General features: G+C 42.0%; 2 protein-coding genes across 3 annotated transcripts; one reads left to right on the top strand and one right to left on the bottom strand.

Moving 5' to 3' along the window:
* Nucleotides 1–402: 402 nt before the first annotated feature.
* Nucleotides 403–36562, bottom strand: LOC148141908 (uncharacterized). 2 transcript variants are annotated; one of them, XM_087977465.1, is made up of 4 exons: nucleotides 36196–36562; nucleotides 24409–24573; nucleotides 24179–24306; nucleotides 403–710 (listed from the first exon to the last, which is right to left on the bottom strand). In XM_087977465.1, the coding sequence occupies exons 1-4, from the start codon at nucleotides 36237–36239 to the stop codon at nucleotides 682–684; spliced, it is 366 nt and encodes a 121-aa protein (XP_087833591.1). In that variant the 5' UTR covers nucleotides 36240–36562; the 3' UTR covers nucleotides 403–681. The 2 variants fall into 2 exon arrangements, 1 of the variants encoding a protein (XP_087833591.1); XR_015752380.1 differs by lacking the exon at nucleotides 24179–24306.
* A 759-nt stretch (nucleotides 36563–37321) lies between these two features.
* Nucleotides 37322–41471, top strand: LOC122564104 (claudin-4-like). The gene has a single exon (XM_043718668.2). The coding sequence runs from the start codon at nucleotides 37472–37474 to the stop codon at nucleotides 38120–38122; it is 651 nt and encodes a 216-aa protein (XP_043574603.2). The 5' UTR covers nucleotides 37322–37471; the 3' UTR covers nucleotides 38123–41471.
* Nucleotides 41472–50845: the final 9374 nt, after the last annotated feature.

Here is a 50845-nt window from a genome sequence, read left to right as displayed (position 1 = left end):
TGGGAGATGATGGTTTGGTGATGGGGGGTGGGGTCATGGTCAAGGGGGCGGTAGGAAGAGGTGTCCTCGAGTTGGCGTTTGGCTTCAGCGATGTAGAGGTCAGTGCGCCAGACTACCACTGCTTGGTGTTTGTGCCTGATATTCCAGTGAAGTGGATATTCGTGTAAGTTGTGACAAAAGGTCAGTCAGCAGCTGGTGCCTAAGCCACTGTATTTTGTGGCTCTTCTTATGTTTGGGCAGATGTGTGAGACAGAGGCACTGTCATAAAGCAGTGCAACATTGGGAGCTGTAATGAAATGATTGACCCTGTTTGCATATGAGGAAGCTGATAGAAATGCTTGATTCCCACTTTTGTGTGCACGTCCCGTGCAATGACAAACCACTCAACGCATCATGCTCCTATGAGTGTGATTTATTTATACATCGCACTGATAGTGGTGCATGCCCTGCCAGTGTAGAGCAGATCATTCATCCCCTTGAAGTATTAGATCCAGTCTTTCTTGAAGTTTCCATTGGCATTGACCGTCTTCACTGCCCACCCATAAAACTTGCCAATATAATTAGGATCCTGCTGCAACACCAACTGGAAGAATGCCGGAAGTTGTGTTTCTCATGCTAGGTGAATCCCATTGGGATTGATTCCAGAAACAGTAGACTGCAGGGACCAAGACCTTCAGGCACTCAGACTGTTGTGTCTTCATGCTGGTAAGCTGTTAAAGACAAAGTGATTTTGACACATTCCACATTAGTAATTTGATCTCTTCTGCTTACTTATCTTTAATAAGTAATGACAGTTAATGATGGGTGTGGTTCTTGTTGCATTGTATTTGATAGGGGGGATAAGAAAAAAGAGTAACAGCAGCAATAACAACAGAAGCAGATGCACCAACAGGTAGAGCACAGATGGGTCAGTAAGGAGATGCAGGTGAGACTTGCTGAAGGTCTTACAAGATCTACAGGCCAGGGTGAACTCTTTTGATAATGTCTGGCTGAGGAGTTTACATTTGCTCAGGTAGGTTGTCTCTAACATACCAATGTACGTACTCATAGAGTTATAGAGATATACAGCACGGAAACAGACCCTTCAGTACAATTCATCCATGCCGACCAGATATCCCAACCCAATCTAGTCCCACCTGCCAGCACCTGACCCATATCCCTCCAAAACCCTCCTATTCGTATACCCATCCAGATGCCTTTTAAATGTTGCAATTGTACCAGCCTCCACCATTTCCTCTGGCAGTTTATTCCACCCTCTGCGTGAAAGATTCGCCCCTTAGGTCTCTTTTGTATCTTTCCCCTCTCACTCGAAATCTATGCCCTCTAGTTCTGGGCACACCCACCCCAGGGAAAAGACATTGTCTATTTATCTTATCCATGCCCCTCATGATTTTATAAACCTCTATAAGGTCACCCCTCAGCCTCCGAAGCTCCAGGGAAAATAGCACTAGCCTATTCAACCTCTCCCTAAAACTCAAATCCTCCAACCCTGGCAACATCCTTGTAAATCCTTACTGAACCCTTTCAAGTTTCACAACATCTTTCCAATAGGAAGGAAACCAGAATTGCATGCAATATTCCAACAGTGGCCTAACCAATGTCCTGTACAGCCGCAACATGACCTCCCAACTCTTGTACTCAATACCCTGACCAATAAAGGAAAGCATACCAAACACCCTCTTCACTATTCTATCTACCTATGACTTCACTTTCAAGGAGCTATGAACCTGCACTCCAAGTTCTCTTTGTTCAGCAACACTCCCTAGGATCTTTATGTGTATAAGTTCTGCTAAGATTTACTTTCCTAAAATGCAGCACCTCACATTTATCTAAATTAAACTCCATCTGCCACTTCTCAGCCCATTGGCCAATCTGATCAAGATCCCGTTGTAATCTGAGATAACCTTCTTCGCTGTCCACTGCACCTCCAATTTTGGTGTCATCTGCAAACTTACTAACTGTCACATCCAAATCATTTATATAAATGATGAAAAGTAGGGAACCCAACACCGATCCTTGTGGCACTCCACTGGTCACAGGCCTCGAGTCTGAAAAAAACCCTCTACCACCACCCTCTGACTTCTACCTTTGACCCAGTTCTGTATTCAAATGGCAAGTTCTCCCTGTATTCGGTGAGATCTAACCTTGCTAACCAATCTCCTTTGGGGAACCTTCTCAAATACCTTACTGAAGTCCATATGGATCACATCCACTGTTCTGCCCTCATCAATCCTCTTTGCTACTTCTTCAAAAACCTCAATCAAGTTTGTGAGACATGATCCCCCATGCATAAAGCCATGTTGACTATCCTGAATCAGTCCTTGCCTTTCCAAATACATATATATTCTGTCCCTCAGGATTCCATCCAACAACTTGCCCACCACCGAGGTTAGCCTCACTGGTCTATAGTTCCCTGGCTTGTTCTTAAACCCTTCTTAAACAGTGGCACCACATTAGCCAACCTTCCGGCACCTCACCTGTAAATATCAATGATACAAATATCTCAGTAAGAGGCCCAGCGATCACTTCCCTAGCTTCCCACAGATTTCTAGGGTACACCTGATCAGGTCCTGGTGATTTATCCACGTTTATGCATTTTAAGACATCTAGCACTTCCTCCTCTGTAATATGGTCATTTTTCAAGATGTCACCCTCTATTTCCTGACAATTTATATCTCCCAAATCCTTTTCCACAGTAAAAACTGGTGCAAAATACTCATTTAGTATCTCCCCCATCTTCTGCGGCACCACACAAAGGCTGCCTTGCTGACCTTTGAGGGGCTCTATTCTCTCCCTAGTTACCCTTTTGTCCTTAATGTATTTATAAAAACCTTTGGATTCTCCTTAATTTTATTTGGCAAAGCTATCTCATGTCCCCTTTTTGCCCTCCTGATGTCTCTCTTAAGTATACTTCTGCTGCCTTTATGCTCTTCTAAAGATTCACTCGATCTATCCTGTCTATTCCTGACATATGCTTCCTTTTTCTTAACCAAAACCTCCATTTACTTAGTCATCCAGCATTCCCTTTATTTACCAGCCTTCCCTTTCACCCTAACAGGAATATACTCTCTCTGGATTCTCATTATCTCATTTCTGGAGGCTTCCCATTTTCCAGCTGTCCCTTTACCTGCGAACATCTGCCCCCAATCGGCTTTTGAAAGTTCTTGCCTAATACCATCAAAACTGGCCTTCCTCCAGTTTAGAACTTCAACTTTTAGATCTGGTCTATCCTTTTCCATCACTATTTTAAATCGAATAGAATTATGGTCGCTGCCCCCAAAGTGCTTCCACACTGACACCTCTGTCACCTGTTTGCCTTATTTCCCAAGAGTAAGTCAAGTTTTGCACCTTCTCTAGTAGGTACATCCACATACTGAATCAGAAAATTTTCTTGTACATATTTAACAAATCTCTCTCCATCTAGACCCTTAACACTATGGCAGTCCCAGTCTATGTTTGGAAAGTTAAAATCCCCTACCAAAACCACCCTATTATTCTTACAGATAGCTGAGATCTCCTTACAAATTTGTTTCTCAATTTCCCTCTATTAGGTGGTCTATAATATAAGTTGATTATCCCTTTCTTATTTCTCAGTTCCAACTAAATAACTTCCCTGAATGTATTTCCAGGAATATCCTCCCTAAGTACAGCTGTAATGCTATCCCTTATCAAAAATGCCACTCCCCCTCCTCTCTTACCTCCCTTTCTATCCTTCCTGTAGCATTTGTATCCTGGAACATTAAGCTGCCAGTGCTGCCCAACCCTGAGCCATGTTTCCGTAATTGCTATGATATCCCAGTCCCATGTTCCTAACCATGCCCTGAGTTCATCTGCCATCCCTGTTAGACCTCTTGCATTGAAATAAATGCAGTTTAATGTATCAGTCCTACCTTGTTCTCTGCTTTGCCCCTGCCTGCCCTGACTGTTTGGCTCGCCTTTGTTCTCAACTGTACCAGTGTCAGATTGAAATCTTTCCTCACTATCTCCCTGGGTCCCACCCCTCCCCAGCTTACTCATTTAAATCCTCCTGAGCAGCTCTAGCAAATCTCCCTGCAAGTACATTAGTCCCTTCCAATTTCGGTGCAATCCGTCCTTGTACAAGCCACCTCTGCCCCAATACAGTTTCCAATGATCCAAAAATGTGAATTCTTCTCCTATAGACCAGCTCCTCAGCCATGCATTCATCTGTTCTATCCTCTTATTCCTGCCCTCACTAGCTCGTAGCACTGGGAGTAATCCAGATATTACTACTCTCAAGGACCTACTTTTTAAATTACTGCCTAACTGTCTGTAATCTCCCTTCAGCATCTCAACTTTTTCCTTCCTATGTCATTGGTTCTGCTGTGTACAATGACCTCCTGCTGACCCCTCTCCCCCTTGAGAACATTCTCCACCCTCTCTAAGACATCCTTGATCCTGGCACCAGAAAAGCAACACACCATTCTGATTTTTCGCTGCTGGCCACAGAAATGTCTGTCTGTAACTCAGACTAGAGCGTCCCCTAAGACAATCAATCGCTTGGAACCCGACATACCCCTCATTGCATTAGAGCCAGTCTCGGTAGCAGAAACTTGGCTGTTCATGCTACGTTCCCCTGAGAATCCATCACCCCCTACATTTTCCAAAACAGCGTACTTGTTTGAAATGGGGATAGCCACAGAACACTCCTGCACTACCTGCCTACTCTCTTACCTTTCCTGGAGTTAACCCATCTATGTGACAATCTGAGATTTCCCCCTTTCCTCTAACTGCCATCCATCACACCCCTTTGCTCTTGTAAATTCCTCATTGTCTCTGTCTGCCTGTCCAACCGATGCATTCGATCTGATAAGATTCGCACCCAACGGCATTTATTGCGGATATAATCCTCAGTAAACTCTCCCTAAACTCCTACATCCAAGAAGAAGAACATATCACTCAACTAAAGGCCATTTTTGCTTCTTTCAATCTACAGACCCAGAAAATAGCACTATCTTATTCCTCTACAAAACACTGTTCCAAGTTAAGTTAATACTTATGGCTTATATTTTAAGTTTAATCAAGAAACATAGCTCAATATAATCAAAAAGAACCCACTCTACTCACTACTGCAGACTTATTTTAAGACCACACTTAAAACATCCACTTATCTGTTTCTGTATTGTGACCTCTCCCAACAGGTTCCTCCAAGTTCAGTTGTGAATTTAACTGTTTTTTAATACTCCTGGAAGAGACTTGGTGTGTGCTGGCCAGGAGCCCATTCCAAGGCAACTTTGAGGATGTATGAGGCAGTGGTCCACAAGTGTGTAAAGGAGATACTAGAGAAGGTGCAAAACTTGACCTGCTCTTGGGAAATAAGGCAGGACAGGTGAATGAGGTGTCAGTGGGGGAGTACTTTGGGGCCAACGACTATAATTTCATTAGATTTATAATAGTGATGGAAAAGGATAGACCAGATCTAAAAGTTGAAGTTCTAAATTGGAGAAAGGCCAATTTTGACGGTATTAGGCAAGAGCTTGCAAAAGCTGATTGGGGGCAGATGTTCGAAGGTAAAGGGACAGCTGGAAAATGGGAAGCCTTCAGAAATGAGATTAGGAGAATCCAGAGAAAGTATATTCCTGTTAGGGTGAAAGGAAAGGCTGGTAGGTGTAGGGAATGTTGGATGACTAAAGAAATTGAAGGTTTGGTTAAGAAAAAGAAGGAAGCATATGTAAGATATAGACAGGATAGATCGAGTGAATCCTTAAAAGAGTATAAAGGAAGTAGGAGTATACTTAAGAGGGAAATCAGGAGAGCAAAAAGGGGATATAAGATAGATTTGGCAAATAGAATTAACGAGAATGCAAAGAGTTTTTATAAATACATTAAGGACAAAAGGGCAACTAGGGAGAGAATAGAGCCCCTCAAAGATCAGCAAGGCGGCCTTTGTGTGGAGCCGCAGAAAATGGGGGAGATACTAAATGAATATTTTGCATCAGTATTTACTGTGGAAAAAGATCTGGAAGATATAGAATGTAGGGAAATAGAGGGTGACACCTTGCAAAATGTCCATATAACAGAGGAGAAAGTGCTGGATGTCTTGAAACGCATAAAGGTGGATAAATCCCCTGGACCTGATCAGGTGTACCCATAGTTGAAACTTTATTGCTGGAACAGCACAGCAGGTCAGGCAGCATCCAGGGAACAGGAGATTCGACGTTTCGGGCACAGGCCCTTCTTCAGGAATGAGCAGAGAGTGTTCAGCAGGAGAAGATAAAAGGTAGGGAGGAGGGACTTGGAGGAGGGGCGTTGGAAATGTGATAGGTGGAAAAAGGTCAAGGTGAGGGTGATAGGTCGGAGTAGGATGGAGGCGGAGAGGTCAAGAAGAAGACTGCAGGTCAGGAAGGCGGTGCCGGGCTGGAGGGATTCGGCTGAGACAAGGTGGGGGGAGGGGGGGATGAAGAAACTGGTGAAGTCCAAGTTCATCCCCTGTGGTTGGAGGGTTCCCAGTCGGAAGATAAGACGCTCCTCCTCCGACCGTCGCGTTGTTGTGGTTTGGCGGTGGATGAGTCCAATGACCTGCATATCCTCGGTGGAGTGGGAGGGGGAGTTGAAATGCTGTGCTACAGGTTGGTTGGGTTGGTTCATCCGGGTGGCCCAGAGGTGCTCTCTGAATCGCTCCGCAAGTAGGCGGCCTGTTTCCCCAATATAGAGGAGGCCACACCGGCTGCAGCGGATGCAGTAGATGATGTGGGTGGAGGTGCAGGTGAATCTGTGGCGGATATGGAAGTTTCCTTTGGGGCCTTGGAGAGAAGTGAGGGGGGAGGTGTGGGCGCAAGTGTTGCACGTCCTGCGGTTGCAAGGGAAGGTGCCGGGAGTGGAGGTTGGGTCGGTGGGGGGTGTGGATCTGACAAGGGAGTCGCGGAGGGAGTGGTCTCTACGGAAAGCTGATAGGGGAGGGGAGGGAAATATATCCTTGGTGCTGGGGTCTGTTTGGAGGTTCTCTACGGAAAGCTGATAGGGGAGGGGAGGGAAATCTCTACGGAAAGCTGATAGGGGAGGGGAGGGAAATCTCTACGGAAAGCTGATAGGGGAGGGGAGGGAAACAGACCCCAGCACCAAGGATATATTTCCCTCCCCTCCCCTATCAGCTTTCCGTAGAGACCACTCCCTCCGCGACTCCCTTGTCAGATCCACACCCCCCACCGACCCAACCTCCACTCCCGGCACCTTCCCTTGCAACCGCAGGACGTGCAACACTTGCGCCCACACCTCCCCCCTCACTTCTCTCCAAGGCCCCAAAGGAAACTTCCATATCCGCCACAGATTCACCTGCACCTCCACCCACATCATCTACTGCATCCGCTGCAGCCGGTGTGGCCTCCTCTATATTGGGGAGACAGGCCGCCTACTTGCGGAGCGATTCAGAGAGCACCTCTGGGCCACCCGGACGAACCAACCCAACCACCCTGTAGCACAGCATTTCAACTCCCCCTCCCACTCCACCGAGGATATGCAGGTCATTGGACTCATCCACCGCCAAACCACAACAACGCGACGGTCGGAGGAGGAGCGTCTTATCTTCCGACTGGGAACCCTCCAACCACAGGGGATGAACTTGGACTTCACCAGTTTCTTCATCCCCCCTCCCCCCACCTTGTCTCAGCCGAATCCCTCCAGCCCGGCACCGCCTTCCTGACCTGCAGTCTTCTTCTTGACCTCTCCGCCTCCATCCTACTCCGACCTATCACCCTCACCTTGACCTTTTTCCACCTATCACATTTCCAACGCCCCTCCTCCAAGTCCCTCCTCCCTACCTTTTATCTTCTCCTGCTGAACACTCTCTGCTCATTCCTGAAGAAGGGCCTGTGCCCGAAACATCGAATCTCCTGTTCCCTGGATGCTGCCTGACCTGCTGTGCTGTTCCAGCAATAAAGTTTCAACTTTGATCTCCAGCATCTGCAGACCTCACTTTCTCCAGGTGTACCCATAGCTCTGTTGGAAGCTAGAGAAGTGATTGCTGGGACTCTTGCTGAGATATTTGTATCATAAATAGTCACAGGTGAAGTACCGGAAGACTGGAGGTTGGCTAATGTGGTGCCACTGTTTAAGAAGGGTGGTGAGGACAAGCTAGGGAACTGTAGACCAGTGAGTCTGACCTCGGTGGTGGGCAAGTTGTTGGATGGAATCCTGAGGGACAGGATGTACATGTATTTGGAAAAGCAAGGACTGATTAGGGATCGTCAAATGGCTTTGTGCATGGGAAATCATGTCTCACAAACTTGATTGAGTTTTTTGAAGAAGTAACAAAGAGGATTGATGAGGGCAGAGCGGCAGATGTGATCTATATGGACTTCAGTAAGGCATTTGACAAAGTTCCCCATGGGAGAACGGTTAGCAAGTTTAGATCTCATGGAATACAGGGAGAACTAGCCATTTGGATACAGAACTGGCTCAAAAGTAGAAGGCAGAGGGTGGTGGTGGAGGGTTGTTTTTCAGACTGGAGGCCTGTGACCAGAGTAGTGCCACAAGGATTGATGCTGGGTCCTCTACTTTTTGTCATTTACATAAATGATTTGGATGTGAGCATAAGAGGTACAGTTAGTAAGTTTGCGGATGACACCAAAATTGGAGACGTAATGGACAGCGAAGAAGGTTACCTAGATCACAACAGGATCTTTACCAGATGGGCCAATGGGCTGAGCTAGATGGAGTTTAATTCAGATAAATACAAGGTGCTGCATTTTGGGAAAGCAAATCTTAACAGGACTTATACACTTAATGGTAAGGTCCTAGGGAGTATTGCTGAACAAAGAGACCATGGATGGGATGGACCGAAGGGTCTGTTTCCATGCTGTACATCTCTATGACTCTATGGCTGTATGACCTTGGAATGCAGGTTCATAGCTCCTTGAAAGTGGAGTCACAGGTAGAGAGGATAGTGAAGAAGGCATTTGGTATGCTTTCCTTTATTGGTCAGATTATTGAGTACAGGAGTTGGGAGGTCATGTTGCGGCTGTACAGGACATTGGTTAGGCCACTGTTGGAATATTGCATGCAATTCTGGTCTCCTTCCTATCGGAAAGATGTTGTGAAACTTGAAAGGGTTCAGAAAAGATTTACAAAGATGTTGCCAGGGTTGGAGGATTTGAGCTATAGGGAGAGGCTGAACAGGCTTGGGCTGTTTTGCCTGGAGCGTCGGAGGCTGAGGGTTGACCTTATAGAGGTTTACAAAATTATGAGGGGCATGGATAGGTTAAATAGACAAAGTCTTTTCCCCGGGGTCAGGGAGTCCAGAACTATGCCATAGAGGGCATATGTTTAGGGTGAGAAGGGAAAGATATAAAAGAGACCTAAGTGGCAACTTTTTCACACAGAGGGTGGTACGTGTATGGAATGAGCTGCCAGAGGAAGTGGTGGAGGCTGGTACAATTGCAACATTTAAAAGGCATCTGGATAGGAATATGAATAGGAATTGTTTCGAGGGATATGGGCCGGGTGCTGGCAGGTGGGACTAGATTGGGTTGGGATATCTGGTCAGCATGGACGGGTTGGACCGAAGGATCTGTTTACATGCTGTTCATCTCTATGACTCTATGACTCTACTGCCCTTATACTCTTCACAGGATTCACCTAATTCCTTCTGTCAATACATGACATTTGCCTCCTTTTTTTGATTGACCAGAAGAACCTCAATTTCTCTAATCACCCTAACAGGAACATACGTTCTGGACTTTTTGAAGGCTTCTCTCTTTCCAGCCATCCCTTTCCCTGTGAATATCCACCCCCAATCAACTTTCAGAAATTCTTGCCTAATAGTATTAAAATTGGAAACAAAAACAGAAATTGCCCAAGAAGTTCAGCAGGTCTGGCAGCATCTGTGGAGAGAAATCAGTGTTAATGTTTCAGGTTAAACGACCCTTTCTCAGAACCATTAAAATTGGCCTTCCTCCAATTTAGAATTTTTTTTAGATCATAAAAAGTTGCGAATTGCATTTGAACCAGGTAGGAATCAAACCCATTATATTCGGATCCATAATATGATGCGTAATCCAGTGTGCCCCTGGCCCCATGCATTTATTTACTCATAGGATGTGGACTTCATTGATTAGGCAAGCATTTCATTCCTAACCCTAGTTGCCCTTGAGAAGGTGGTGTTGAGCTACTTTCTTGAACCATTGCAGTCCATTCACTGTAGGTAGACTCTTATTACCTAGTGACAGTGAAAGAAAAACAACATAGTCACAGGTCAGGATGATGAGTGGCTGGGGAGGAACTTGCAGATGGTGGTTTATCCATGGTAAACATAATCTTGCCTGAGCAACTCAAGTCTAACAAATGTCATGGTAACAGAAGACAAATCATTGATCTCACAATTAGTGTCCTAAAGCAAAGGTTCAACTAACTTGAGAGATCCTGTGGCTCTCTACAACATGTTTTGGAGAGAGCCTCCGCATAATTGTGGTCTGCTGCATCCTGAACAACATCACTATCTAAAAAGGATTGCAGATGGAGGCGGTAAATGAGAAAGGAGCGTCTGTCTGAGGAGAATCAGGAGGGTGAAAGTGTGGGGAGAGCAAAGGGAGGAGAAGTGTGTCGCTTAGCAGGCAGATATGCAAGGAATGCATTAATTGCCCAATGACTCAGGTGATATGCTCTGTCTCCTACATAGTTATCTAAACCAATCCCTATTGCAATAACATTCCTGGTAACCTCAACTACCACCTCCTGATCTCACAACGTTTATCATTTAAATAACTCAGGCAACATTCACATCAATAGCTTTCTGACAACACAGACACATGAACTGCACTGTGAACACACATTAGACAGAAGAAGTGCCATAAGTAATGAAGGTTGTACTGTGCACCAAACAAAACCATTTATTTCAGGTCATTTATCATTCACTGATAACCCAGAAGTCAATCGTTTTTTCCTTATTCAACCACTTCTACCTGATGATTTGAGAGTTCAGTTGAGCTAGTGGTAGGATGCTATGGATAATACTGGAGCCCTTGAGAAACTCATGGGTTTTGCCAAATCCAATGCTAGCATGGCGGCAGACTGTTGTATGGTATGTTTTTCCTAGGTATTATGGCAAGTATTATCTGAGGGGTTGCTGTGGGAACCAATCTGATCGCATCATGAGAAGAGACACCATTTACCTGTTTCAGAATGTCACCATCACTGCTGTGAGACCTCTTAGTGGAAGGGAATAATGTCTGGTAGAAATTTTAATGAAAGCACTTCTAATGTAATTTACTAATTTACTACAATTTAATGGAAGTCATATTGCCTTACAAAAATACTTAGTTGATAAAGATAACAAGCACAAGATGAAACATTCAGAGTGATAACCAGCATGAAGTCAAGTGGTTTTTTTTTACCCTATAAAAATGCCTGTGATCACTAATATCTATGGACCATTGGTTTTTACAGCCAGGATCGTCGGCATATGTTGAATAAACTAGTTAACCCTGCTCTCTCGGGACTCTGTGAGGTGACTGAAATATCCTACAACTCTGGAATGAAAACCTCGTCTCATGACAGCCAACCATTACTGTCAATTGTTGTAAATAAAAACACCTGATTCAGTTGTATCCTTTAGAGAATGAAATGCCATCCTTACCTGGTCTGGCCTGCAAGTGATTCCAGGCCAACAGTCATGTGGAGAATAAATACTGGTCTAACCAGGGTTATGAATTTGAAGGTGTGTACTGTATCTTTAAGAGAGAGTGAATGCTTTTTTGCACTGAGAGCTTACAAACACCTGTCATATGACTAGCTAGTAGTCTCAGAGTTTACTGGAAAATTGAAAATATGTAATATTTGGCCATGAAATAGATAACTGAGTTGTTGTTGTTTTGACAACAATTTGAATTTAACCAATCAGTTTAAATTATGCCCCAGGAGCCTAAAAGAGGAAAATCGATGCTTCAGGCAGAGCCCTTCATCAGGAATGAGGCTGGAAGCTTTGGGGGTGGAGAGATAAATGGGAGGGGGGGTGGGGCTGGGGAGAAGGTAGTTGAGAGAGCAATAGGTAGATGGAGGTGGGGATGAAGGTGATAGGTCAGAGATGAGGGTGGAGCGGATAAGCAGGAAGGAAGATTGACAGGTGGGACAGGTCATGAGGATGTTGCTGAGCTGGGAAGCTTGGAACTGGAGTAAGGTGGGGGAGGAGAAGTGAGGAAACTGGTGAAGTCCACATTGATGCCCTGCAGTTGAAGGGTTCTGAAGCAGAAGATGAGGCATTCTTCCTCCAGGCGTCGCGTGGTGAGGGAATAGAGGTGGAGGAGGCCCAGTCTGTCCTCGGCAGAGTGGGAGGGGGAATTGAAATGTTCAGCCACAGGGCAATGGGGTTGATTGGTGCGGAGGTCCCGGAGATGTTCCCTAAAGCGCTCTGCGAGGAGGATTCCAGTCCCTCCAATGTAAAGGAGACCGCATCAGGAGCAACGGATACAATAAATGATATTAGTGGAAGTGCAGGTGAAACTTTGATGGGTGTGGAAGGCTCCTTTGGGGCCCTGGATGAAGGTGAGGGAGTAGGTGTGTGCGAAGGTTTTACAATTCCTGCAGTGGCAGGGGAAGGTGCCAGGAGGGGAGGTTGGGTTGTTGGGGGACATGGACCTGAGCAGGTAATCACAGAGAGAACAGTCTTTGCAGAAGGCGGATAGGGGTGGGGAGGGAAATATATCCCTGGTGGTGGGGTCCATTTAGAGGTAGCGGAACTGTCGGTGGATGATACAGTTTATGTGGAAGTTGGTGGGGTGGAAGGTGAGGACCAGGGGGGTTCTGTCCTTGTTGATGTTGGAGGGGTGGGGTTTGAGGGCGGAGATGCAGGATTTGAATGAGATGTGTTGGAGGGCATCTTCAAACATGTGGGAGGGGAAATTGTGGTCTTTAAAGAAAGAGACCATCTGGTGTGTTCTGTGGTGGAACTGGTCCGCCTGGGAGTACATACGGCAGAGGAAGAGGAATTGGGAATACGGGATAGCATTTTTGCAGGAGGTAGGGTGGGAGGAGGTGTAATCCAGGTAGCTGTGGGAGTTGGTGGGTTTGTAAAAAATGTTGGTGTTGAGTCGGTCGACATTGATGGAGATGGAGAGGTCCAGGAAGGGGAGGGAGTTGTCAGAGATGATTTAGGTGAATTTAAAGTCATGGTGGAAAGTGTTGGTGAAACTGATGAACTACTCACCTCCTTGCGGGAGCATGAGGTGGCGCCGATGCGGTCATCAATGTAGCGGAGGAAAAGGTGGGGAGTGGTGCCGGTGTAAGTACGGAAGATAGACTGTTCTACGTAGCTAACAAAGAGACAGGCAATAGCTGGGGCCCATGTGGATACCCATGGCTACCCCTTTCACCTGGAGGAAGTGGGAGGATTCGAAGGAGAAATTGTTGAGGGCGAGGGTGTCCCACCTGTCAATCTTCCTTCCCACCTATCCGCTCCACTCACTTCTCCGACCTATCACCTTTACCCCCACCTCCATCCAGCTATTGCACTCTCAACTATCTTCTCCCAGCCCCATCCCCTCCCATTTATCTCTCCACCGCGAGGCTTCCAGCCTCATTCCTGATGAAGGGCTCCGGCCTGAAACATCGATTTTCCTGCTCCTCGGATGCTGCCTGACCTGCTGTGCTTTTATAGCACCACTCTAATCTTCAGCATCTGCAGTCCTGACTTTCACCCAGGAGACTAAAACCCAATCCAGTTTGAATTTATTGTTTTTGCCAACATCGAACCAATGGCACGGTCTGATGTTGGGGGTATAAAAAAAGCAGGCATTTCGAAAGTCAGACAGAGTAACTGCCATTGAGAATAACCCAAAAGATTGAAACATTCTCTATCAAAGTAACCTTTTCATATGTAACATCTTCGCAGTAAAAAGAAAGAAGACAACACAGGAGGGCTTCAGCCGAAGAAGACAGACACTGAGGACAACAGCCACTGTATGGCTTTGAAATTAAGTTGATGTAATTTTAATAAGTGTTTATTAGAAACAGCATTTATTATAGAGTTGGAGGCAGGTAATAAGCAGTTAAGAGAGATGGGGCCTTAGAGTTGTGAATAGTTGTTGTTTCATGAGTTAAAGAAGAATTTACAGTTAAAGAATAAATTGTTATTATTTTCTTTAAATAGTGAAATTTGGGAGTTTTCTGTCATTCATATTTTAACAGATTATGAGGCAAAGTGAGTTTTTCTGGGTGTTTGGTTTAATTAACAGAGGGGTTCACAGTCATGTCGTAACACCAGCAACATCCTCATCCCATGGACAATTAAATAAAATGATCCAAGGCTTGACACTCTGAGTGGAGGGAGCAAAGGCAGACTGCAGAGCTAAGAGATATCTTTACAACTCTTGTCGATGTGATCCCTAATTTGGGGTTGGTTAACTGGATGGTGATGCAGAGTGATGCCAACGGTATGGGTTCAGTTCCTGCACTGCCTGAGGTTACACACAGGCGTCTCCTTCTCAACCTCTCCCCTCACTTGAGGTGTGGTAACCCTCGGGTTAAATCACCACCAGTCATCTGTCTTTAATGAAATAGCAGCCCTATGGTCCAGTGCGACTATGGCAACTTTACTTTTTTAACAATCTATCCATCTGATGGACCAATCTCACAAAGGTGGATCATATGTTTGTGGCCAATGTCACAAACTAAAAGAGGAATCAGTGCAGGAATGTGTGTAAGGTATGAGAATAAGAAGTGATTGGTGACTGTGAGTGGTGCCAAGAGAAATTCTGTTGAAGTAGTTACTGGTCTGAAAGCTGAAGGAAGAAGGAGAGGGCTGAGACCAAATACAATGCAAGAGTTTAAAAGGAATCTGGATAGGTATATGAATAGGAAGGGTATGGAGGGATATGGGCCAAGTGCTGGCAAATGGGACTATATTGGGCTGGGATATCTGGTCGGCATGGACAAGTTGGACCAAAGGGTCTGTTTCCATGCTGCACATCTCTATGACTCTAAGTTAGAGAAAGGAGGAGTTGCATCTATCCTTGTCACCTTGACCAGATTTACGTTGATAGGTCATTTGGGATCTTCTACCCATCTGTGGGAAAACATGTCCCTTTTGACCCTGCTTGCTGCCAGGAACACCAGCAGAGAGATGAATATAAACAATTGGAAACCATTCCTCCAGTAGCACAGTGAGATTTTGAGAAATGCAATGTCGAGCACATTTGCTCATGCTGATGCAAGGTTTTTGATCATGATTATGATTCAGCATTTGTTTCAAACATCATTGGTCATTTATGAGCCACAAGTGTTACAGGTACATTCAATCTGGTTAGACCCAATAAACAAGTTCAATCTGTTTCCTTTTAATGGCCAGACCGGCATTTTCCTTGAGGAATTACTAAATATAGTGATCAAGGGCAGAAAGTCTATGTGATTTTCCTCTTGTTAGCCCAGAGGTACTGAGACTGATTCTTTTGTCCTTACATCCATATGACTGAGATCAATTAATTCATTACAAATAGAGAATCAAACCTGGTCTGGTGCTGAACTACCTGTTAAAATTATTGTTCCTTTTCCAAATGGTGGTTTCAAATGAAAGCATCATTTTACCATTGGAATGTAGGAGTGGGCCTTCTGTTCAGCTGGCTGGATAAGAGAGCCAGATTCAGTGTTGTGATTTCCAGGGCTAACCTCAAATACACAAAGCAAAAACAATACCATGGATCCTTAAAAATGTAGAATTTGCAACAAAAAACTATTTAATGTCGATACGACACTCCAAATGCATTAAACCAACAGAGTGGCTTGGCATGTTAATTTGTAAACAAAGACTCATCACTGTTTAGAATCTCAGGCATTTATTGCCAACATGGTAACATAGTTCCTTTATGATACCGGAATAAACAAGATTTTTGCTATTCAATTTGTCCAACAGAGGTTTAACTAAGACAGATATTTGTCTTGTGCTCCCTTATCAAAGGAGGCCAGTTCAAGAAGGAGATAGTAATGACTGATTCATGACAATTCAATAGATCAAAGGCTATACCATGCTGACTTGAGTCAGATGACAGACATGTTTTGCTCTTGCTCTTCCAAACATTGGATTAGCCTTGAGATTAGCAGTATCATCAGAAAATTGCTTGCATTTTTAAAGAATGCATCAGTTATCCTTGAAATCGTTTAATTTGAGAAAGTGGACTTATCTTTAGCATGTCTCAAAATGAGAAAAGGAAATTGATCTCACTATAAAAATATATTTTCATGTTTCATTAAATGTTTTTAAAATTGAAATTGTGCCTCTTATTACACACAATTAACAGAAGAGTATTAAGAAGAGTGGAGGACATGAGAGACCGTGGAGTACATGTCCTACTGGCCCTGAAGAAGCAGGACAGGTAGATCAGATGGTTAAAAAAAGGTGGATGAGATGCTTTCCTTCAGATGAGGTACTGAATACAAGATCAGGGATATAACGTTAGAACAGTATAAAACAGTGATTAGGTCACAGCTGGAGTTTTGTGCACAGTTCTGGTCACTGCACTACAGGAAGGACGTAATTGCTCTGGAGAGATTTAATTAGTGTGTACACAATAATGAAGGCTTTGAATCAAGTCATTTAAGAAACCTGATTCCCAGGGAAGATGTAAATTAACACAGGGAGCAGATTTAAGATGATCGATAGAAGAATTAGAGGGGACATGAAGAAAATTTTATTCACCTACAAGGTGAATTCTGTGAGCATGAGCTTAACCTCCACAACCACCTGATGAAGGAGTGGCGCTTGAAAGCTAGTGCTTTCAAATAAACCTGTTAGACTATAATCTCGTGTTGTGTAATTTTTACACCAAGTTTGGTGGTTGATGCAGAAATCTTTAACTTACTTAAAAGAATCTGGATCTGCAGCTGAAATGTATTGGACAGGTACTGGAAAGTGGGATTAGAATTAGTGGCTAATCGATAGTACAATGGGCTGAATGGCCTGTTTCTGTGTTGTAACTTTCATAAGGTGGCATCGATAACATTTTTTCTCTTTTCACAAAAGCAGAGAACAGCATGGCAATAGTAGCAGAACTGAGAAACAACTAGCTACACTAATTTAGAACAAAGGACAACAAAAAACAAAGAAAATTACAGTACAGGAACAGGCCCCTCGGCCCTCCAAGCCTGCGCCGATCCAGATCCTCTATCTAAACCTGTCACCTATTTTCTAAGGATCTGTATCCCTCTGTTCCCTGCCAATTCATGTATCTGTCTAGATACATCTTAAATGATGCTATTGTGCCCACCCCTACCACCTCTGCTGGCAATGTGTTCCAGGCACCGACCACCCTCTGTGTAAAGAACTTTCCACACATATCTCCCCTAAATTTTTCCCCTCTCACTTTGAACTTGTGACCCCTAGTAATTGAATCCCCCACTCTGGTAACCACCCTGACCAAACCTCTCATAATTTTGTAGACCTCAGTCAGGTCCCCCCTCAACCTCCATCTTTCTAATGAAAATAATCCTAATCTACTCAACCTCTCTTCATAGCTAGTGCCCTCAATACCAAGCAACATCATGGTGAACCTCTGCACAGTCTCCAAAGCATCACAATCCTTTTGGTAATGTGACGACCAGAACTGTACGCAGTATTCCAAATGTGGCCAAACCAAAAACTTATACAACTGTAACTTGATCTACCAACTCTTGTACTCAATACCCAGTCCGATGAAGGAAGGCATGCCATATGCCTTCTTGACCACTCTATTGACCTGTGTTTCTACCTTCAGGATACAATGCACTTGAACACCCAGGTCTCCTTGTGCATAAATTTTACCCAGGACTTTTCCATTTACTGTATAGTTTGTTCTTGAATTGGATCTTCCAAAATGTATCACCTTGCATTTGCCCAGATTGAACTCCATCTGCCATTTCTCTGCCCAACTCTCCAATCTATCTATATTCTGCTGTATTCTCTGACTGTCCCCTTCATTATCTGCTACTCCACCAATCTTGGTGTCATCTGCAAACTTGCTAATCAGACCACCTATATCTCCTTCCAATCATTTATGTATATCACAAACAACAGTGGTCCTAGCGTGGATCACTGTGGAACACCACTGGTCACAGTTCTCCATTTTGAGAAACTCCCTTCCACTACCATTCTCTGTCTCCTGTTGCCCAGCCAGTTCTTTATCCATCTAGCTAGTACACCCTGGACCCCATGCAACTTCACTTTCTCCATCAGCCTACCATGGTGAACCTTACTGAAGTCCATGTATGACACCTACAGCTCTTCTCTCATCAATCAACTTTGTCACTTCCTCAAAAGGTCTATTAAGTTCGTAAAACATGACCTTCCCTGCATAAAACCATGTTGCCTAGCAATGATAAGCCCATTTTCTTCCAAATGGGAATAGATCCTATCCCTCAGTATCTTCCCCAGCAGTTTCCCTACCACTGACATCAGGCTCACCAGTCTATAATTACCTGAATTATCCCTGCTACCCTTTTTAAACGAGGGGACAACATTAGCATTTCTCCAGTCCTCTGGGACCTCCCCCATGTTCAAGGATGCTGTAAAGATATCTGTTAGGGCCCCAGCTATTTCCTCTCTCACTTCCCTCAGTAACCTGGGATAGAGCCCATTCGGACCTGGGAACTTGACCATCTCAATGCCTTTTAGAATACCCAACACTTACTCCCTCCTTATTCCAACTTGACCTAGAGCAATCAAACATCTATCCCTAACCTCAACATCTGTCATGACCCTCTCCTCGGTGAATACCAACGCAAAGTACTCATTAAGAATCTCACTCATTTTCTCTGATTCCAGGCATAACTTTCCTCCTTTGTCCTTGAGTGGGCCAACCCTTTCTCTAGTTACCCTCTTGCTTCCTATATATGAATAAAAGGCTTTGGGATTTTCCCTAACCCTGTTTGCTAAAGATACTTCATGACCTCTTTTAGCCCTCTTAATGCCTTGTTTCGGATTGGTCCTACATTCTTGATATTCTTCCAAAGCTTCATCTGTTTTCAGTCGCCTTGACCTAGTCTCCCAATTTCACCTGTCATCTATGGGTTCCTAATCTTGCCATTTGTATCCCTCATTTTCACAGGAACATGTCTCTCCTGTACTCTAATCAACTTGTCTTTAAAAACTTCCCTCATACCAAATGTGGATTTACCTTCAAACAGCTGCTCCCAATCCACATTTCCCAGCTCCTGCCATATTTTGGTATAGTTGGCCTTCTCCCAATTTAGCACTCTTCCTTTAGGACCACTCTTGTCTTTGTCTATGAGTATCGTAAAACTTACGGAATTGTGATCACTATTCCCAAAGTAATCCCCTACTGAAACTTCAACCACCAGGCCAGGCTCATTCCCCAACACCTTCCCCTACCTTACAAATATTTACCATAATATTAGATAATACCAGAGGCACCTTAAATCACAGAACGCATGAAGTCTCTTTGCAGGAGTGAACTGTGACATTAAACCATGAGAGAACATTTTGCGACAAACACAGAAACTAAAAATAGCAGTGATAGGGGTTATAACTGGCACATTCAGACACAATAGTATTGTACAGTGGAATTTCAGGACCTTGGTTTACAGTTATTTCTATAGCTGTCTCTTCCGCTGTCTGTTTTCATTCAGGAAGCTCTGAATATTTCCAGAAACCTTTCAGAAAGTTCCACAAGAACCAACATGCTCTTTTTCACCAGCTGTATTTTGGTTAAATTTGTTTTGAAAATAAACGTATCTCAGTTATCTAATGTTATCTAACAAGGAAAATATTGCCTGGGATTTGTACCTTCGAAGTGGGATGGGTTGCAATAACAGGGAAAAACCACATTGTGACAGCTCCCTGACATGGTCCCACCTCCAGGTGAACTTACAAGGGATGGGCTCTCAGAACCTGCTTACAGGAGACAGGCAGACAATTACAAAATGTTTGTGCTCACATCAAGGTGACTTTCAGAGGAGGCACAACTAATAGAGGTCTACACAATTAATTGTTAATTGTCAATTATAATAAATTGGTTCATTCTCCATGGCAATGTTTCTATTAAACGGAGCGCTTCCCACCCAATCAGCACTCTCACGTAATTTTAATATTGGTTTTCCTTTGAATTTATATTTTTGCAAATTGCCCTGATGAGTGCAACACCAAAACTTTGACAAAATGTGTCTTTGGTCAACAATATTCCAGTTCTGTATTACAAAACAACCAACTATTTTTACAACTACCATAATTTTAAAATTGACTTTCTTAAGTTTGAATTTTTTTTGTCTAATACTGCAATGTGTGGCCCAATCATTTACTTCACTATTTATAATGATTTAAAATTAAATTGCTTTAGTGACTCTAACTTCCTGGTTTTGCTGTCCATGAGGACACTTCAACATGATTGTTTTTTATGCTACTTAATGGTATCAGAGCCATTGAATATGTAGAGATTTCTTTGACTCAGCAACAGAAACAGACATCAGAAAAGATCTTACCACAAAGATCATTATATCTTGGTGTGTACTTTCTTTGACAAGCAATTGCTTTACCACTGACCACTAAATCCAAGTCATTATCTGTCTTCTCAGGCACACCTGAATTAAAGTTGCATAGAACCAAATTAAACAACATCATTAGCACTGTATAAAACATGTGTTTCGCTTTATTAGAATACTCATCAAAGCTAGTGGGCATGAGAGGTTGAAAAAGGATATGGACAGGTTAAATGACTGGGTAAAAAGGTGCCAGTGAAGGATTAAATGGAAAAAGTGAGCTTCTTCAATTTTGTGAAAATAATGGAAAGGCAGAATATTTTGAAATGGTAAGAATTTTTTAAATGATGATTTTCTGAGAGATTTGGTGATCCTTGTACAAAGATCACAGAACGTAAGTATGTACCTATGGCAAGCAACTAGAAAGGCAAATGACATTTTCACCTTCGTTGCAAGAGAACTGCAGTTCATGAGTAAGGAAATCTTGTTAAAATTTTACGAGATTTTGGCAAAACTAAATTTGGACATTTTTGGTAATTTTATCTATGTATATCTAAACAGTGTAACAAAAGTTCTCTAGATTAACTCCTGGGATAAGAGAGTTGTCCTGAGATTAGAGGTTGGACAGATGGGAACTTTATTCTTGACTTTAGAAGAATGAAAGATGCCTCAGTTAACTTTATGAAGGACCTTGACATTCCAAGAAGTGGTTGTCCTGGCTGGGTAATCTAGAACTAGACAATACAGTCTTAGGATAATTTTTCATTTACAACTGAGATGAGGAAGAATTTCTTCACTTCCGTGGTTGTGAATCTGTAGACGTCTCTGCTCTAAAGGATTATGGTTGCTCAGGTGTTCAGTGTATGGGAGGTCAGAGATAGATATATTTTTTCCAACCTAAGGAAGCATCAAGGGATTGTGGGGAGCAGATGGGAAAGTGAAACTGAAATCAAACATCTGTCAAGATTGTATTGAATGGTGAACCAGGTTTGAGGGCTCATGTGGCCTAGTCCTGTTCCAGTTTCTTAGGTCCTTATGCTAAAATTTGTATTCTTTTGTTCCACCCCCACCCACCTTCCCTTCAAAATTTCTTCCCCAATTTTGGTCCATTTCAGATTTCCTCCAAATTTCCAAGCACTTTGCTTCTCCAAAATACAATTGGAGCAGAGCCTTAGAGCAGGATTTCCACATAGAGGACAGCAACACGTCCCAGAAGACTGTGGATGAATTCACCTACCCTGATTATATTTAATTTTAAACTCAGTTCAGCCCCAGGGATTGAGCCTGCAATAGTGACATATCTGCAGGTCCCAGGAAGGTAAGATTCGAATCAATTTTGTTACAATCTTATCATGAACAAAAGCGTATCACACTGGGGTGCTCATTTTCTTTAATTTTCAGCTTGCGTTCCTTTCTTCCACAATAGATGCTTGTTTTCAAGGGAAACACAGGAGGGAAGCACATCATCAGCCTGGACACATTTCATAGCTCAGGTCACAAGCGTTCTTTCCAGCATGTTATAATTGGCATAGCCCTGTTATTTCACACATCAAATATTCATTTATTGCCCCCTTGTTGACATTTATCTTAGAGGTCTTTACATACACCTGAAGTTACCATGCGTTATAGCGGGTACAGTCATAGAGATGTACAGCATGAAAACAGACCCTTTGGTCCAACTCATCCATGCTAACAGATATCCTAAATTAATCTCGTCCCATTTGCCAGCACTTGGCCTATATTCTTCAACTCTTCCTATTCATATACCCATCCAGATGCCTTTTAAATGTTGTAATTGTACCAACCTCCACCACTTCCTCTGGCAGCTCGTTCCATACACACGCCACCCTCAGCATGAACACGTTGCCTGTTAGATCCCTTTCAAACCTTTCCCCGGTCATCTTAAAACTATGCCCTCTAGTTTTGGACTCCCCCACCCCTAGGCTTTGTCTCTTTAGACTAGCCATGCCCCTCATGATTTTATAAACCTCTATAAGGTCACCCCTTAGCCTCCGCCACTCTAGAGAAAATAGCCCCAGCCTATTTAGCCTCTCCCTATAGCTCAGTACCTCCAATCCTGGCAACATCTTTGTAAATCTTTTCTGCACACTTTCAAGTTGCACAACATCCTTCCATTGGAGAGAGACCAGAATTCCATGCAATATTCCAAATGTGGCCTAACCTATGTCCTGTACAACGGCAACATGACCTCCCAACTCCTACTCTCAACAATCTGATGAATAAAGGAAAGCACAGCCAACATCTTTTTCACTATCCTGTCTACCTTTGACTCCACTTTCAAGAACTATGAAACTGCACTCCAAGCTCTTTTTGTTCAGCAACACTCCCTCGGACCTTACCATTAAGTGTGTAAGTCCTGCTCTGATTTGCTTTTCCAAAATACAGCAGCTCATGTTTATCTAAATTAAACTCCATCTGCCACTCTTTGACCCATTGGCCATTGGATCATGATCCTGTTATACTCTGAGGTATCCTTCTTCACTGTTCACTACATCTCCAATTTTTGTGCCATCTGCAAACTTGCTAACTATACCTCCTATGTTCATATCCAAATCATTGATATAAATGACAAAAAGCAGTGGACCCCACACCGATCCTTGTGGTACAGCACTGGTCACAGGCCTCCAGTGTGAAAAACAACCCTCCACCACCACCCTCTATCTTCTACCTTTGAGTCAGTTCTGTTCCAAATGGCTAGTTCTCTCTGTATTCCATGTGATCTGACCTTGCTAACCAGTCTAGCATGAGGAACCTTGTCGAACATCTTATTGAAGTCCATATAGATCATCACGTCCACCATTCTGCCCTCATCAATCCTCTTTGTTACTTCTTCAGAAAATTCAGTCGAGTGTGTGAGACATGATTTCCCATGCACAAAGCCATGTTGACCATCCCTAATCAGTCCTTGCCCTTCCAAATACATGTAAATCCTGTCCCTGAGGATTCCCTCCAACAGCTTGCCCAGCACTGATGTCAGGCTCACCAGTCTATTGTTCCCTGGCTTTTGCTTAGCACCTTTCTTAAATAGTGGCACCATGTTAGCCAACTTCCAGTCTTCCGGCACCTCACCTATCAATGATACAAATATCTTGGGAAGGGTCCCAGCAATCAGTTCTCTAGCTTCCCACAGAGTTCTAGGCTACACCTGATCAGGTCCTGGGGATTTATGCACCGTTATGTGTTTTAACACATCCAGCACCTTCTCCTCTGTAATATGGACATTTTTCAAAATGTCACCATTTATTTCCCCACATTCTCTATCTTCCATGTCCTTCTCCATAGTAAACACTGATGCAAAATACTTGTTTATTATCTTCTCCATCTCCTGCGGCTCCATGCGCAAACTGCCTCGCTGATGCATTAGTCAGAGGGAAATGGATCTGGGTGGGTTACTCTTCAGAGGGTCAGTATGGACTTGTTGGGCCGAAGGGCCTGTATCCACACTGTAGAGAATCTAAACTAATCTTTGAGGGACCCCTTTTCTCTCTCTAGCTACTTTTTGACCTTAATATAAAGTGCCTTATATTAAGTGCCTTTGGATTCTCCTTAACCCTATTTGCCAAAGTTATCTCAAGTCCCCTTTTTACCCTCATAGCAAGGGATTGGTCTCATTCACTTCCAGTTGTTATTAGGAAATGTAGAAAGGGCCCTTTTCGTTATTGACTCTGCGTTGCTTGTTCTGTTTTGATTACAAGCGAAGGGGCTTTTGTGGGCTTTTCTTTAATTCCAGATCCTCATATTGTCCTCTCACCTTGCATTACACGGCTCCTCTCTTCCTCAAAAATATCATCAAACCATCTTTCGCCTAAAATTGTTCCATTTGACCTCTCTCTGTCTTGTCCATGACTGCTCGAGTCGATCTTTCCTAAATATCGTGGGCTGAACATAATAGGAGATAAACTCATGGTGTTAGCTTCCTGACAATCTTATTTTATTAGTTGAGTAAGTTCCTTTAATGGAAACAAAACAGTTGACAGGTACCTTGTTGTTAACAACAGAAGAAACTGCTGTAACATTGGATTGGAAATCGACAACAAGGAAGTTCTGCCTTCCCCATTGGTGCAAGCATTGCAGTGTTTAAAAGTTGTGAGTTTTTCATTTTCTGGATACCTTTTGCTAAAACAAACCATGGCGAATGCTGAAAATCTGAAAAAGTAATAAAAGATATTAGAGATATTGAGCAATGCGGTGTTAAGATTCATCAGAAAATATGGGAGTCAGTGACTATACAGCATTCATTTTGCATCCCTAAATCCCTCTTTCAGTGGAGAAGAAAAGAAGGGACGGGGCTGGCTGCTCAATGTTCAAGGGTTTAGATGCTATCAGGAGGAGAGGACAGAGAGTGGCATTTTTAATTTGGGATACAGGAGCAAATATGTAGAGAGATCTCAGATATATGTAAGAATAATAGGGTTGTAATAATAGGGGATTTTAACTTTCCAAGCATCGACTGGGACTGCCATAGTGTTAAGGGCTTGGATAGAGAGGAATTAGTTAAACATGTTGAAGAACAATTTCACTATCAACATGCAATGTGTCTACTAGAGAAGGACCAAAACTTGACCTTCCCTTGGGAAATAAGGCAGGGCAAGTGACTGAAATGCTAGTGGGGCATTTTGGGATCAGTAATCATAATGTTATTGGTTTTATAATTGTTATGGAAAAAGTTAGGCCTTGCATAAAAATTAAAGTTCTTGATTGGAGAAAGGAAAAGTTTGATGGTATGAGAGAGGAAGTTTCGAAAGTTGATTAGGGTAGTCTGTTTGCAGGAAAATGGACGACTGGCAAATGGGAGGCTGTCAAAAGTGAGATAACAAGAGTTCAGAGGCATCATGTTTCTGAAAGGGTAAATGGTAAGGCTAGTAAGAGTAGGGAACAATGGATGAATAAAGACATTGAAGTTCTAGTCAAAAATAAGAAGAAGACATATGTTAGGTATAGACAAGTGGGACCAAAGAATCTCTTCAAGAATGTAAGGGGTGTAAGGGTATTCTTAAGAGAGAAATCACGCAGGGTAAAATGGATGTGGGATAGCTTTGGTAGATTAAGCTAAGGATAATCCAAAGAGATTTTACAAGTACATTAAGAATGAAAGAGCAATTAGGGAGAGACTAGGGTCCCTTAAATCAGCAAAGTCATTTATATATGGAACCACAGGATCTGGGAGAAACACAAAACAAACATTTCATGTCAGTTTTTACTGTGGAGAATGACATGGAGGCTGGGGAACCCGGGCAAATGAATACTGGTATCTTGAAAACAGTCCACATTACTGAAGAGGAGGTCCTAGAGGTTTTTAAAAAAATTAAGGTGGATTAATCTCCAGGACCTGATCAAGCAGGGCCCCTGGTAAAGATATTTGTATCTGTAGCCACGGGTGAGGTGCCAGAGGTGTGTAGGGTGTCTAATGTGCCTTTATTAAGCAAGGCTGTAAGGAAAACCTGGGAACTAGAGTCTGATGAGTCTGACATCAGTGGTGGGTAAGTTATGGGAGGGGATTCTGAAAGATAGGATTTACATGCACTTGGCAAGGCAAGGAGTGATTAGGGATAGTCAGCATGGCTTTGTGAGTGGAACATCATGTCTCACAAACTTAATCGAATGTTTTGTGGACATAACCGAAAAGATTGATGATAGCAGAATGGTAGACATTGTCTACATGGACTTTAGTGAAGCTTTTGACACGGTTCTGCATGGTAGTTTGATTAATAAAGTTAGATTGCATGGGATTCAGGAGAGCTTGGCACTTGGATATAAAATTAGTTTGATGGTGGAAGACAGAGGTGGTGAACAGTTATGGTTTTGCAGACTTGAGGCCTGTGACCAGTGCTGTTTCATTGGGTCTACTACTGTTTGTCATTTATGTAACCATTTGGATGAGGAATTTAGGAGGAACGGTTAGTAGGTTTGTGGATAACACCAAATTGCTGGTATAGCCGACAGTGATGAAAGGTATCCAAGATTACAAAGGGATCTTTATAATTGCGCAGATAGAGTTTAATTTGGATAAACGTGAGGTATTGTATTTTGGTAAAGCAAACAAGGGCAGAAATTATACAGATTATGCTAGGATCCTAGGTAATGTTGTTGAACAGACAGACCTAGGAGTTCAGGGACATAGTTACTTGAAAGTTGCATCACAGGTAGACAGGTTGGTTAAGAAGGCATTCTGCATGCTTGCCTTCATTGCTCAGACCATTGAGTAAAGGCGTTGGGATGTCATATTGAGGTTATACAGGATATTGGTAAGGGTATTTTTGGATAACTGTGCATAGTTCTGGTCGCTCTGCTATGGGAAGGACATTGTTGAGCTGGGGAGAGTCCAGAGAAGATTTACCAGGATGTTGCCAGGACTGGAGGGTTTGAGTTAAAGGAAATGCTGGGTAGGCTGGGACTTCTTTCACTGGAGCATAGGAAGTTGAATGACTTTATAACGTTTATAAAATGAGGAGGGGCATAGATAATGTGAATAGCACAAGTCTTTTCTTTAGGGTATGGAAGTTCAAAACTAGAGGGCATATTTTTAAGGTGAGAGGAGAAAGGTTTAAGAAGGACCTGTGGGGCAACTTTTTCACACAGAGGCTGGCTCGTATGTGAAATAAACTGCCAGAGGAAGTGGTAGATGCAGGGAAAGTTACAACAATTAGAAGATATTTGGACAGATATATGAATAGGAAATGATTAGAGGGATATAAGTCAAATGCAGGCGAGTGGGACTCATTTAGTTTGGGAAATTTGGTTGGCGTGGACAAATTGGACTGAAGGGTCTGTTTCCATGCTGTATGATTCTATGAGGTCTATGATCTTTCATTGGAAACTTGGAAAAAAGTTAGGAATGAACAGATTTCAGAAGAAGCTAAAAGGGGGATGGTATTCGGGACAAAGAACATGAAGTAAACATGTCAAAAAAACAAAGAACTGCAGATGCTGGAAATATGAAATAAAAACAGATGCTATCAGACCGGCTGAGTTTCTCTAGAAATTTCTGCTTTTGATGAAGTAAACACCAGTGGATTGGAATGGCTGAAATAAAACAATGAAAAGAATGATGGTACAGACAAAATTAGTGATACTGAGATAGGTAAATACTTAAGAGCCAGGCGTAGGAGAGGTGTAGATGGGAATAGTAGAATTATAATGAATAGCTATCATTAAAATGTATTAGAAGTTAATTGATCTAAAACTATTGAACTCAGAGTTAAGTTCAGATGGCTGTAAAATGCCTGGTCAAAAGCTGAGCTGGTAAGCCACAACCTTACTCTTAAGATTATTTCCAACCAGATGGTAGAGGTTAGTGTGGTTCAGAATTAATATGACAGGTTTTGGTCCACTCTAGGGTTGCGGCCACTGTATCAATGTTAACCAGTTTATTTTGAGGTAAATTTTAACATTTTTAATTTGTGAAGAAAATGAAGGGCTTGCTCGACAATTTCAGAGAGCAAACAAATTGCTGAATTTTAGAGTCACTTATTCAGACCAAGTGAGGCTGGCATATTTCATTCCCTGTGGGACGTGAATGAACCAGATGGTTTCATAGTCATATTCCTCATGCTGGCTATTTATTCTTGATCTATTTAAGCAAAGGGTTATTACCAGGCATTAGTTAAGTTCAAGTTTGTCAAGCAAAGTTGACATGGTTAGGTGAGAGAAAACCATGTAAAAACAACTTACTGGAATTCAATCAGGAAATAATGCATGGTTTCAATAAAGGAGAACTAGTGGATGTACTGCCCTTAGATTTCCAGAAGGCATTCAATAAAATGCCAATACAAAGGAAAATAAGAGCTCATGTTGTAGAGGTAGCATATTGGTATGGATTGAAGACTAGGTGGATAACAGGAAGCAGGAAGTACACATAAATGGATTTCTTTCCATTTAGTATCATGTAACAAGTGGTGTGTCACAGACTGCTACTGGGACCTCAACAGTTCACAACTTATTTCAATAATCTACATGAAGAGGCAGAAAGTTTGGTTGCTAAATTTTTGATGACAGAAAGATGGGTAGGAAAGTAACAAAAACAGAAATTGCTGGAAAAGCTAAGCAGTTCTGGCAGTATCAGTGGTGAGAAATTCCTGGATAATTGGGCTCTTTCTGGGGTAGGCGGAAAACATCCACAAACAGGATGGTCTTCACCTGAACCAGAGAGGTACCAATATCTTCGGGGGTGGAATTTGCTAATGCTCTTCAGGTGAGTTTAAATTAATTCAGCAGTGGGATAGAAACTGAAATTGTAGTTCAAGTATATAGGAAGTTGAGAGATGTGAGATCAGAAATAAGGTTTCAAGGTCTCAAGAAGGCACCGGCAAGCAAGAAGTTGGCTTGAAGTGTGTCTACTTCAATGCCAGGGCATCTGGAAAAAGGTGGACAAACTTGCAACATGCGATGGTACCTGGGTTTTCAATGTTGTGGCCATTTCAGAGACATGGATAGAACAGAGACAGGAATGGTTATTGCAGGTTCTGGAATTCAGATGTTTCAGTAAGAGCAGAGAAAATGGTAAGGGGGTGTTGGCTTTGTTAGTCAAGGACAGTATTACAGTTAGAGAAAGGACGTTTTAAGACTTGTCTACTGAGGTAGTATGGGCTAAGGTTAGAATCAGGAAAGGAGGTCACCCGGTTGGGAGTTTTCTATAGGCCTCCGAATAGTTCCAGAGATGTAGAGGATAGGATAGCAAAGATGTTCCTCAATAGGAGCAATGGAGACAGGATAGTTGTTATGGGGCTTTAACTTTCTAAATGTTGATTGGAAATACTACAATTCAAATACTTTAGGTAAGTCAGCTTTTGTCCAATATGTGCAGGAAGGTTTCCTGGCAGAGTATGTAGACAGGTCAACAAGGGGCGAGGCCATATTAGATTTGGTACTGGATAATGAACTCAGCCAGGTGTTAGATTTGGGGGAAGGTGCGCAGTTTGGTGAAAGTGACCACAATTCGGTTATGAATACTTTAGTGATGGAAAGGGATAGGTATATACCGCACGCCAAGAGTTATTGATGGGGGAAAAGGCAATTATGATGCAATTAGGCAAGATTTATGATGCATAGGATGGGGAAGGAAACTGCAGGGGATGGGCACAGTTTAAATGTGAAGCTTATTCAAGGAATATCTACTGCGGATCCTTGATAAGTATGTACCAGTCAGGCAGGGAGGAAATTGCCGAGCGCGGGAGCCATGGTTTACTAAGTAAGTTGAATTTCTTGTCAAGAGGAAGAAGATGGCTTATGTTAGGATGAGATGTGATGGCTTGGTTAGGGCATTTAAGAGTTACAAGTTAGCCAGGAAAGACCAAAAGAGAAAGCTAAGAAGAGCCAGGAGGGAACATGAGAAGTTGTTGGCAGATAGGATCAAGGAAAATCTTAAGGCTTTCTATAGGTCTATCAGGAATAAAAGAATGACTGACTAGAGTAAGATCACGGCCAATCAAGTATATTCGCAGGAAGTCGTGCTTGGAGTCAGAGGAGACAGGGGATTTGCTAAATGAATACTTTTCATCACTATTCACACTAAAAAAGACAGTGTTGTCAAGGAGAACACTGAGATGGATTGAGGTTCACAGGAGGAGGTGTTAGCAATTCTGGAAAGTATAAAAATAGGTAAGTCCTCTCGGCTGGTTGATATTTATTTGAGTATTCTCTGGGAAGCCAGACTGAATATTGCTGAGCTTTTAGCTTTGATCTTTATGTCATCATTGTCTACAGGAATAGTGCCAGAAGGCTGGAGAATAGCAGCTGTTGTTCTCTTGTTCAAGAAGGGGAGTAGAGACAACCCTGGTAATTATTAGATCAGTGAGCCTTACTTCAGTTTTGGGTAAAGTGTTGGTAAAGATAGAATTTATAATCATCTAGAAAAGAATACGTTGATTAGGGATAGTCAACACAGTTTTGTGAAGGGTAGGTCATGCCTCACAAACCTTATTGAGTTCCTTGGGAAGATGACCAAACGGGTGGATGAGGGTAAAGCAGTTGACGTGGTGGGTATGGATTTCAGTAAGGCGTTTGATAAGGTTCCCACGGTAGGCTATTGCACAATTATGGAGGCATGGGATTGAGGGTAATTTAGCAGTTTGGATCAGAAATTGGCTAGTCGATGGGAAACATTCATCCTGGAGTTCAGTTACTAGTGGAGTACCGCAAGGGTCTGTCTTGGGTCCACTGCTGTTTGTCATCTTTATAAACAACCTGGATGAAGGTACAGAAGGATGGGTTAGTAAATTTGCAGATGACGCTAAGGTCAGTAGAGATGTGGATAGTGACGAAGGATGTTGTAGATTACAGATGGACATAGATAAGCTGCAGAGCTGGCCTGAAAGGTGGCAAATGGGCTTTAATGTTGAAAAATGTGAGGTGATTCACTTTGGAAGGAGTAACAGGAATGCAGAGTGCTGGGCTAATGGTAAGATTCTTGATAGTGTAGATGAGCAGAGAGATCTCGGTGTCCAGGTACATAGATACTTAAAAGTTGCCATCCAGGTTGATAGGGTTGTTAAGAAGGCATATAGTGTGTTAGATTTTATTGGTAGAGGGATTGAGTTTTGGAACCATGAGGTCATGCTGGTGCTGTACAAAACCCTCTGGTGCGGCCGCACTTGGAGTATTGCATACAGTTCTGGTACCGTATTATAGGAAGGATGTGGCAGCTTTGGAAAGGATTCAGAGGAGATTTACTCGGATGTTGCCTGGTATGGAGGGAAGGTCTTACAAGGAAAGGCTGAGGGACTTGAGGCTGTTTTTGTTAGAGAGATGAAGTTTGAGGGGTAACTTAATTGACACATATAAGATAATCAGAGGGTTAAATAGGTTGGACAGTGACAGCCTTTTTCCTCGGATGGCAATGGCTATCATGAGAGGACATAGCTTTAAATTGAGGGCTGATAGATATAGGACAGATGTCAGAGGTAGTTTCTTTACTCAGAAAGTAATAAGGGTGTGGAACACACTGCCTTCAACAGTAGTAGACTCACCAACTTTACGGGCATTTAAATGGTCATTGAATAGGCATATGGATGAGAATGGAATAGATTAGATGGGCTTCAGACTGATTTCTCAGGTTGGCACAACACTGAGGGCTGAAGAGCCTGTACTGCACTGTAATGTTCTATGTTCTATATTCTAAATCAGAATTAACATTTCAGGTCCAGTCACTCTTCTTTAGAACTCAAGAGTCTGAGGGTAGAGTAGAAAAGTAAGTTGTAAAGTGGACAGACGGTTGCTACCAAGGGATATAGATGAGGGAGGAAATGTGGCAGATTAGATTAGATTAGATTACTTACAGTGTGGAAACAGGCCCTTCGGCCCAACAAGTCCACACCGACCCGCCGAAGCGTAACCCACCCATACCCCTACATTTACCCCTTTACCTAACACTACGGGCAATTTAGCATGGCCAATTCACCTAACCTGCACATCTTTGGACTGTGGGAGGAAACCGGAGCCCCCGGAGGAAACCCACGCAGACACGGGGAGAACGTGCAAACTCCACACAGTCAGTCGCCTGAGTCGGGAATTGAACCCGGGTCTCTGGCGCTGCGAGGCAGCAGTGCTAACCACTGTGCCACCGTGCCGCCCACATGGAGTATAATGTGAGTATGGCAGATGGAGTATAATGTGGGAAAATGCGCAATTGACCCTTTGGGCAGGAACATTTTTTTAAAAGCATATCATCTCAATGTGGAGAATTTTCAGATACAGAAGGGTCAGGATGGGTTTATGCACAAATCACAAAACATTTACATACAGGTATAGCAAGTAATTAGGAAAAGTAATAGAATGTTACAACTTATTGCAGGCAGAATTCAATAAGAAAGCTATTGCAATTCATGCTTCACTTATATAGAGCACTGACGAGATCAAACAGTAGTGTACAGAATATGGATCACTTTATTTAAGGAAAGATGTAAATGTGTTTGAAGCAGTTCAGAGAATGTTTACTAGGCTAACATCTGGAATGCCTGGGTTGTCCTATGAGGAGGTTGGTCAAGCTAGGCTTATATCTGGGAGTTGAGAACAGTAAGAAGAAATTTGATTGAAACAGAAGACTTTGGAAAGGTAGATGCAAAGAGGATGTTTCTTCATTTAGGAAGGTCAACGGCTCGGAATCACGTTTTTTAAAAATCGGAGGCTGCCATTTAAAACAGAGATAAGCCAATTTTTGTTTTCTCTCAGACAGTCATGAGTCTTGGAAACTCTGTTCCTGAAAATGTGATGAAAGCAGAGTCCTCAAATATATTAAAGTCATAAGTGGATAGATTCTTGTTATGCAATAGGTGAAAGGTTATCAAGGGTAAGCAGGAATACAGACTTGAGGTTATAACCAGAACAGCCATGATTATGGCACAGCAGCCCCGGGGCTGAATGTAGTACTCCTGCTCCTTGTTTATATGTTCCTCAATACATTTGTAGTTGAATTTAAACCCTCAATCACTGCAGTTGAAATTTGCTCTTAGAATCATTTGCCCAGGTTCTGGATTACTCATTCAGTTAAGGTACTGTGCCACCAAATCAAATCATTTTCACCATTTTTTAGAAAGTTATAGTTGGGCACTCACTGTTTACAACTTAGTTTACAAGACATCCTAGTTTGATCTTTGTATTCTCACTTCATCATACTCCTTTCATTCTCTGGAAATCATGCAACTACTTACAGACCAACATCCAAGTTATACAAGTGGTTGACACCGGGTTCATACTTTCAGTGATATATAAATTGATGAATGGAGAAAAATAACCTACGATTCCATCACCTCACCCTCTTGTACTTTGCAAAGTGTGCCCTAAAACCTGTCAATGAGAAGTTACCAGAATGTTCAAACCTATTTGTTGTCCAAATTAAATATTATGCACACAGCTCCTAAGGTATGACAAAAATGGACATTTCACAGCCGAAACTTTGAATTATACAAAACTTATACCAATAAACACATCAACAACTGCTTCAGGAATGTGCATGTAGTATTAATATGGATTTTGGCAACCTTAATGTAATCATTTTCTCAACAAATCCATCCCATTCCAAAATGTAACCAAAAGTTGCTTCAATTGTTCTTTCTTCAGCATCATTTTCACCATTGCCCAGCTTGGTTGATTTGTATCATGCTGGACTCTTCCACTCTGACAAGCTACGATCTGAGTCTAATTGGGGCATGTTTCAGTCTGCCCCAATCTGAGAAATCCCACTCAATGTAATGGGTACACCTACAAAATTTGAAACAGAACATCTGAAAATATCTGAAACCACATATCTTGTTGAAATGTTAATCATGGAGTTGTGGCTACATTTTGGGCATCAGACGAAAAGAGAAAAAAAAAATCAAGGAATATTGTAAATTATTCATCGAGAAACTGAGGTACCACATGCTGTTGGGTACTGTACTTTCACGACTGCACCATGGGTATGAATCCTTGCAAAATATTAGAAAAAGATAATTTGTAAGTGTTTCAATTGGTGCAAGTTTAGAAGCAACTATTCAGTTTGGATTTGTTATGGTACCACAGCACATGAGATTCAAAATGCAATACAACTTGGAAATAAATGAACAATTGCACTTTGAATGACCAAAAAGGTGACTTTGGAAGAATTAAAAGTTCACCTTGAAGAAACGGAGGCTATTTGTTTGAGATTGATGCTGAGAAACATTGTACAATGTAGAAAGAACATTGCACACCATCTAGTTCATTATACACCTGAAGTGGTAGCACAAAATCCAAATAGAATTTGCAATGGAATTCTTCTGACCTTGAGTAAATTCAAAAGATGATCATTAGGAACCCCAGAGAAATTCTGTAAATAGACATTTATCCTAGCTGTTCTCAAATGGCAATTATTTTTAAAAGTTACCAGAAACATTTTGAACTGAGACCTCATGAATACTTGCACAGTACAGAATGATAACATATAAATTAGGAGTACTACTGTGGGAGTGCATTTGACCTTTGTTCATGAAAAGAAAATAACAAATTTGAAAGTTTGTTTCTGCCAGCTCATGCAAACCTGTTTTTAGTGTTGCTTTACTAGTTGTTGAGTAAACAGTGTTTAGCATCTAATGGAAGCCACTCCGACTACATGAATCAGAGTGCCTGACCTTCACAGACATGCTCGGAAGGTAGTATATTAAGCCCTTAAACCACAAATGTTCCTTGTTCAATCATGCAGGGTGCTTCAATGGTGTGGGTGCTGGGTACATGGAGAAAAATCAGCATATTTAAAACTGCTGAAAAAGCATGCACATTAGTCAGTTCAAAAGTCAACATATCAACATTCACTGAAAGCCCTGGAATTCAACCTAATACATAGAGACAGGGTCTCTCTGATCACTGTATGTGAGATAATATAAACACAAAATAGTTCCTTTTGTTTTTTTATTAATTGTTGTGTTAACAATTGATTTATGAGTGCAATTACTGTGGGGCTAGAGTCAGTAACTAACACAATTAATTCTAACTACGGCCAATATTTTACACTTATACATTATATCTCTCCTCATGGTAGACTAGGGCAGGGCACAGCCTTTTCTTCATAGTCTGTCACAAATGGCAGAGCAAAGCTTTCACTTTCCTTAGGGTTTGTTTGTCAAAGTTGTAGAAAGAGACTTGCTCTTCATCTAGTTCATGATATGCCTGAAATGGAACTATTAGATCGAAATAGATTTTCATAGGGATTCTTCTGACCTTGGGAGAAAAATGGTAACAGGCTATTGAGTTGTATGATCAGGCAAGACATAATGAGTACTGGATCAGCCTCAAAGGGCTGAATGGCCTACTCCTGCTCTAATTTATATATTTCTAGGTGATTCAATGGCTGTATAGGCACTTTGAGATTTTCTAAGTGTGAAGGGGAATACATAAATGCAATTGATTAATCATCCCTCCTTCTCTCCCCTTCTTTTCTCTTTTTGTGAGATGTCAATGGTTCTAATGATGTATTTACTGGTTGAAGGAACGTGGAAATAGATTGAAAACAATCTATTGACGTGGTAGCACTTTCCAAAAAAGCCAATACAGACACAAGCAACTATGAATTCATTAGTCATACCTCAATATTGTGTAAAAGAATTATCAGAAGTAAACTACAGAATTATCTGTACTGTAATAATTTAGTAAAATACAAGTCCACATGGTTTTAGAAGTGGAAGATTCTACCTAAATATTCTCTCTGATCTTTTGAGGAAGTCATATTCCATGTGGAGCATGGAAATTTGTAACATAACATTTGTGACATTTCACAAAGTTGTTTCATGTAGAAGGCTATGAGTTAAATTCAATACAGAGATTTCAGTCAATTTCTGAATTAATATTAATTGTGCTGAAAGATAGAAAATAACAAGTAGTTGTTAGAGAGGTTAGATTAGGAGATAGGAAGCACTGTAGTGAAGACACCATTCTAGCTTTCATTTTATATTAATGACTTTGAAACAAAACCTCAAAGCAAATTGGCTATATGAATATAGTATAAAACTAAAAGAGGGAGCAACTTTAGAGAAGGAAGCTTAGAAATTATAAACAGAGTTTTGAAAAAAAACAATGGTGGATGAAATGCAATGCAAGGAAATATGAATTATAGCACATAGGAAGGATGGCAATATGACATTTGTCTTCCATCAGCATGACTTAACTGAATTCTGGGAGAATTGCAAGACTTATTGGATCAACACTTAAGATGACTCCACTACAGAGCAGGCAAACAAGGTAAAGAGAATATTAATATCTATAGAAGAAAGTATTAGAAGTTAAATTAAAGAAAGTCATGCACAAAGTTGGATCAAGCCATACCTTGAATAATAAGACCAGTTCTGGTCATTAAAATAAAAAGACATTACAACACTGGAGAATGAAAGGCCACTGAGTCTTGGTATCCAACTGTGTGGAACTTTGAAGAAAGTTAGCCTTTTCAGCCTGAAATGGAAATGACTGAGTCATGATCTTGAGATTTTTGACAGTAAATGGTCTGGAGTATGTAAATTCAAAAATTGACTTCAAATGAAGTTATGGGTTCAGTTTAAGGGGTATATGCCAACACAGCTAAAAGGCAAATTTACCTGTGATGTTAGGATATTCTTCATCAACCTAATAAATACATGGAAGGGGGTTCTGATGGAGAAAACTTTGATAGAACTGGATGATTGGGGAAGATGAGCTGAATTACCTTCTTCATTTAGAGTGATCTCATATTTTTAGTTCCATGACTGCATAGTCAGTTGTGCTCGCAATGTTTAAAATAAGAAACTTTTTCATAGCAAATCTTGTTGTTTGTTTGGATGCTCAGGCAGGTAGCATAATTCACATCAAAACAAAGTATTGTAAGGAAAAGCAAAGGGCTTTTTTTTCGTTTCTTGAGCAATGAGAGATGTTCCAGATTTGGTACAGGTAGACACGGCCCCTTTTATGATAAATAGGACCAAGGCATCAATGAGCTGATGCTAATTCGTAAGTGCAGCCTACGGAAAATTCAGTTCGTTCAGCAACACATTTCAAGTATTGAAATTAAAAATTCCCTTCAAAATATTACTGTTCACGTAAAGTGTTATTGTGAGCAATTGCAGAATGTAATGGCTTCAGGAACTGCTACGCTCACCTGAGGGAATGGGCACTGCTCCCAGTAACAGGAAGGTTAAGAATTCACTGGGGACACAGCAGGCAGGGCTGACGAATATGTTTACGCCTGCATCAGCAATTGCACCTAGGGTGACGGGCAAAGCTTTTTTTTTGGTCGTGGGGATCTCAGTCTGACCTTGCGGTCCAAGTCTGTTAACAATCGACAGCAAATGCTGCGAGCTGCCGACTGGGAGGGATTGGACTTCCTGAAAACGAGGAGTTTGAAAGCTGCTCAATGATCCGTTAGTACTTACTCTTCCACCTGAGAGCTGCCGCTGACTCCGCCTCGGATTGCAGCCCCTTTAGTACAGCTCATTGGTGCTCTCGGTCACATTGTGTGAAGCCGGTCCAATTGGAAAGCTGCTCATTCTGCAACAAGTGCACCAGAGACCGTCGAGAGGTGCAGTTATTGAGCATCGCAGCCTGTTGGAAACTTGTTCTTGCAACGGTTTAAATGGCGAACGCTGGTCTTGAAATCCTGGGGCTCGCCTTGGGAGTGTTAGGATGGCTGGGGGCCATCATAACCTGTGCCTTGCCCATGTGGAGAGTGACCGCTTTCATTGGGAACAACATCGTGGTGGCGCAGATCATTTGGGAAGGGCTTTGGATGAACTGCATTGTTCAGAGCACCGGGCAGATGCAGTGTAAGGTGTACGACTCGCTGCTGGCCCTCTCGCAAGACCTGCAGGCTTCCAGAGCTCTGACCGTCATTGCCATTGTGGTGGGAGTCCTGGGCATTCTGATCTCCATCGTGGGAGCCAAGTGCACCAACTGCGTGGAAGACGAGGCGACGAAAGCCAAGATAATGATCGTGGCAGGAATTATCTTCATCCTTTCTGGGCTGATGATCCTGATCCCAGTGTCCTGGTCTGCAAACACCATCATCAAGGATTTCTACAACCCACTGGTGACGGACGCCCAGAGGAGGGAGCTTGGAGCCTCCTTGTACATCGGTTGGGGAACCTCGGGTCTGCTGATCCTCGGAGGGGCTCTGCTCTGCTGCTCCTGCCCTCCCAAGGATGAGAAGTACGTGCCTTCCAGAATGGCTTACTCCGCCGCCAGGTCCACAGGTCCCACTGGGTATGACAGGAAGGACTATGTGTGAGAGGGCATCAGGTAGCCCAGCTCGCCCTCCCCAGGGACTCAAGCGGCTTTCCTGAACCCCTAAAGAGTTATCGCTTTGGGGTGAATCTTGTCTCAGATTTTATTGTCTATTTTTTAAGGAGAAAAAAAGTTCAGATATTGCTATCTTTCCATTTCATTTACTGTTAAACCCAAGCAATGTTATCGTGGATGTGTGCGTGTGTGTCTATGTCTTTGTATATATCGGTCTGGTCCATTTCACCAGTTGGTAGAACAAGTTTGATCGTGATTCGTGTATTTGTGTCTTGGTTCTCCTTGGGTTCGGGGGGCGAGGGGGTGGGGGGAGGTTTCACTCTCTCTCTCTCTCTCTCTCCCTGGGACTTGGCGCCGCCCCTGCTCTCCTGAATCCGGGACCATGTCATGAGCCTGTCTCTGTGTCTCTGTGATTGACACTGGGTGGCACCAATTAAAAAGTAACATTACTGGAAACACACAGCATGGATAGGTCAACATGAAGAAAGAGCAAGAGTGTGGGGAAGGTTGCCACTGAAACGCTCTGCTGTGCATTACCAGAACGTGTAGTTTTTCTTTATCAATGAGTAACAGGCGGAAAGGATGGGGGAGGGTTGCCCTAAGGGGCCAAAGCGAGGCAGGAGTCATCCAGTACAAATATATTGACGCTTGCAAAATGGATGTTAATCAATAAACTTTAGAGAAACATATTCTTTTAATGACGAGATCATGTGAAACTCGGTGAGCTGAGATTAGTTGAAGTGGGACAAAAAGCTTGGGTTTATAAACGCTGCAGACGCACCAAGTGATTGAAATGTTTTGAGTTGCCTCAGACTGGGACCTGGCTCCAGAGAATCCAATTAACATTCTATTGCCTGATACTATATCATATACACAAGTAAGCATGTTTGAACACTTTAGCAGGATGCACCTTAAGAAATAGTTAGGTCTGAAGGTACCAATAACGTCCAACCACCCAGCCAGCTACTCCACCCAGTCAGCACTTCTCCCTGTCTCATTATCTACATTCCAGGGAAATTAGTCCAGATTTAGAAACTGAAAGTCTGCTCCTATTTGTTTACTCAGGATTGAAGGAAGACCGTGAGCTGTCATTCCCCAACAACTCCCATTCCCTCCAGTTTTGTCATCTTCCTTTATCTCTTTCTCTTTCCCCCTCCCTCCACCTCTTAACGATCTTTTGTCTTGCCTTTTGTCTTTCCCAGCTTGACTTTCCTCTCTGTTCCCCTTTGTATTTATCATTCAGTTGCTTTCTCTTTTTCCTTATTTCAGCTGTTCATGCAGTCTCTTTGTCTTGCCTTATCAATGATCTCTCTTTCTCTTTGCCTCTCATCTGTTTTGCAATTACATAGAATTTTACCACACAGCCAGGCCATTCAGCAGCACTGTGCCAGTGCTTGTGTTCCAGGGTGAGCCTTTACCATCCTTGGTTTGTCCAATCCTATCACCATATCATGTATATTTTTCTCCCTCATGAGCTCATTTTGTTGTTTTCTGCTATTTCCCCCTCCCTTCCCATATTTATTTTGCCTTGCCCTCTTTCGACAGGAGAATTTGGAGGTGAAGCTACTTATTTGCCGCTACTGTTTTCATTTTTGTCAGTATTTGTTGTGAGTACAAGGCTCTAACAAAGTAAGTTTGTTGAGGTGCTGTAATGCATTCTGTAGATAGCACAAACAGATGCTACAGTGCAATGGTGGTGCAAGTATGGGTATTGATTCCAATGGCCAATCAAATAATCTCTAAATTAATTTTTCCTCCAACCGTGCAGTGTTGCATAAAGGAATAAAAAAAAGTTTCGCACCCTTACCCTCTGACACTGGATAGTGTAGGTGACCTTTCTACAAGGATTCTCACAGGTTCTCAGTCGGGATCTGTGATTCAGGAGTTATGATTATCCTCCAATCATGCTTGGTCCTGACCTTGAATGACAAGTGTTTCCTTCATCAGGACCAACATTCTTATCTTGAAAAGCCATTACCAAAGAGTTGACATTTTGTAGGTGAGTAGACCCCAAAATTGAATCATAGAATCCCTACATTGTGGAAGCAGGCCCATCAGCTCCACACCAACCTTCCGAAGAGTATCCCACCCAGACGCACTCCATCCCTGTAACCCTGCATTTCCCATGGCTAATCCACCTAGCCTGCACATCCCTGGACACTATGGGCAATTTAGCACAGCCAATCCACCTAATTTGCACATCTTTGGACTGTGGGAAGAAACTGGAGCACCCAGAGGAAACCCACACAGACACGGCAGAACATCCAAACTCCACACAGACAGTCACCCGAGACTGGAATCAGACATGGGTCCCTGGCCCTGTGAGGCAGCAATGCTAACTATTGTGCCATCGTACCGCCCTAATTGATTACTTGGACACACCTCAGATTCACTCACCTCTACCAGCTAGAATGCTATATGGAAACAGCACCATCCCTCTTGGTATAAAGAGATGACACAAATAAAGAAATAATATAACAGTGCCCATTATGACCTAATGTTTGGTCCTAGTTAACTCTGAGGTTTCAGGCATCTCTCAAAGTTAGAAGGTTATAATTTTAACTTAGTTTCATGAAGTTGAGTGCATTTTTCCAAAAATATACTTTTATTAAGAAAAGTACGCTCTAAAATATTTTGAATCTAATCTCATCATGTAATCAAATCCCATGTTTCTTCATTCAGTGTTTTTCATTTTGAAGTGCTTCTATAAAATGGAAATGTCAAGAGTTTTTAAAATATTCATTCCATGTCAAGCGTATAATCCAAGGGCAAAGCACCACAAATGAAATATTACAGAAAGTGCAATGGAATTTAACTTTTCTCCATACAACATGTTCCACTGTAAGATGCCCGAATAAACCACAGACTTGAGCACACAATATTTTGGAGGGTTACAATGTCAGTGGTGTTGTCCTTCAAATGACATTACATTGTGGCCTTGCATGCCCTGTAAAAGATCTAATGGTGCTATTCACAGAAAAGTGATAGTCACTGGGTGTCATAGACAGTATTTATCCATCCACCAACAAAACTAAAACAATGATCTTGTCATTATCTTGCTGATTATGGAACCTTGCCAGGTGCAAATTGGTTGCTGTGTTTCCCATGGTACTGTTCATGTCTCGATTGCATCATTGTTATAAAGTGTTTTGAGACATTGTGAAAGAAGCTTTATAAATACAAGTTCTCATTTTGATTGTTGTTGGGCTTCACCCACTGTAATAGCAATTGATATCAGAAACATTTTCCTACATGTTCTTGTGTTGTGTTTGACTTTTACTGTTTGCAGTTGTTTTTAATGACCCAATGCTATAAATAATAAAAGCACAAGCACAGCCCTATGGAGTTTTTCTTTACTTGAGCCGCTATGATCTCTGATGATAGTATTTCTTCCTTTGGTTTACTTTTCATTGAGCCGTATTTGAAACACAACAGATGGGAGGGTTTCAAACTAATTTGTTCCTTTTTGCAGCATTGCCTTCACACATCACCTGCCTGCATCTCTTTGTTGAGAGGTTTCTCCTGTTAAATGAGACCAAAAACAGACGAAAGCCTGTGCATCAGTTGTAGGAAGTAATGAGGAAAGAGTACATTGCTACAAGATGTTAACCAGTATTTAACTATAAATGCAATGCTGAACAATACAGATGAGAAAGGCTCATTAAATCAATACAACCAGCCTAGTACAAAAGCAAAATGATGGTGATGACAGAAAACTAAAATAAAAACAGGAACTGCTGGAAAGAGATGCGACGGCAACTGTGAGGAGGGAAACAAAAATGAACTTTTCAGATATGGGACCTTTTTGTCAGATCCATTCTAATGAGAGTTAGTGACTTTAAAAAGTAACTCTCTTTCTCTCCACTGATGCTTTGAGACCAGTTAAGTATTTCCAACTAACTTAGTAGCTATTCCCCTCTGGAATCAGTTGGATTCTTGCTACTGATCTCTATTCAGTTAAATCCTGCTGTGAATACATTTTCATGTCTTTTTATGTGATAAAGTAGCAAACACATTTTAATGCAATTCTTTTTATGTGTTATTTGAAAGAGCATCTGCAAGTTATTTGAAGATATTGACCCATTTAATGTTAATTAGGTGAATTACAGAAAGAAAAATGGTACACCTGACAACTCTGATCCCAGGATACATTGACCTTTCAGTATTGCTGGGTTGAATGTTTGAAATTGCTGAACGACAGGAACAACAGCAAGAAGTCAGCATGGATAGGTTGGACCGAAGGGTCTGTTTCCATGCTGTACATCTCTATGACTCTAACTTGCTTTTATAATTTGTTTTTAATTTCTTAAGCCATCCCAAAGATACGACACAAATTTTACCAAGCAAAATCCAACCAAGCCACATGAGAGAATAGATGTGAAAAAGCTTGGTCAAGCCTGTTGGTTCCAAGGCGCATTTTGATGAAGGAAAGAAGAGTGGAGAGGTATAGGGATGTATTTCCAAAGCTTAGGGCCCATGGAGCTGACAGTACAGCTACCAGTATTGGAGTGATTGAAATTGGGGATGCTGAACAGACTAGAATTGGGAGACCATTGGAGATCATCACCATTGGGCCTGCAGTTGTTCAAGTAGAAGGTTCTGCTGCCATCGTCATCTCAAATCAAGTGCAATTTTGTTCATATCACCCACTGTCCAAAAAGAATAAGAAATATTTTAGAAGAAAAGCTTTTTGATATTTGGATCTTGAGTACAGTTTAATAATCTTGGTGAGGTACAGTTTCACGGGAGCCAGCAGTTATTTAGTTTCTGTTCCATGTGACCATTCTTTAAATGTGAGACAAGATGGTAAAAGCACAGATCAAATAGAAAACTACATCAGTGTAGCGCAGCCTTATAAGTTCTGACCTACAGTGTTGGTAAGCTCTTGAACATTGGAAGCCATCAGAGTTGGCCTTCAATTCACCAATGCACATCAAATCCTGAATTTTCTGATCTCTACGTTTTAACTGCAGTGCTTTACTGAAGTTTATTGATCCATGTCTAATCTGTGTGTCAGTTTGGGTTGCAATAGTTGGACACAAATAGAGATTGGAAACAAACTGACATAAAGAGGAAAGCAGCGATATTTCAGATTCCTATGCACATTTATGGTATAATATAAATCCTGACTATGAATTCTCCTTTCAAGAGCTCCTGATCCTGGCTCTCTCAAAAGGATGATAAAAACTTCATTGCTACAATTTAGGAATATTGAAAATGAAAGCTTAACATTGTCAAAACCTTACTGTTTCTATCGGCCTCATCTCTCCTACTCTCTTTCAATCCGTTTGCACCATGGGAACCTGCAAATTGCATAGTCAACATGTAGCACACTCACGGAAGCATGTGCATATATACAGTCTTCAGGATTGATCGGTAATATTGCACACAACTTTCACTCCCTGTTCAATCAAAATTCCAAAGACTTATTTTATTCTATTAATAATCTTACAATTTTTAATCAAACATCATCAAAGGAAGCAGCAAGTGTGACATCATCCATTAGTTATATTATTATGCTCCATGTGACAGATATGGAGCTTATTATTAGTAATAGCTTTTTCTGAGTGAATTTGCAACAAACAACCAGGCTTAGGTTGCAATTGATATAATTTACCTTTCTGCTCTTGCACTCTGTAACTTCACCATGTCTCATAAATAACTCTAGGAAGAGATGGCTCTTTAGGTGTTGATTTTCCAGTGTTTTCACTTTCTTTTACTGTATAGCTGTGCACTATAAAGACCTGGAGGCCACATACAGAGGGTGACTTTGTGAGTTCCAATTTCTAGGAGGAGTTTTGCCAACAGACAGCATATCAATAATGTAAGTGTACGTTGCTCATATTTGTAAAACCATTTACAGTGGGGAAGTTATATAGGCAGAGAGAAAAGTGCAGAGGGTTTAAGGATGAATTTCTACCAGATGGTAGGAACAAAGTGTTCAAAGGCTTTGTCACCAATCATGGGGTGAAGGGAGGGAGTTACTGAATTTTCACTCAAATAATATTCAATGTTAGGATTTCCTAATTTTTTTTGTTTCCTTTTATAAGGTTATGCTACAAAGCAAAACATGTGGCAGACACCAGTTATACAAAGTCCCTTCATCAAACAGCACCTATCCTAAAACAATTGTATGAATGGGAAAGAGTACCTCTCCAGAAATTCGATAGCCGCATGATGTCAGTTTTCACATGAATAGTCAAAGGTACATAGGAGCAGGGCTTCACCTGCAGCTTGCAACACCAATACACAAAGGACCAATACATGAATACATGTGGGCGGCACGGTGGCACAGTGGTTAGCACTGCTGCCTCACAGCACCAGAGACCCTGGTTCAATTCCCGCCTCAGGCAACTGACTGTGTGGAGTTTGCACGTTCTCCCCATGTCTGCGTTGGTTTCCTCCGGGTGCTCCAGTTTCCTCCCACAGTCCAAAGATGTGCAGGTAAGGTGAATTGGCCATGCTAAATTGCCCGTAGTGTTAGGTAAGGGGTAAATGTAGGGGTATGGGTGGGTTGCGCTTCGGCGGGTCGGTGTGGACTTGTTGGGCCGAAGGGCCTGTTTCCACACTGTAATGTAATCTAATCTACAACCAGATGCAATATGGTAATATTCAGCAGCAATTTCTAATCAGTTAGGAGTTCCCTTTGAATTACTACTTTCCATGAAACAACACCACTACCTCTTCAAATATTGTAACATTTAAAGGAGATGGTGATGTGGTCTGAGCTACGAACACTGGTTTGTAGATATACATATTAGAAAATAATAATAACACAGAAGGAACCCATTTAGTGGTGGACCCAAACCAGTTCTCTGTGTCAAGAGGTAACAGAGCCACTGCAACTTTCTTTCATTTGATATCACTGCTCCAAAACTCCAATTTAAAGCTGTTAGTGTTTGTGTCAAAGTACCCCACTTTCATAAAATTGGAACATCAAGCTCTGCCAAAATGAATCAAAGCAAAGTGTACTCTGCTTTTATATTGGCCTAATTTCAATTTACATTCCAGGAGATCTGCATCCGTGAGCCAACTCCTGTGCTTACTTTGTTTGATACTTCCAGCTCTCATATATAAGCAACAGAATCCTAGACAGGTTTGTTTGTCCTTTCCTGACTCCTGCGGTTTCAAATCTGTATTAAAATGAGGTCAACATGAAAGCAGCGTCAGAACTTGTTTTAGTGCTCCGAATCACACCGCCATACAATATGAGTCAACCACGTGTTTCATGTATAACAGCAAAGTTGTTTTCTACATTCCAACATAAAACATCGATTGTTAAGCCTGTCCACTAGGAGAGGTCAAAGTCAGATCCCAGTAATTCCTCACCCCCCCCCCTACACTACCAGTCATTCAAGGGCCATAGAAACCAAAGGGAGTGAAGCATTATTAAAAAAACCTCCAAAGACTGCTTTGTTCACCTGGTTACCAACAACTTCACAACTCCGAAGAAAAAGTGATTACCTCCACAGACTGATTACCTCCACCACCCTTTTCATCCAGCTGAAATTATTGATCACTGTCCTGCCCAGACAGAACTGGAAAACCAATGTCTTATGTTCAATATTTAGACACCACTATCAATAACTCTGCTGAGCTTCACAGATTTCCATGTTTGTCCATCAAATCCCATTCTGTAAAGCTTGTAAACATTCTACAGATCCAATATTTCACTTGGTAATCACTGCTGATACTTTCTGGGCTAAGAGTCTGACAACAATGTCACATATGTTGCAAGAGTAGGAGTTTGAAATCCTTAAAGTTGAGTCAGTTGTCACTAGCCGTGTTTTGCAAAACCAGCCCTTCAGTGAGGAAATGATGAACTCCTGCATTTTGGCCTTCTACTTTATATCTGTTAAAATATGATAGCAGGTTCAATTTTACATACAAAAACTTAGATCATGCATTTTGTTTCTGCTCAATGGGCTCAGACAGGTCAGAAAAACAGGAATCAGAGCTGGTATAGTTCCACTCAATGGCGCAGTTTCACGAACACAAGGAGCCACTTGTTATATCACAAAAGTGACCTTTCTTCACTTTTGAATCTAGACTATGATGCCTAATCATAGCACGTTAGAAAGGAGGCAATCATATCTTTCTGCATCTTCTAGCAAGACTCACTGGGTTACTGATCTGATGGAACAAGTCAGTTTTCATAGTCAATTGTAGAGATAATTCTAGCCCATTTCAGATGAGTGAAAGGCAAATCTAGACTTGTCTTCCTATTACTAAGGACAGTGCCACCTGCAGCTGCCACTTCCTGCAGTCAGGTTTGCACCTGCTTAGTTTGAGAGAATGTATAATGGTAGTGTCACAGAATCAAAGAGTCCTGCATCATGGAGACAGGTCCTTTGACCCAAACTGGTCCATGCTGAGCAAAATGTCCATGCTATCTCCATTTCCCTGCACTTGGCCCATATCCTTCTAATCCTTTCCTATCCATGTATTTGTCCAAATGCCTTTAAATGTTGCTAATGTACCCGCCTCAACCACTTCCACTGGCAGCTCATTCCATATGTGTACTACCTTCTGTGTAATAAAGTTGCCCCTCAGGTTCCTTTTTATTCTTTCCCCTCTAACCTTAAATGATGCTGTCTAGTCCTCGATCCCCCAACCCTGGAAAAACGATTGAGTGCATTCACCATATCCATGCCTCTCATGATCTTATACACCTCTAACAAGTCCCACCCCAGTCTCCTACACTCGAAAGAAAAAAGTCCTAGCTTGTCCAACCTCTCCCTTTTAGTCAGACCATTGAGTACAGGCAACATTCTCATAAATTTCTTCTGCACTCTTTCCAGTTTAATAACATTCTTCCTATAACAAGGTGACCAAAACTGAACATAATACTCCAAGTGCAGCCTCACCAACGTTCTTACAAGTGCAACATAACTTCCTACCTTCTATACTCAATGCTGTGACTGATGAAGGCAAGTGTGCCAAAAGCCTTCTTCACTGTCCTGTCTACTTGTGACTCAATTTTCACAGAACAGTGAACCTGAACTCCAAGATCTCTCTGTTACACTACACTCCTTAAGACCCTACTGGGGTGGAGAAGAGGTGGAGAAGATTATGGAAACATTGAATCTCCTCACTGCTGGCTCCTTTCAAAGCTCAACTGTGGATTTTTATGTATCCTCCAATTGGCAGCCCACAAGTGCTTTTGTGAATTCACCAATGCAGTAAAGCAGTATAGTTTGTCTAGTACAACATGGACACAGGCAGCCACAGTCAGAGCTGTTGGACTTGCAGCAATCACTGGGTTCTGTGAGGACCTCGACTTCATGCATGTGCTGCACAGTCATTTCTCCGACCATCCAGCCAGATTCCTGAACAGGAAGGGATTTCTCTCCTGCAAGGTCCAATGTTTTGTGGACAAAGTTAAAAATCATATAACACCAGATTATAGTCCAACAGGTTTATTTGGAAGTACAAGCTTTCGGAGCGCTGCTCCTTCATCAGGTTGCTAGTGGGGTAGAATCATAGGGCACAGAATTTATAGCAAAAGATCAAAGTGTTATACAACTGATGAGATGTATTGAACAAACCAAGATTGCTGTAAAGTCTTTGATCACTGAGAATGGGGATGCAGGTTTTGATTGATGATTATGTAAATCCCAGAACTTCTTTCAAGTCAAATTCCTGAGATTCTGTGTCCTATGATCCTGCCCCACTAGTTACCTGATGAAGGAGCAGTGCTCCAAAAGCTTGTATTTGCAAATAAATCTGTTGGACTATAACCTGGTGTTGTGTGATTTTTAACGTCACCTTTTTTATGACCACAGGGAATAATTCCTGTAGATACTTTAGTGCACAGACTCTACAGAGAGCAGTCACAATGATTAATTTCTGCACAAGCTCCAGGTCTGACAATATGCGCTCACTGATTTCCAGAACAAGGCAACAAGGGTCACCCAGAAAGCATGGCTAAAATTCCCAGTTTGAAACTCTCAGCACAACAAATACTTTTCATGGATCACCTAGGACCATCGCAGATTGGTATTCTGAAGATGTGCTTCTGTTGCCTGGACCATTCAGGAGTACTTGAGTGCTCTCCAGATATGGTGTCCAGAACTGTGCTTGTTTGCTGCACACCATTCAAGCCAGCTCAATGATGTGGGGGAGTTTAGAAAAGGAACAGATGGACCAAACGCTGCCTTCTCAGACGAGGAAAAAGTAGACTCTGACGGAAGCTAACACTCATACTGAGGAAGCCTGAGCAATGTGGCGCTTGAGAACCGTAAATCAGCTGGATTTGAAAACGAATGAATTTGCATAAACATTTGCGAGCGAATATAATGGCAATCAGTGTGATGCAGAAACCAAACTATCTGCAATGCAAGACATGCTTTATAATGGTGGAACTTTACATAGCTCTGCAGTTATCTGTGAGAATAATAGGGTACTTATGGTAGGGTTTTTTAACTTTCCAAACAAAGACTGGGACTGCCATAGTGTTAAGGGTTTAGATGGAGAGGAATTTGTTAAGTGCGTACAAGAAAATTTTCTGATTCAGTATGTGGATGTACCTACTCAAGAAGGTGCAAAACTTGACTTACTCTTGGGAAATAAGGCAGGGCAGGTGAATGAGGTGTCAATGGGGAAGCATTTTGGGGCCAGCGACCATAATTCTATTAGTTTTAAAATAGTGATGGAAAAGGATAGACCAGTTCTAAAAGTTGAAGTTCTAAATTGGAAAAAGGCCAATTTTGATGGTATTAGGCAAGAACTTTCAAAAGCTGACTGGGGGAAAACGTTCGCAAGTAAAGAGACAGCTGGAAAATGGGAAGCCTTCAGAAATGAGATAACGAGAGTCCAGAGAAAGTATATTCCTGTTAGGGCGAAAGGAAAGGCTGGCAGGTATAGGAATTCTGGATGACTAAAGAAATTGAGGGTTCAGTTAAGAAAAAGAAGGAAGCATATGTAAGGTATAGACAGGATAGATAGAGTGAATCCTTAGAAGAGTATAAAAGCAGTAGGTGTATACTTAAGAGAGAAATCAGGAGGGCAAAAAGCGGACATGAGATAGCATTGGCAAATAGAGTTAAGGAGAATCCAAAGGGTTTTTACAAATACATTAAGGACAAAAGGGTAACTAGGGAGAGAATAGGGCCCTTCAAAGATCAGCAAGGCAGCCTTTGTGTGGAGCCGCAGAAGATGAGGCAGATACTAATTGAGTATTTTGCATCAGTGTTTACTGTGGAAAATGACATGGATGATATAGAATGTAGGAAAATAGATGGTGACGTTGTAAAAAATAGCCATATTACAGAGGAGAAAGTGCTGGATGTCTTGAAACACATAAAAGTGGATAAATCACCAGGACCTGATCAGGTGTAACCTAAAACTCTGTGGAAAGCTAGGGAAGTGATTGCTGGGTCTCTTGCTGAGATATTTGTATCATCGATAGTCACAGGTGAGGTGCTGGAAGACTGGAGGTTGGCTAACGTGGTGCCACTATTTAAGAAATGTGGTAAGGACAAGCCAGGAACTATAGACCAGTGACCCTGACGTCGGTGGTGGGCAAGTTGTTGGAGGGAATCCTGAGGGACAGGATGTACATGTATTTGAAAAGGCAAGGACTGATTAGGGATAGTCAACCTGGGTTTGTGCATGGGAAATCATGTCTCACGAACTTGATTGAGTCTTTTGAAGAAGTAACAAAGAGGATTGATGTGGGCAGAACAGTAGACATGATTTATATGGACTTCAGTAAGGCATTCGACAAGGTTCCCCATGGGACACTGGTGAGCAAGGTTAAATCTAATGGAATACAGGAAGAACTAGCCATTTGAATACAGAACTGGCTCAGTCTTTTCAAGAAGTAACAAAGAGGATTGATGAGGGCAGAACAGTAGACATGATTTATATGCACTTCCGTAAGGCGTACGACAAGGTTCCCTATGGGAGACTGGTTAGCAAGATTAGATCATGTGGAATACAGGGATAATTAGCCATTTGGATAGAGAACTGGCTCTAAGGTAGAAGACAGAGGGTGGTGGTGGAGGTTTGTTTTCAACTGGAGGCCTGTGACCAGTGGAGTGCCACAAGGATCGGTGCTGGGTCCATTACTTTTCGTCATTTATATAAATGATTTGGATGTGAGCTTAAAAGGTACAGTTAGTAAGTTTATAGATGACACCAAAATTGGAGATGTAGTGGACAGCAAAGAAGGTTACCTCAGATTACAACAGGATCTTGATCAGATGAATTAATGGGCTGAGAAGTGGCAGATGGTATTTAATTTAAATAAATGTGAAGTGCTGCATTTTGGGAAAGCAAATTTTAGCAGGATACACTTTATGGTAAGGTCCTTGGAAGTGTTGCTGAACAAACAGACCTTGGAGTGCAGGTTCACATCTCCTTGAAAGTGGAGTCACAGATAGATAGGATAGTGAAGAAGGCGTTTGGTATGCTTTCCTTTCTTTGTCAGAGTATTGAGTACAGGAGTTGGAAGGTCATGTTGTGGCTGTACAGGACATTGGTTAGGCCACTGTTGGAATATTGTGTGCAATTCTGGTCTCCTTCCTATTGGAAAGATGTTGTGAAACTTGAAAGGGTTCAGAAAAGATTTACAAGGATGTTGCCAGGGTTGGAGGATTTGAGCTATAGGGAAGAGGTTGAATAGGCTAGGGCTGTTTTCCTTGGAGTGTCAGAGGCTGAGGATTGACCTTATAGATGTTTACAAAATTATGAGGGGCATGGATAGGGT

The sequence above is a fragment of the Chiloscyllium plagiosum genome, unplaced genomic scaffold (genome assembly GCF_037043375.1).
Source record: "Chiloscyllium plagiosum isolate Xiang-an unplaced genomic scaffold, Cpla_swu_hap1 HiC_scaffold_31, whole genome shotgun sequence".
Taxonomy (NCBI): domain Eukaryota; kingdom Metazoa; phylum Chordata; class Chondrichthyes; order Orectolobiformes; family Hemiscylliidae; genus Chiloscyllium; species Chiloscyllium plagiosum.
Note: the sequence above shows the minus strand (reverse complement) of the source record. Positions and strands in the feature narration are given on the sequence as shown.

Excerpts from the sequence above, each read along its gene's own strand:
- LOC148141908 (XM_087977465.1), bottom strand. The coding sequence starts at position 36,239 with ATGTCTTTTTATTTTAATGACCAGAACTGGTCTTATTATTCAAG. Across the intron at positions 24,574-36,195 it reads AACTGGTCTTATTATTCAAG|ATTTTCAGCATTCGCCATGG; the intron begins GTATGGCTTGAT and ends TTACTTTTTCAG. Across the intron at positions 24,307-24,408 it reads CTTCTGTTGTTAACAACAAG|CCCACGATATTTAGGAAAGA; the intron begins GTACCTGTCAAC and ends TATTATGTTCAG.
- LOC122564104 (XM_043718668.2), top strand. The coding sequence starts at position 37,472 with ATGGCGAACGCTGGTCTTGAAATCCTGGGGCTCGCCTTGGGAGTGTTA.